This window comes from Anomalospiza imberbis, chromosome W (assembly GCF_031753505.1).
Source record: "Anomalospiza imberbis isolate Cuckoo-Finch-1a 21T00152 chromosome W, ASM3175350v1, whole genome shotgun sequence".
NCBI classification, from domain to species: domain Eukaryota; kingdom Metazoa; phylum Chordata; class Aves; order Passeriformes; family Viduidae; genus Anomalospiza; species Anomalospiza imberbis.
Genome location: NC_089720.1, coordinates 2,705,390 through 2,777,478, shown reverse-complemented (window position 1 = coordinate 2,777,478; position 72,089 = coordinate 2,705,390). Strand labels below are relative to the sequence as shown.

At 44.2% G+C, this 72,089-nt stretch overlaps 1 protein-coding gene across 1 annotated transcript; it reads left to right on the top strand.

The window, feature by feature from the left end:
* Window positions 1–32,359: 32,359 nt before the first annotated feature.
* On the top strand, window positions 32,360–64,787 carry LOC137464269 (transmembrane protein 161B-like). The gene is made up of 6 exons (XM_068175560.1): window positions 32,360–32,364; window positions 39,669–39,805; window positions 50,882–50,999; window positions 52,435–52,609; window positions 62,557–62,653; window positions 64,408–64,787. Exons 1-6 carry the CDS (start codon window positions 32,360–32,362, stop codon window positions 64,683–64,685), a joined length of 810 nt encoding a protein of 269 aa, XP_068031661.1. The 3' UTR covers window positions 64,686–64,787.
* The last annotated feature ends 7,302 nt before the right edge of the window (window positions 64,788–72,089 follow it).

Below are 72,089 nucleotides of genomic sequence, written 5' to 3'. Positions count from 1 at the left end.
ATTGAAGTGCTTTGAGAAATCTTCCATCCCGAACTTGAAGGATCCTTTCAAGTTGCTCTCCCCATATGTTTGTCTGAATTGATGCAGTGTGTTGAGGTGTATTATTTTTGCTGCAGGCCCTCACCATTTCTTCCAATGAGGGTTGACCAGGCAGTGTATTGATGATTTGTCTGCATTTCGTGCTGGCATTTGCAAATGCAAGAGCCCGAATCAAGTGTGTTTTTGCTCTTTCTTCATTCACTTGCCTGTTCACTGCTTGTGTGAGACGCTCAAGGAATGAAGTAAAAGGTTCTGAAGGTCCTTGCCTGATCCCTGTGTAGATGTTTTCCGGTCTTCCTGCTGATGGAGTTTGCAAAATTAATTGCATGCTGCATTCTTGATGTTGTTATAAATGAAAAATGATCCAGCCAAATTAAAAAAATAAAAAGAACACATAGTACAACCTGTCAGCCCTCACGTTACCTTCTGCCACAAATCCTGGCAAATTGGTGTGACTCCTCACATGCAAAACACAAAATGGATGAACCCGGGCCTGAATGGCAAACCACAATGTCTTCAGTAAATTAAACAAGGCAGGATTACTGACCTCCTTCAACACTGAATGACCCAATCGCTGTGCAATGTCAGCCACATAGGCGGAATCCGTGACCAAATTGAAAGGTTCCTGGGAAAATCTCTCAAATGCCATAACAGCAGCCCTTAATTCAACCAATTGGGCTGATCCATCCTGATGACCTTCCAGAACCTGCCATTCAGATCCATCCTGCCAGGTAGCAATGGCCTTTCCAGTCTTCCCCGAGGCATCAGTAAAGACGGTGGGCCCTTGCACGGGTTCCTGACTATTTTTGGGCCGCAAAGAAATTTGCGTGGATTTCGCCACCTGCAGTAGCTTGTGGCTGGGCAGATGATAAGTGATCTGCCCGGAAAAGTTTTCCAGAGCACATTGCAGGGATATGCTATGTGCAAGGCTCCAGTCAAAATCCTCCCGGGATTCCGGGAGCATGATCTTTGCGGGATCTGCGCCCATCAATTGCAAACACCGTTGCCAGCATTCGATTATTAAGCGAGCAAGCAACTCAGCCAATTCAGTTGCCGTCTTCTGCGGCCGATGGGGCAGGAAAACCCATTCCAAGATGTGCAAAGGATCAGACCATTTGTCACTCCACTGGCCAATGATACCTGTGGGATGCAAATCTGGAATGGTAATGAATACAGTGACATCAACGGAGAAATCAATGCGATAAACTTGGCGGGCAGAAACAGCCCGCTGAACCTCCTCCAGCACCTGACGTGCCTCAGGGGTCAATGTGCGAGGCGACTTTAGATCAGAGTCTCCTTTCAACAAATCATACAGAGGAGACAGCCGTGCGTCGGTTAGTCCCAGGTACGGACGTAACCAAGTGATGACACCCATCAACTTCTGGGCATCATTCAGTGTCTTCACCGAATGCACAAATTGCACCTCATGGTGTTGGATTGTCCGTTCCAGAATTTTGACCCCCAAATACTTCCAAGGAGGTTGTCGCTGAACCTTTTCTGGAGCCACCTGCAGTCCATGCTCATGCAAAGCATCGAGCAACCGAGGCTGAATCCTCAGCAGCTCATCCTGGGTAGAAGCAGCCACCAAAATGTCGTCCATATAATGATACAGACGTGCACCAGGAAACTGCTGGCGAACTCCAGACAAGGCACGAGCCACATACCATTGACATATGGCAGGGGAATTACGCATCCCCTGGGGCAAGACTCTCCATTGATATCGCTGTGCGGGCTCAGCATTGTCGATTGCTGGCACCGAAAAGGCAAATTTTGGTCTGTCATCGGGATGCAAAGGAATTGTAAAGAAACAATCCTTCAAATCCACGATGAAGATTGGCCAATCTGCAGGAAGCATGGTAGGCGATGGCATGCCTGCCTGCAAAGTTCCCATACTTTCCATCACGGCATTGACCTTTCGGAGGTCTTGTAACAACCTCCATTTCCCAGACTTCTTCTTGATGCAGGAATGTTCCAGGGACTGGTAAAAGGCTCCAGATGACCCTGGTCCAACTGCTCCTGCACTAGATCTCGAAGGGCGATCAATTTATCTGGAGGGAGGGGCCACTGGTTCTCCCAAACAGGTGTGTCCACCAGCCACCGTATAGGAGGCATGGGACACTCTGCGCCCTTCGTCGCAGTGGCCCTCATCAAAAACCCGTCCCGATGCGCACCCCCCATGCCGACAGAACATCCCTTCCCCAGAGGTTAGCAGGAGTAGAAGTAACATGTGGCCTAACCCAGGCCGTCTGTCCCTCTGGGTTTGTGATCAGCACAGACCGCTGGCTCACGTAACATCGTGCCGTCCCCCCCAGTCCTGCGACGGATGTCTCCACGGGACTCAGAGGCCAGTCCGGAGGCCAGGTGGCAAGGGAGAGAACTGTGACGTCTGCGTCGCTGTCGAGAAGCCCGTGGAGGTGAATCTCCGATGGCGTCACACCGGGGATGGACAGAGTACATGACATCTCGGAACGGTCTTTGGTCAGGACAGCGGTCCAGTGAATTTGAGGCGGCCCAGTATACCCAAAACCGCCGACTCCACGCGACCGGCCAGCTGTCCTGCAAACAGAAGACTTAAAAGGTACAAGTTGAACAAGCCGTGTCCCTTTTGGGATCGTGACTGGGGGGGGGTGGGTGTGGAAACCATTGCACAAATCTGCCCTGTGAAGTCTGCATCAATGAGACCCAGGAGCACAATGATGCCCTGAAGGGTGGCACTAGACCTTCCCATAAGGAAAGCACTCATGCCTTCACCCAAAGGACCAAAAGCATCCAGAGGAACCTTGTGTATTTGACTAGATTCTAACACAACTGTTGCTGCTGTGCAGACATCCACACCTGCTGATCCACGGGTGCTGGCTGCAAGCTGGCTGAGCAAACCTCCATGGGCTCCGGGGTCTGGAGAGGAACTTGTGTCTGGGTGCGCTTCCCCTTCGCGCTCTTCTTCCCGTTTCCCGGGCCCGGCAGCGCCTGGCCATTAACATGAACAGTTGCCTTACAGGCGTATGACATATGGTCGGGCCTTCCACACCGGCCACACAAGAACATGGGAAATTTTCCCTTCTGCACTTTCTTTCCCTGTTTGGTGCTGGCCCGAGCAGTGCCCCGCTGTTGTTGCCAGCCCTGCGGTACCGCCCAGACCGGCTGCGCAACAGTAGTCCAGGCAGCCGTCTTTTGAACCGAGGGGCGGAGGTCTGCACAGGCCTCTACCATCTGCGAGACAGTAGCCGTACCAGGAAGAGCCCCTATGACTCTCCTACAGTCTGTGTTACAGTTGCTCCTGGCCAGGTTCGCAAGCACAATTCTCCTTGCCTCAGGATATGCTAACTGCCTCTCCACAGAGGCAGTCAGTCTCCCTGCAAATTTCATGAAAGGCTCATCTACCCCTTGGACAATGGTTGCAAATGGCTGCAGAGGCGCAGCCATTTCCAGGGTCTGAACCAGTGCTGCCAAGCCTAGCGTCTGGCACTGGTCAAGCACAAGGGGATCATATCCAGCTTGCCCCTGAGGATCAACATAATTGCCTGTGCCCAGCAACATATCAGTGCCAACCGCACTCCTGGGATCCTGTGGCCCCCGCGTAGCATTCTTTTGCACTGCGCTGGCTACCAAACGAGCCCACTTGTCCTCAAAAACGTCAAACTGCACAGGGTCAAAAAGAGCATGTGCCACAGAACGGATGTCGGAAGGTGTCAGCATCTCAGCAACAAGCATGCGAAGCGTCTGCATAACTTCAGCAGAACCAACACCATGCTGGGCAACGGTATCACGGACTTCCTTCAGTGTCTTAAACGGTAAAGGTTGATGTGTGTTGTGAGCAACACCCCTAAGCACAGGGAAAGCCTGGGGACCCCTTGTCAAGGTCGCATCACCTGCCGTGACCCATCCCGTGGGTTCCACAGGGACAACGGCAGCCGCCTGACTGCGGGGCAATGCAACATCACTTGACACCACGCTCCCCGCGGCATCAGCAGAACCAGAGGAGCCTCCCCCGCGATCCTGCAGACGCTGCGAGGAGGCATAGTCGCACATCTCCTCAGCCTTATCTAGGACTTCCCGCCAAAACCGCCCGTGGTCCCAGGGACGCACGGTCACCTGGCAGGGGGGGAGGGTCCACAGGGCCGATGGAGAGGATCCGCGGCCACGGGAACCCACCGGTCTCCCGCCGGCCGCGTCAGCAGTCGCGAGAAAGGTAAACACCTCAGCGCCCCACCGTACCGCAACCTCAGCCCCCGCGGCAGGCGGGGAAGGCGGAGCCGAACCAGCCGACAGCTCGGCAGAGCCGTCCGCAGCAGCGCTGGCAGAGGGCACTGCGGTGGACACAGGCGCCGACGCGGAACGCAGACCCGGCGCGGCACCCCCTCCCCCGGCGCGGGGGAGGGATGGGGGGCAGAGAGAGACGCGGCGCTCGGAGTCACGTTATCACGGGCCGACACAAGGGAGTCCGGCACGGCCCCAAGGAGCGTCGCACCCGTGCCGCGCAGCCGCGCAGCGGGCACCACCCCCGCCGGGCGGAGCGGGGCGGGCTGCTCGCCCGCTGGGCCGGGGCCCGATGGAACAGCGACCAGCGCCCCGCCTCCGGCGGCTCCCACTGCCGCCGCACGCCCAGCAGGCTGCGCAGGCTCAGGCAGGGGAGACGACCTTCCCCCAGAAGACGAGCCCGAGATCGAAACGGGCGAACCCGCTCTCGCTGCCCCCAGGGGATATGTCGTAGAAACACCGCAATTTGGACAAAGTGTTGTCACCGAATCAGACGCAATCAGAGGCGAGGACTGATCCACGGGCCCCTCTTCGCCCCCGAGCGCCGGGAAGGCACAAAGAGAGGGCGATTTCTCCCCCGACTCACTACATCTACGGCGCGGGGCGGGGCGAGGCGGCCCAGCCGGCCCCACCGGCTCACTGCGCCTGCAACGCGGAGCGGGGCGAGGCGGCCGAGCCGGCTCCACCGACCGCTCGCTGAAGGCCAGCGGGCTGGGAGCCCGATCCACCTCAGAGGAGGAACCACCTGCCAGCTCATCGTCTCGGGGAAAAGGGGAAGCACCCGCATCCTGCATAAACTCAGAGTCCCCGTCGTCCACGTCCGAGACAGACGGTTCCCCCAAAGAGCTCCGAGAGCTACCAAATTCAGATCCCGGCCAAGCCGCGTCCACTATTTTCCATTGCACCAGCAGTGGTCCAACGTCCACAGAGCAGTCATCAAACAGTGCGTCCATGAGACTGCCCCCCACTTGAGACCACATTTCCCGGGACATCACCTCCCTAAAGTCAGAAAAGAACCCCTGCTGCCTTGCCCACAAAAACAGCCTTTCAAAATCACTCCAGGAGACGGAAACACGATTCCTCTCCAGGACATTCCTCCAGAGATCCAACATCAGAGATTCCATCCCGAAACCGATAGAGGTTTCCATCACTAACACAGCAGGCAAAACGCCAAAGAGGAGGGGGGGGGTAAGCTCACTCTCACCCGACCTAAGCTGTAGTACACGCCGGCGGCCACCAGATGTCACCAGAGGACACAAGGAAAAACGACGCACCACAGCTTTGGTCACCATGAAGAGACTAATTTATTTTTTCTGACTCCAATCATTTATAGTTCTCAAAAGGTGCCAGTGGATTGGAAGGTGAACGTGCCACCTCTCCAATGACACTGGACAAACTATCAGTCTATCAAATTTCTCCGCCTCTATGAAAGAATGCAAAACAATAGGTTGTTTACAGAAAGTTGCGTGAGAAAGTTCTCTACAAGAATGTAAATTCAGAAGGCTTTAGAAAATCCTAAGAAATCAGGGCGACAGTCCAGCAAGGGTTTTTCCTAAAGAAATTAAGTATAGATTTAAATCTGTTTCTCCCTCTGAATGTATTTCTCTGGGAATGGATGGTGTTTGATACAGTGTCCTAGGTTGACTGTATGATGCTTTTATCCCCGATCGTCTGTTCTGTTTATGCTGAATAATAAGTTTTGCACCTTTAAGACTTGTTCCAGGGGTGAAGGGGGGGAGAAGAAGCACGGAGTTTGTTTCCAGAAACTGCACTCACTCCTCCACATTCCTTCTCCTGGACTGTGTTGTCTGCAGACAGATAGACAGCGAGACAGAGCTCTCCTTTGCTTTTAGTTAGTTTTAGCTAGCTGAGGCAAAGAAGTTCCCTGGACTGTGGCTTTTCCTTTTCTTTGGACCTGCTCAAACCTGCTCTGGACTGAACACCAAGAAGAGCACCGGCAGCTCGCACCTGTGGCCCAGCGGGCCAGGCCTGGGCCGCGGCATTTCCAGCGCCGGAGGGACTGATAAGAGACTGAGTGAGCTGAGCTGCAGCCTGGGGGGGGGGGGGGGGATTTTTTCTGAGTTTGTCCCTCTTTTGAAGCAGCAAGAAGTTTTAATTTTTAATATTCTTTAGGTTTTCTTGTTTAATAAACAGTTTTTTCCACTTTTCTCCAAGGAAGTATTTTTTCCCAAACCGGTTGGGGGTAGAGGCCAATTGAATCTGCCTTCTAGAGGAACCCCTTTGGGGGTTCTCTCCCAAATTTGCCCTGAACCAGGACATGCAGCCATCCATACAGCATGGAGACTTAGTTTGGTGTTTGGGCCTTGGCTGAATTCTGACTCGCAAAAGAACCAGAGGGAGGGTCTGTGGCCATTTTAAGGAAATTCCTTGACACATTCTGCTAATTTGTCATTTCAAAATCTGATTTATCCTTTCCACTTACTCACTTGATTGTGGTCACCAAGGTGTGTGTTAAGTCCCATTTTATGCCTATCATTTTGCTCAGCTGTTGCACCCTATCTGCTATAAAATGTGGGCCTCTATCTGAGGACATCCCAAGTGGTACCCCAAATCTCAGTATGATTTCTTTAAGCATGGTTTTTACCATTTCCTTAGCTTTATTGGTGTGACAGGGAAAGGCTTCTGACCATCCAGAAAAAGTATCTACCAATACCAAAAGATACCTATTCCCCTTTTTGTCTGAGTAATTCAGAGAAATCTATTTGCCAATAATCTCCAGGTGAATGTCCCTGTTTAATTGTTCCAGGAGGTAGCCTCTTCCTATATATGGGTATGTTTTTTAAAGAAATTGGACATTTCACTAGGATCGATTTTGCTATTTCAGTCATCCCTACCCTGAGTACAGAGCTTTTGAGACTAGATATCATGGACTGAATTCCCCAATGGGTTTTGTTGTGTTCTTTTTTCATTATTTTCTTCATTACATAAGTTGGAACTATAACCTGTTGGCTGTCTGTTACCCACCATCCCTCCTGATTCTTAGTGGCTTTTAATGTGTTTGCTAAGCACTGATCCTGACTGTCATAATTAGGCTTCAATTCAGATATGTCAATTTACCTTTGTGGTACTAACGCTAGGATGCCTTTTTCAGCTACTCCTCGAGCTGCTTTATCTGCTAATTGGTTTCCCACTATAACATTAGTTTGCCCAGGTTGATGTGCTTTGCAATGCATCACTGCCACCTCCTTTGTGTTGCAGCCGGAATAGCTGCTAATAAAGTCCAGGGTAAGGAAGCAAAAAGGGCTTTTGCATAATATCCACAGATGTTTAATTCAGCCACGCAGTAAGATGTTCAGGGTCCCAGGGCACATGCATCAGGGGAGTCCAGATTTCTCTGTCCCCAGAGGTCAAGGCTCCACAGTAGTCTCAGGGCAGTTCCAAGATGAGGGCCAATCGGGGAATAGGGAGGGAGTGGCTCAGGGACATAGGAACAAGGGGAGGAGCCAATGGGGTCCCAACAGCTCCTGAGGTAAGCCTCCTGTGCCATTGGTTTTTGAATTTCTTCCAAAAGTTGTAATATTTCTTCTTTGTGTTTAATAGCTGATCCTTGAGCTGATAGCTGTCCCCTTTCCTTCCATATAGCTTCGTGGGCATGAAATACACTAAATGCTTACCTAGAATCAGTCTAAATATTCACCCTTTTCCCCACTGTCAAATTCAATGCTTGTTTTAATGCTATTACTTCTGCCTTTTGTGCTGATGTCTTAACTGGTAAAGATCGAGCTTCCCATACTTCACTAGTGGTTACCACTGCATATCCTGCCATCTGTTTTCCATCCTTCATGAAACTGCTCCCATCTCTGAATAATTCTAACTCAGGATTCTCTATTGGATCACCTCACAAATCACTTCTGCTGGAATATATCCGATCGATAGTTTGGAGACAATCATGTGCCAGGGCTTCCTCATCCACTGCCTTTGTATCAAGGAACACAGCTTGATTCGTGGCTGCTGTCGTCTTCCAAAAGCACAACTTGGTATTTCAGCATCCCGCTGGGGGATAGCTATTGTTCTGTCTTTTGCTCTAATATGGATATCACCATGTGAGGGACAAAACCTGTCCATTCATGAACTTCCTGTCTTCTTGTATCAGTAGAACAGTTGCAGCAATCACTCGCAAGCATCCCAGCCATCCTTTGCTCACATTGTCCAGCTGTTTGGAGAAATAGCCCACAGGTCTCCTCTAGGTTCCCAGCTTCTATGTCAGGATCCCCAGGGCCAAATGTTGCCTCTCATGTACAAACAGTTTGAAGGGCTTGGTTAAGTCAGGAAGCCCTAATGCAGGTGCTGTCATTAATGCCTTTTTCAGTTCTCAGAAGGCAGTTCAGCACTCAGGAGTCCTTACTAATTGTCCTTCCTTTGTTTCTTCTAGGGTTTCATAGATGGGCTTCACTAAAAGTCCATAGTTTGATATCCACAACTGGCACCACCCAACCACTCCCAGAAAGCCTCATAATTCTCAGATTTTCCATGGTTCTGGAGTTTGGCAGATTGCTTCCTCTCTGTCAAAGCCAAGAATTCTCTGCCTTTGAGTGATCTTGAAGCCCAGATAAATCACAGCTGTCTTTCCTATTTGAGCTTTTCTTTTAGTTACTCTGTAACCATTCTGTCCCAGAAAGTTCAACAGACTTATGGTCATTTGTAGGCATTGGTTTTGGGTCTCCACTGCTGGCAAAATGTCATCCACATACTGTAAAACTGCTCATTTGGTGTTATTTTTCTTCCATTGTTCTAATTATTTTCCTAGTTGATTTCCAAATATTGTTGGACCATTTTTAAATTCCTGCAGTAGGATGGTCCAGGTTAACTGAACTTTGTGTCCAGAGGTGTGACTTTCCCATTCAAAATAAAATTATTGCTTGACTATTATCCTTCAAGGGTATGCAGAAAAAGGCATCCTTAAGACCAATCACTGTAAAACATTTATATTCCCCTTTTAGTGCTGTCAAAAGTGTGTAGGGATTAGCTACTATTGGATGATAATCTGGTACTATTTTATTAATGGCCCTTAAATCTTACATTAACCTATATTCCCCATTTTGCTTTTTAATTGGTATTATTGGTGTGTTATATTCTGATTCACACTCCTTTAATAACCCATATTCTAAAAAATTTTCTATGAGCTTTTCCAGCCCCTTCCTTGGCTTCCAGTTAATAGGATATTAGTTTTGCTTTACCAGTTTAGCTTCAGGTTTTAGAATAATCTTTACCCGTTTGGCCACTTTTGATTGCCTGGGCATTTCAGTTGCCCATACCAACAGGATCACAGTGTTCTCTACCTCCTCTGGGATTTCTTCCAATTCATTTGACTCCTTGTCATGGTTTTGTAGCATAAAAATCCTTGTCTTGATGCCTTTTGATTCTGGTATTTGAATTTGTATTTCCCTATCCTGAATAATTATTTGAGCATCCAGTTTTCCCAATAAATCTCACCCTGGGAAGGGGGACTGGGCATTTGGGCAAATAAAGAAACTGGTGAGTAAGCCAATTCTTTCTTAATTTAAATTTCATGGGTTGTAAACAGGACCGATTTTCACTTTTCCCTGTAGCATCAATTACATTTACCCCATACCAATTAAGTTTCTCTTTATATATATTTATTACGGAATAAGTTGCTCCTGCGTCCACCAAAACTTCCATTTTTTCCCCCCAGCCTCAGTGTAACCAGGGGTTCATCTGGGGTAGAATCCCCCAGTCCCCTTCAATATTCATCTTCTAATGTAACAGCTTGTAAGACCAGGTCCAGCTTTCCAGCCTGCGAGCATTCTCGCTTCCAATGCCCCTTTTCCTTGCAGATTACATACTGGTGTTCCCCTAACCATTGTCGGTGAAATGGTGTAACCCTCCTGCCTCCCCTTCCCCTTATTCCTCCCCCCCGACCTCCCCTGTTGGCTGGTCCCTAGACAGGTCTCACTCCCTGATTGGGGTGGCCCGGAAAGGTGGAAAAGTCTCTCCTCCAACCCGTGCCTTCAAAAAAAGACTCAGTAGTCTTCAGTAGTCTGGTCTCAAGGTAGTTTATGGCATGTTATCTAAAAGATTTTCTCCCTGAACTGCTGCGGTCCACTCAGCAGTCAGACAAAGGCACACTCCAACACCCAGGGGGCTGGTGCCTTCTTTTATATCATACATTACGTATTAGATGCTTATAGTTTTTCCCCAATGCCTATTACCTATATTGAATAGTGACTTTCTACTCTAAACCAATCTGTGAGTGCCAACATCACCAAGAACAGGGAAGTTAGGAAGAAGAAGGAAAGAGGACAGGGCACACCCAAATCCCTCCATCTTAGAACTTCTGACCCCCATGTACAAAACTCAGACCCCTCTGTACAAGGCCTAAAACCCCCCTGTACAGCACTCAAAAATTCTACCTTTCACTTTGTGACTACTTCTACTATAATAGCTAAACTTTTGTGATTTCTTGTTCTTCCTGCAAGGTTGGTAAATTGTTCCATGGATCAGATTCAAAGCCACAGGGGTCTGTGGCTGCATTCCAGGGTCTCAAATGCTTTTGACCTGGGCCCAGAACATCCAAGAGTGTCCAAGGGACATTCTGGGTTCCGACATCTCCCCCTCCTGTTTGCACCAAGAAAACCTGCCTTGCCACTTTGTCCATGACCCGCCGAATGCATAGAAAAATGTACGGCAAAACAAGCAGAAGAACTAGAAATCCTATCAGAATATAAAATGCTGTTTTCAAAAGCTCCCTCCACAATGGTGAGAGACTAAAAAAGTTGATTAAATCATCCCACCAGGATCCTGTAACTTTTTGCAATTTGCTGATGCTGTTTTGCATTTGTTTTATATTTTCATGGATAGATTTCGAGTGATTGGACAAGTTCATGCAGCACATTCCCTCAAATTCTTCACACCCGTGCCCATGTGACAGCACCAAATAATCAATTGCCACCCTGTTTTGAAGTGTTGCTTGCCTTGCACTGTCGATGTCTGTTAACATGTCGCTCAGTGCAGAGGAAATGGCATGAGTATGTTTGCTCAACCAACACGCCATGTGATCTAATTGTGTCAAGGCCACCCCCGATGCTGCTTGGGATGAGAAAATTGCTACTGCAATTCTCCAAGCCTTGTTCCAGGTATAAACTTCATCATCACAATTTGGACTGTGTTGTTCAATGGATCTGATTTCTCTATGTGCCTGTTCCCTCCAAATTTTCAAATTGGGTGTTATCAATGAGAGTTCTCCAATGCTGCATGGACCGCCCTTGATTTTTGCAGGGATAGCAGGCCAAATTCTGTCCCCACAAATGAAGAACATCCCTTTTGGTAAAATGGCTGGACTTTGGAGGGATGGTTTGCTCATCATCTTGGTGTAATTGCACCAGGATGATGCATTTCTATAAAAGAGCTGGCTTGGAGTGGCATCTATTGTGTGGTTATCTGTCTCTGTCACTCCCAACGGATTAAATATGATGCAGAACTTCATTCCTGTTGACCCAAAGATGTCCAATTCCTGAGGTTCAAAATGAGCCACAGGAAGGAACTGTGTCCAAACATGCCAACCTTCCATAGGATCTGAAAAGGTCTTCAGAACCTTTGGAGGGATGTTTTTTGGGATCGGCCATTCCTTCACCGGCACACCTACCAAACATGTTGAGAATGGTTTCCCCGGTCTTGAATGGGTCAGACAAATGCTGTCCAGACCCGCTGCTTTTGCCAAAGTCTCCCACACATTTCCCTTTGGTTGTCTCATGGAAAAATCTGTCCTATTGCCCAAGGCAACAGGCAAGAGAATGAAGCACATGAACACTATCTGTTGGAACCCCATGCCCATGTCCTCACTCTCTGTGAGAAACTTTGCAGTGCAGCAACACCCGAATGACACTTGAGTCCCAAGAAAAACCCCAAGTCTCTGAGTCGTCAGTCATTGTCTGATGAGATGCCCGCAGCGTCGTTGTCTGCTTTTGTCTGCGTGCTTGCCTCTTTGCTTCTTGGATCCGCGTTCGCTTGCGTCTGCGTCCGATAAGGTTTCACGTGCCTTGCTGACACCCACTTCAGTCCTTGCCCTGTGGAGACACAAATGAAACCCTCGCCCCAAGTGATTAATGTGAATGGACCTTCGATTTGTCCTGTCTCTGGGTTTCGGATCAAAACTAAAGGGAACTAGGGAGAACCCTTTAGTTTTGGTTGTGTGCTGCTTGTGAAGTGTCTGACTGTAGAGAGCGCGGGACTCGAGGACGGTTTGGATGGATGAGAGATCTCTGAAGTCAGGTCTTAGAAGATGTGGTTTATTAAAAGGGGTGAAAGGCCCTGCTTGGAGTTGCCAGGCGCAACTCCTGGCAGGCCCAGGGAGAGAGGGAGAGAGGGTTCCAGGTGAGGGTCCCAGGGGAAGGTCCAAGAGAGCGTCCGGTCCCTCAGGCACACCTTATCAGAGGGCTTCAAGGTGGGCTGAAACAGGACTTGGACCAATGGGGTCACAGATACCTGATACTTCAGGGGAGGGTTACAGGTGTGGGATGAACCATACATTGGGGGTGAGACAGAGCATTCCATTTGACCTTTGGACATATCTGCAGGTAAAGGGCATTGTTTAATCAGAAGGGGGGATTGCTTTCAACCTGGCTATACTATTGTTTTCTAGTTATTCAGTAGTCAAGGTTTGTTATTTCAAATCTAGTTCTCATCTCAATGTCGGTATTTTCCAAATCTTTTGCCAGGCAATCATATTTATAAGGTTTTCCTATTTCATCTTCCTCAACATCTGACAATTGGTGGAGTTGGCTCTGAGAAAAAGCCATTTAAAAAATCTGATGTGTGCAACAATGTGTTTGTGTTCTCTGCTCTCTAGGATTGTTCTCATGCATGATAGATATGAACATAAAATTTCATTGTCTGTGTGCTTTAAAAGTGATCCCTCCAAACGTTTGCAAGAGCTTCCCTGACACACTTCTCAATTCGCTCTTCCAACTGCTCTTCCATGAGGGATGTGACATGCTGTGGTGTTCCCACCTTGCTGCATGCCTCTATCATGTCTGCCAAGGTGGCCTGGTGCGGCATCATGCTGATGATTCGCCTGCATTCCGGATTGGCTTTGGAAAATGCGAGGCATTTGACCAAATGTGGTTTTGCCCCCTCGTCTGCCACCTGTCGTTCCACTGCTTGGGAAAGACGATCCACGAACGAGTAGAATGGCTCCGAAGGACCCTGCTTGATCTCTGTGTAGATGTTGTCCTGGATTCCCTCTGGAGCAATCTGTAGGATTGCTCTCCATGCCGCCTCTTTGATGTCGCTGAGCACGTTCCGTGGAAGCCTCACCTCTTGTTTAGTCGGGTCGTCTTCAGGAGGATCACCAGTAAGCTGCACCATGGTGAAGTTCGCATTTGGTCCGCCCTGGTATGTGGCTCTCAGCTCCTCCAGGGATCTCCTCCATGCCTTCTGCCACACAAGAGCTTGGGCGGCTGTAAGAACTGATATTGCAAGATATTTAAGATCATAGGGTGTTAAATCATACATACCAAAAATGCTTTTCAACATTTGCTTGAAGTACGGTGATGACAACCCATTGTCTCTGATGGCCTTGGCTAGGTCCTTGATCGCACCACGGTCCAGGCATTCCCACCTCAGGTTTTGGCCCTGAACGTTGTAGCTCACTGGCATCATGATGTTTCCCGAGCCCTGCAATCAACCTTTCTCCTTTTCCAATTCTGCTCGAATGTCCTGCCAGGCTAATTTTGCATTCGGTAAAGCTGGAAGTTTTGTGGGCACTTGCCTGTACAGTGGAGTCATCTGTTGTGACTGCTGCTTTGGTGCAGCAGAACTCACCAACATCCACGGCATCTGTGGCATCTGCAAAGATGAAGGCTGAGTGCTTGCGGATGAGGATGAAGCGTCTGCTGTGGAGGAAAAAACACGACTGCCCTGCATTATTTAGAAAATTTGCGGAAGATGAACCAACAGCTCTGGATGCGACTCCAAGGCTGTGTCCAAGTACCATAAAAGAAACTTGACAAGCCCTTTTGATACTAAAATTGACTCTCCCTGACCCGAAGAATCGGCAGACCTTGACGTTAGAATTGTCCAGACTGGAACACCCTCCAAAGCGGTGATACGTACAGTATCATCCTGTTGTTGCGCCTCGGCAGGAGTGTCCTGAGTCCCATGCCGTTCTGGAATCAGCGGAGATTCCTGCTGTTGTGCAGATGTGGTTCTTTTCACCCTAGACTTCTTTTTATATGAAACTGGAAAAAAGTGCTGCAATGTTACAGTCCGACCACTCGGTGGCGTTGCCGCCTGGCCGGCTGAGGTCAGTGTTATAAACGCCAATCACTTTGTTTTTAAAATTTTAAAAGTTTAATAATAATAAAATGGTTATAAAAATAGTAATACAATCAGAGTAATGAAAATTTAGAGTTAGGACAATTACAAGACAGTAAAAAGCAAAGAATTACGGACGTCCGGATGCTCTCGGGCACTTAAGCCCAATAAGCATGCCTTGTGAACAAAGGAATAACCTTTAAAAGCAGTAGCCTGTTGCATATTCATACATCTCATACATGATGCATAAATTCCTTGCAAATTAAGAACTTTTCTGGTTTTTGTCAAGTTCTTCCCCTTAATCCTGGTGGTTCCATAAAGACGGAGAGAAGGTGGAAGAATGTTTGTCTTTTCCGATAAGGAGGCAGTAATTCTTTATGGGCCCCCATCATTGTCATCTCTGTGTGAAGAGTTTCTTCATTATCTCATCTCTTGCTTGAGCTAGTAAAAAAACCCCCACATACATAGGCTCTATTTTAACTACAAAACTACATATACCATACTATTAAAATGTTAATACAGCACTTCTAATCAATATAACATAATACATATGGTATTCAATTTAATATTTGCGAAAAGCCAATCATAAAATATGCATTTTTCACAATCCCTCCTCTTATTCTTTATAAATCATTTGGCTTGAGCAATATTTCTTATCCAATTGTATTCTTTAGACTATGTTAGTAATCAAATAAAAGATTGGATTAAACAAGGAAGAAACATTAGAACAGTTGTAATCCTAATTTCTTCCACTATCTATTCTTCAATACATTACTCCATCAGTTAGTTTTTAACATTTTTTCCCACTTTTGGACCGGTATCTGGGTTATTTCTTTAATTCTAATGCCTGAGCGGCTTTGTTTGTTATCTTCTCCATGACTGCTTGGAGTCTTATAATACGATTCAGTATATAATTTGGGTTTAATACAGAGGTAGATTGCTGTGCTGGTTTCACTTTTTTGTTTACTAATGGCCTTTTTGCAAAATCTTGGACTGTATTCCTGAAATCAAATGTAAAACAAATCCATCTCTCTCATTTTGGACATTCAATGCCCCACCTATTGCCATTTTTTCCTAAGTTCCTTGTAATTCAATATTTTTCCCCATTTTTCTTGCAGGTACTCAGTTTGGATGGGTTATAACAGTGGCTGTTGACATGGGGGTGTGTAACAAAAAGGAACTTTGGTTTCTTTCCATGTAATGTTTTTTTTGTAGCATTTGTGACACAATCTTGCCAGAATCTCAAAAGGTAAAAGACAACAAATGAGAGACAGAAACAGGAATAACAGAGGTCTGGTATGGCTTATACCCCCACCTCCCCTGCCTATGGAGTTGCTTCCCATAGCAGGTATGTGTGATCTTCTCGGTGGCGAGTACAGTGGTCAGTCCAGGCTTGCCCTCTGTTTCCTTTGTTACTCTTTTTACTAAATATTTTTAGGCAAGTCCTTTTCAACACTCCTTAACTGAGGTTTCTTACCATTCCTCAGGTATCTCTCAGTCAACAGGCATTGATAATTTCCATCTACAAAACAAAGTTATTACCTCAGTTGCTTTGAGTTCTATCTCTATAGGGGATAGATTCAGTACTCAATACTTATTGCAATGAGAACATAGATTTTGTGAGCTCCAATACCAATCATTCTCATAATTTGAACATTTACTTATAACCCAGTTAGCGTATCCAGCACTGGGATGAATCAAATAAAGTATACAGTGTAATACTGATGGCAATTTCCCTTCTTCCTTGTACAAGTCACAGGCTAAGGCCAGAATGTGAGAACTCTGATTAAAATAATCTTGATCTTCCTGTTTGAAGTGGCAATGTTCCTCTCCTAAGGAGGTGTTGGAGGCGTCTGAGGACTTATTTAGGCAGTGCTTAAAACCAGTGATGTAAGCTTTGCCTTATTTCTCAGTTAGGTGTTATTTTTTGTACTTTCCTTGGTTCGTTTGGGTTTTCCCAAACCATTACCACCCAGTCCCAGTCGAAAGTCAATTTGATATCACCCGGTTTAGATGCGATAGTCCATTCTTCAAGGTTCTTCACAAGTTCTTTGATTTTGCTGTCGTGAATTCACCCTCTTTCTGTGGTTCAGATTGCTGCTTTAGTGGTATCTGGAAAGGACTTCTTAATAACACAGTGTTAAAAGAAAGACAATACTGCATTAACTTTTATCATTAGTTTTCTTCAAAACTTTCTGGGTTTAACTAAAAGCTTTTTCTACAGCTGCTTCTTCTTCTTGTATCCAGCTGTTTTAATAGCTGCAGAGGCCAATTCTTCTTGTGAGCTATAAGTAGTTAAATAGAAAGACCAGGCCAATTTTAACAGGACATGTATCACATCTCTTGTTTTTTACTTTTTGGGCAACATTTAACTCATTCTTCAGAACAAAAAGCCTCCTCTTCTTAACAACAAAAACCAGAAAGAGAAAAGAGTTCTTGCTTAAACAAATAAATCACTTTGTGAAAGTCAGCTATCTCTGCCTTGATCTTATCTCTAGTGGTTGTCCCTTTCTTTTATTTATTTTTATTTTTTTTTAACAGTCTTGCGTTTAACTCTGTCCTTCACCTCCCTCTCTCTTTTTCTCTCCCTCTCTTTCTCTCTCTTCACATTTTAACATCCACATTCCAGCATCAGTCCACCTTCTAACATCAGTCCACATTCCAATGTCTCAGAGAGGTAAGTCTGCCAATCACCCCTCCCCCTTTTTCAACTTCTTTACAAATTAAATTACTTTTGTTATGTGCGTTCTGCAAGCATGCAATTCATGGCACTCTCCACCAAGGCTACTAGCCACTCACAGCTGACACAGTACTAAAACTAAAGACTTGTTTTTTCTAACACAATTTTTTTTCCATTCACAAGCTCAAAAAGGTTGTAAGAACTAGGTAAACAACAACTTACTTCCAAAGTGACCCTACCTGCACCAAGAAATTTAAGACAATGCTAGTTAGTGCAATGCAATTTGCAACGAAGCCAAGGTTTGATTTGGGAAGGGCATCTGAGGACACAGAGCATGAGTTTTACAAATCCATATTTTGAAGAGAGAATGGACAAAACATGAATACAGTGGGGGGAGACAGAAAGTAAGGAATTTGTCTCTGCAATACCTTCTCTTTGACTGCTAGGAAACGCTGTTCAAAGAGGCTCCTGTGGTACAAACAATAATTGGATGGAAAGAGGCACTCTTGAATTTAAGCTTTAATGTCACAATAGGAAACAGCACCTGAGCACTGCAGTGGTGACGCACCCTGCCTGCAAACTCACTAGAGGCAAGCTACTGCTGCCACGCTGCAGGGCTACCTGCAGCACAGAAGGAATCACGACCAAGCCCTCCCTGCAGGCCTGGGTAAACCACACAAGGAACCCACAACTTCTTCATAGCTCTCTAACTCATTCCAGAAATAAAACTACAGCAAGCAGAGATTCCCCCCCACCATTTTTTTTTTTTATGTGTGTGTGTCACACACCCACAGTGATGCTGAAAGTAACAAATTAACAGCTTACATTAGAAGATACTGAAACCTTTTCTTCATCCAGCTTTGTGTGTTCCCATTTATATATGTAGCCATCTCCAATTCGAGGTCAAAAAAATGAGCCTTATTTTTCAAAAGTGCTATGCATGCACAACTCTAGCTGCTGTTCTAGGTGCACTGCAAGTAGTCAGCACTTCCAGAAACACAAACAAAACAAAAAACTAAAAAAAGCAAAACACATTTGGGTACATGTAAAAGGACTGTCTGGAAGAAAAAATGTTTCTCATTGACCTGCCAAGTAGCTGGTGTTACCTTTAGTTTAACTTTACACACTGAGAACCATGTGATTGGACAGCTTCACATCGATTCAAAATAAATTAAAAGTAGGTCTGGCTATGTCACAGCTGTAAACTAGTTTCTCAACCTTAGAATATAGCAAGTTACAAATTTCAAGATGAAAAATCACAATGCAAATTGGAAGAAATAATTTAAACTACTTGTACACAGTAATGGGAAAAGGATTAGCTGAATCAACAGCTCAATTAAGACATTTGCTCAGTATGAAGCATCCTTCCCTATTTCCTTCTGTAGCCCAAACTTCCTTGTTAATTTTTTTTTCTTGTTACTTTTACAGTATCTTTGCTCACACTATAATATTTTGGAATATTTAACAGACAGGTTCTTTTTGCCCCTGTGTCTACTACAAATTCTAATTCTTTTTTTCTTGGGGACCCACTTTTAAAGTTATCACAGACTCTAGATGGTATTTTTCCCTTAAAAAAATAGAGCCTCTAATATCCCTATTCTTCTTCTTTGCTCATCTCTCAGAAGATTTTCAGATCTGTTGCTCTCTTAGGACAATCTCTCTTATAATGTCCTTTGCTCTTATAGTAAAAGCAGACATTCCTGGAATGCTCCTGAGACTTGGTTTGTATTGGGGTTTATTTTTTTTTTGTTCCCCTGTCTCTACTACTGTCATATCTAGGAGTAGTGTTTGTGTGTTTTTGATTTTTTTCTTGTAATTGTTTTCTCACATGGTGACTGCCACAATCCTTGCTTTTAGTTTGGCTTTGGCCATAGACTTTCTGAGCCTCTTTTAATAAATCATCTAATGATTTGTCATGCTGATCTTCAATTTCTTCCATTATCTGACCAAGCACAAAGTTAATCTTTAACAAAGCTTTTCTCACATCAGTCTCAGGATCCATTCTGGAATGTTGCCTTATATTTCTCCCAAGTCTGTCCAACCATTCAGTTGGAGCCTCCCCTTTCCCTTGTTGTGCCTCAAAAGTCCCTTCAGCATTTTGCCCTCGAGATGATGCCCCTTTTATTCCCTTGATTATTAAATTACAATACTCATTAATATGTTTCCTCACCTCCTCATTATTTCGACCCTGCTCAGGAGGTGCAGTTGGCATTTTGTCCTCTCCAGGGAGGGGATGTGGTTTTTCTTTACTCCCGGCTTCTTTGCTTGCAATTTTGATCATTTCCCTTTCTTCTGGAGAAAATAGTATCTTTATTATCGACCACATTTCTTCCCAGGTATAAATGCTTGAACCTAAAAATTGGTCTAATTGTTCAGCAGTGCTTATGGGATCCTTCAAAATCCCTTTGATTTCCTCTTTAAAATTCCTGACCTCAGAAGAAGTTAAAGAAGCATTTACAAACTCAGTTCCACCCCCTCCCATCGGGACCTCTCTTAGTGGAAACAGATCCCAGTCTTTTTCTAGAGCCTTTCTCCCGTGTTGTGAGGAAAAGTTTGGAGAATGTTGTTTTCTAACTGAACTTCTCATGTTCCTATAAGGGGCGTCCTCCAGGTGCGAGTTTTTTTGGGCTGCAGCTGCGGTTACCAGGGGAACAGAGCTCAGGGGAGCATGGGCAGGGCTCGCTGCCGGAACCGCCAAACGAGGGGGCATTTCCAGGGTGTACCAGCTGGAAGCGTGGTTAATGGCGGCTGGGTCAGCTGTTCCCAGCAGAGGCGAAGCAGCAGCGGTGGTGCCCAGCGCAGCTGGCACGGTCAGAGTCGCTGGGGATGGGGCAGAGGAAACAGCCGCAGGAGGAGCTGCCAAGGATGGGACAGACGGGACAGACGAGAGCCCGCCAGGCGCGGCCGGCGGAGCGGCCATGGACCAGCCGGGCGGGATGGGGGCAGGGACCGGTTGGGCAGCCGCGAGCAGCGAGACGGGGACTGGTACAGAAGCTGCGGGCGGCAAAACAGGCACCGGGACAGGCGCCGGCACCGGGGCAGGCGGAGCCGAAGTGAGCGGCTCGCTGGGACCTGGGACAAGTGCCGGGACTGGGACAGACGGAGCTGAAACAAGCGGCGAGCCAGGGCCCGGGACAAGCGGCTCGGCTGCAAGTGGTGTGGTTCCCTCTTGTTCTACTCCCTTTTCCCCTTTTTCTTCCTTTTTACTGGTTTTCTGTCCCATTTTTTTTTTCCCCAAAATCTTATCTATTCATTCCATGCTCTTTTTTTTTTTCTCACATTTTCTAACAACCTAAATACTACCTTCTTTCAACTACCCATGCAAAAAATCCTTTCTCTCACAAACCATTCGACATAATACACCTCCCTCTAAAAAATAAAGCTCAAAATAAACAATCTACATTACATATCTTCCACTCATTTCCATTTACTCACCTTTATCTCTCGCTCACTCTCACTCACATTCACACCCTCAAGCCTGTTCATTCATACTTCTGGACTTCACAATACTGTTACATATACTTTCATTCGTGCACACTTACTCACTTTTATTTAGCTCAAAACAATCTGCATTGCATATCTTCCACTAATTTCCATTTACTCACTTTTATTTTCCACTTACTTTCGCACACACATCTACACCCTCAGGCCTGTCCATTCATACTTCTACATTTCCCTTTATTTTATTGCACAGAGGAAGGAAACATTAGCAAACCTCTTAGACTTACACAAAGGGATTTCTGTTGCCAGACAATCGTGAATCGTGTAAGCCCCCACCCTGACCCCTTCCACCTCCCCGAGGTTTGGCTATCCCTCTTCCCTAGAGATAGCCTCAGAGTCAGGGGTTCGGACCTCCGTACCTTGCCCGATCTGGACTCCCCACACCCCCTCCCCCCAGGGGGAATGGGTTAGACGACTACTTTACGCAGCCGCGGTGCTGAAAGGTCCTACGATACTGAGCCATCCTTGCTTTGGGGGCAGCCTCTCTGGGTTTCAGTACCGCGGGGCCTCTGGGAAGTGCCCTGAGTTACTCAATCCTGGGTGCTCTCGAAGGTTAATATCTCAACCCAGCAGACTTTTTCACTCAAGTTTTTGCAGGGTTTTGCCTAAGCTCCCACCGTCAGGGGACTTGTTGGTGCGGGACCCACTGTTGCGTACACAACAAGGAAAGGTACCTTTTGTTTGCCTCTGGTTCCAATTCACCTTTGAGGCTGGCTGCAGTCACAACTTCCCCCTCACGCCCAGAGGAACAAGGCTAGTTTTGTGCAGGGTTTTGCCTAAGCTCCCACCCACAGGGGACTTGTTGGTGCGGGACCCACCCTCGCGTACACAACAAGAAGGTACCTTTTATTTCACCTAATAGGTGTTACTGGCCAGTGTTGGTATTCTTGGATATCCCTCAATCTAGCTGTGTTGTCCAAAGCAGAATTTTTAGGGGCCCCTCCCACACATTTTACCTTTTGAATTTTTTTCCTCCAATTAATTATGCCAAGAAAACCCCCTTTTTACCTTTTATTCTTCTCTAATTAATTATGCCAAGAAAACCCTCTTTTTACCTTTTATTTTACCTTTTTTTTTTTTACCCCCCCCCAAGGGGTCCCACTCTTTCCCTGAGACCCAGTCCCGGTTTTCCCCGGGGGGATTCTCTCACTCTTTTTATCACTCTTCGTGTACACTTTGGTCTTAGGGGCTAATTACCGCGGTTTTAAGGAATCCTTTCCCTTTTCTTTGTTTTATTGTCTCCTTTTGTCCATCGGATCGTAACCTGCATCCCTCGGTAGCACCAGGGGAGCACAGTGAGGCTGCCTAATCAGGGCAGGACGCATCTCCCTCACTCTGACTCTCATAAGGCACCGGCAGAGAGGTGTTAGGAACCATCCTCTGCTACCATTTGTTATAAACGCCAATCACTTGGTTTTTAAAATTTTAAAAGTTTAATAATAATAAAATGGTTATAAAAATAGTAATACAATCAGAGTAATGAAAATTTAGAGTTAGGACAATTACAAGACAGTAAAAAGCAAAGAATTACGGACGTCCGGATGCTCTCGGGCACTTAAGCCCAATAAGCATGCCTTGTGAACAAAGGAATAACCTTTAAAAGCAGTAGCCTGTTGCATATTCATACATCTCATACATGATGCATAAATTCCTTGCAAATTAAGAACTTTTCTGGTTTTTGTCAAGTTCTTCCCCTTAATCCTGGTGGTTCCATAAAGACGGAGAGAAGGTGGAAGAATGTTTGTCTTTTCCGATAAGGAGGCAGTAATTCTTTATGGGCCCCCATCATTGTCATCTCTGTGTGAAGAGTTTCTTCATTATCTCATCTCTTGCTTGAGCTAGTAAAAAAACCCCCACATACATAGGCTCTATTTTAACTACAAAACTACATATACCATACTATTAAAATGTTAATACAGCACTTCTAATCAATATAACATAATACATATGGTATTCAATTTAATATTTGCGAAAAGCCAATCATAAAATATGCATTTTTCACATCGGCATTGCAAAAGGCGGTAATGTCTGCTCTCCTGTTTGTATCACTAATAAATCTCTGAGTATCTCTTGTACTAATTGATTCACAATTGCAAATCCTGCAGTCTGGGTTATCAATTCTTGCTGTATCAACTGTCTTAACTCTGCTATGTCTGAAACTAGCTGGGATTGGTTGTGGGCTGTCTGCATGTGTCTTGGTTGCTGTGGGAACGGAGGGGGGGGGCGGCGCCCTGGCAGACCCTTGCACTCTGGACACGCCCCACCTCTGTCTGCGTCATCACAGGAGTGTGGACGCTTCCGCCCCGACCCCGACCGCTCCTCCTCCTCGTTCGCCCCGGCGCAGCCGCAGTCTCGGAAGTGTTCCCGTTCTCCTCGAAACTGACGTCACCACCTTCCCGATCCCACTCTGGTTCTGATGTCTCCGCCCCGCTCTGCCCCTCATAGGGACACGCCTCTCCTGACTCTGTGCCGACACCCACAACCCGAGCATGTAGCTTCCACCCCGTTTGTGTCCGTGCCGCGTCTGCAACATGCGAGATGCCCTTCCCCGCCCCGGCTTCTGGGTTTCGCTTCACCGTTGCACGCATGCGCGTTGCCAGTGCCATGAGACGAGCACTTGCCACAGGTCTTTGCTCTGTCTCCGTCGGCTGCCTGGCCAGAGCCGCTGCTGCGATCTGGAAGTTTTTACCCTGTGCCTGTCGGGCGGCCGCCTCTGTGGCTGCGTGGGCTCTCGCCATGGCGCACGTCAGGATCCCCTCAGGACGTACAACCGCCGCGCTCGCGCTCCCCATCTTCTCCTTGGTTCCCTGCGCCCTCATGCTCCCCCCCCACCCAGCTCCCGCCGGCGCCACGGGCTGCTGTAGGCTGCCCGCCGCCACTGCTGTGAGAGGCTGCTCCCCCTCATCCCTGGACTCTACGCTCCCGTCTGTACCCTCCCCCGCCGGTACCGCTTCAGCCCCCCCTGACACGCAGAGCCAGACTCTAAAACTCAGAGTGAGTTTTAAAGCAGGTATGTTTATTCGGCCGGACGCATGTGGGACATTTCCCCAAATACATGCGTGCCCCTTGCTTACACACGTGTTCTTTTATCCCCTTGTCGTGGTTTGACATGGAAGTGATTTTTTTTTTTTTCAAGAAGTTGGGTCAAACCAACCAGTGGTCAAGTTTAGATATTGGCACCTGAAGTGACCACTGAAGATAGGGATACGCCTCTGAGAACACAGGGGGTTAAAAGCAAGAACTCCCAAGAGCTCGCTCTCTTTGGTTCCGGTCAAGGTGCTGTGCGGACCTCCCCTGCCTAGCCATGGGGCTGGGTGGGGGAGGGGAAGTCATGCGGCCTGGTCGAGGTGAGCCAAGGGGTAGAAGGACTGGAACCGAGCCAGCTCCTGTGGACGGAAGGGTGGAGAGAAGTGGAGATGTCTTTGTCATTCCCCCCCCCAAGAGGGAAGGGATAGAGTCCGGACGGCACCTGAAACTTTGCCGGCGCGGAGGAGAAGGAAGGGGGGGGGGAAGGCGCCCAGCCTTGGCCTTGGGAATCGGCTGCTGGGCAGAGATATCAGCCGTCCAGGGAGTCTGAGCTTTTAACCCTTTCCTGAGAAATGAAGGCTTTGTAAAATATTCCTCCTCCTTGATTTGAAGTAGAAGAGAGACAGTCTGGGATCCGAGATGATGGAAGAAGAAATTCTCGAGTTGGAAGGAGATGATGGAGTGGCTTGTGGCTGGACTTCTCTTGTTAGCCATAGACTGAACCAAATTCTCCTAACAGAAGCTGCACTTAGGGTGGTGCGTTGGTGTGCCAGGAGACCTGTTTCAGTGATTACCAGCAGAGGAGTAGAGAGAAGGTGTGGAAAAGCCCTCTATCTTCAAGAAAGAAGAAGAGGAGAAGAAGACCTCTGTTCTTGGACCCTCAGCCCCAGGGGAAAATGGGGGGGACTGTAGTCCCAAAATGAGAAACTGAACTGTTGTCTCTTTTGGTCCATGGCAAAGCATCCTTAAAAGAGCCCTGTGAGCAGTCTGTCCATGCACGGTGGTGAGAGCACTGTGACATGGAAAGGAGAGTGTCACCATGGCAGATTTTCTCCGGGCGGTTGTCACGTGTGACATGGAAACACAAGGGTGGCAATTGTGTTTCCTGGGGGGGGAATGTGGCACAGGAGAGACTCCTGTCTTCCTTGAAAGATTGAGTATTTGAATATCTGAAGGGTAGCAACTTGATCGGGATCCTGGGTGGTGTCTCACTGTTAAGTTTGTTTAAAAATTAGGTGGGAGGAGGAGGGGTGTTTTGGAAAGTCTTCATCCAGGATTTAGTGTTCGTAGTTTTTCTAGTAGTAGTAGTTTAATAAAGTTCTTTCCTTTGTTACTAAGATGGGCCTGCTCTGCTCTGTTCCTGATCACATCTCACAGCAATCATTTAGAAAAGTATATTTTCATGGGGGCGCTGGCATCGCGCCAGTGTCAAACCATGACACCCCTGGAGTGTTACATATGCATTAAGTTTCTCCATGGGTCATTTCCTGGCTCCCCTCCCTCTCCGCTCTGTATGCTAATCAGCTTGTCGGTCTTCTGCGCTTGCGCAGCTGTCTCTGGTGGTCGTCCCAGGCTTCGGGGGTCACACAAATGAACCCCTGTTGTTCTCGGGTAACGCAAGATTCTAGATTCACAGTTTGCCATTTTTCACCCACTCTCCGTGCCCATGCCCTGTGCTCTGAAGGGTAGAGCACTGACTGCTCATGATTCAGTCCCAGTGCTATAATAGGATGAATAATATAAATTGTGGCATTGCGTATGGTGGGCACAAAGGCAGTAACTACGTTGTCAGTCGAGTCATAGGTAAAGTTTACCAAAGTCCACCAAGACTGAAATTTCTTCTCAAAATCCATAACACTGTCCCACACGGCCTTTCGAATCTCAATTGGAAAGTCTCTTTCGCTTCCTTCCCTTATAATTGAGGCAGCTGTTGATTGCAACCATAATTGTGCCTGTATACAGCTAAAGGCCAGAGACACATTATCCTGAACCACAGCAAGTGCATCTATGATTGACCCATGGTCTTGGTCCTCTGCCTTTTTCAACCTTGGCAGTATTCTCGAGACCTGCCACTGACTGGTTCCCAATGCTAACAAAGATGACTGTAAAGGTTGTTTTAATTTAGTTAAATCACTTGTTGCAGTGGCTAATTTGTTCATTAATATTTCAGAATCAATTCCGTTTAGGACTCCCAGCCCTGTCCCTAATATTCCAGTCAGATCTCTTCGCATTCTGCTTCCAGTATATGCTTGTTTCTGCAGCCAGGTCATCCAACCCTCAAAGGACGTTTTTAAAAAGGGAGAGTAGGCTGGTTGAATTTCAGAGATGTTAGTTTGCATTAGTAATTCAACAAGCTTAAGAGACCATTCTGGGTTAAACAATAACTGCTGTTGGCCTGTATTTCTTATTACATATGGGCCGATTTTGTAAATTTCAGGTCCAGGCTCAAGAGGTGTGATTTGGGTTTGGGCTGGGGTCATGGGCTCAGTTGTGGCATTTATTTTAAACTTGAAGGAGAGCCCAAAGGTATCCCGGGCCCAGAGACAAACTACCTCAACAGTCTGTATTAATGTAAAGTTACACCAACAGTCTATTTCACTTGAACGACTACAAACCTCCCAGTTTTCGTCCGTGGGAGATGTTAAAACACTAATTTGGGTTGCTCTCCTATGATCGGTTTCATTGATCATCCGACACCCTATCCTAATTTCTTTTCCTATGGTTCCTTGAAGTGACCATATTCTTTGTCTCTGCCACTCTTGTCTTTCGTATGCTTGGTCTCTGTGCATGACTACAGTTGATAGATTCAGACTTTTTATGTCAGAGTATTTTCCCATGGATCCTGTGTAACAAGTAAAGGCTTGGGACCAAGGCCATTCAGCATTACTCTGGCTAGAGGTGGGTTTTAGTTCTAGGATTGTGATTAGGGTTGCTAACAAAACAATTCTCCTGGTTAGACTTTTGCAACCTAAATTGCTAAACACCCCCGACCACAATATACTCATTTTGTTCGAGTGAATTTTAGTTTCAGTTCATTATCACCCGATGTTACTTTCCAAGGGGCCTCAGGAGCTTTCTTTACTCGAGAGTGGTGAATCCAGGTGTTCTGCTCTTGGATCTTAATCGCAGTGAAAGTGGTGAGAAGCACTTGGAACGGTCCTTCCCACTGTGTCTCCAAGGTCTTTTCTGTAGGAGACTTGACATACACATAATCCCCAGGCTGTATGTCATGCACTGGTCCATCTAGCCCTCTGCTCTGAGCTCCAGCCACGTGTTTTTCAATTTCTCTGAGCTGCTTACCTAAGGCCACCATGTAAACAGCCAGCCTTTCTTCCCCAATTTGGGTGGATATTCCTTTCTGTACACCATATGGTCTCCCATAGAGCATTTCAAAAGGGCTCAGCTTTGTTTTGGTTCTGGGCTTAGTTCGGAGTCGCAACAATGCTAGTGGGAGAGACTGGGGCCAAGGCAAATTAACTTCTTGCCCTAGTCTCACAATTTGTTGCTTAATCAAATGATTCATTTTTTCAACTTGGCCACTTGACTGGGGGCGATAGGGTGTGTGAAGTTCCCAATCTATGCCCAGAAGCTGACTGACCTGTTGTACTATTTTAGAAATAAAATGAGGTCCCCTGTCTGAGGATATTGTGGCTGGAACTCCAAAGCGTGGTATTATTTCTTGTAACAGCACCTTTGTTACCTCTCGAGCTTTTGCAGTCCTGGTGGGGAAAGCCTCTGGCCATCCTGAAAAGCTATCTGTCAGTACCAACAAATATCGATACCCCCCTTTTCTTGGCAATTCTGAAAAATCAATTTGCCACTGCTGACCAGGTCCATGGCCCTTTCCAATTTGGCCAAGTTTTGGTTTAGGGGTATTCTTAGGGTTAGTCTGGAGGCAAAGTTCACACTGCCTGGCTACCTGAGTGACAGTGGCATATAAGTTCCTAGCAATGATTTTTCCAGTCAAGTAGTTATGCAGGGCATCAATTCCCCAGTGTGTTTTCTGATGTTCCTCTTTTACTAATGCCCATAATAAATGGGAGGGGATAACTAGTTTCTTTTCTGCTGTAACAGCCCATCCCTCCTGGTTATACGTTCCCTTTTCATCTTCAATTAGCTTTCTGTCCTTCTTATCATACACTGGCTTACCTTCTAGGGAGATTTGGCCATCAGGAATTAAGGGTCCCTCCACTGTTACCTCACCTTTTGCTGCTTCTTTTGCCTCTCTGTCTGCCAGATCGTTTCCCTCCTCCAATTCTGAGTTTCCTTTTTGATGTGCTTTAATGTGCATGATTGCCACCTTTTCAGGTAGTTGGACTGCTTCCAATAGTTGTAGTATCTCTTGCGCATGTTTAATGTTCTTTCCCTGTGAGTTTAATAGTCCTCTTTCTTTCCAGATAGCCCCATGGGCATGCACCACTCCAAATGCATATCTTGAATCTGTATAAATGTTGATTCTTTTTCCCTTTGATAACTCTAATGCCCGAGTCAGGGCAATTATTTCTGCCTTCTGTGCAGAGTACCTGCTGGTAATGGTCCTGATTCGATTAGATCCCTTGATGTGGTAACTGCATACCCAGCATGTCGCTTTCCATTGATGACGTAGCTGCTTCCATCAGTGAACCAGGTTTCCGCGTCATCCAGAGGGGTGTCCTTCAGGTCTGAGCGGCTGGAATAAGTGGCTTCGATGGTCTCCAGGCAATTGTGATGAATTGGTTCTCCTTGGTTCCCACTGAGAAAGGAAGCTGGGTTGACAATGTTAGTTACCACTATCTCAACATCATCTTGTTCTACCATGATAGCTTGGTATTTCAGAAATCGTGGGGAGAGCCAGTGGTCACCCTTGGTTTCTAGGACTGAGGATACTGTATGAGACACTAGCACAGTCATCTTCTGGCCCAGGGTGAACTTACGGGCTTCCTGAATGTTCAGTACAACTGCGGCCACTGCTCTGAGGCAACCTGGCCATCCTTTCGCTGCTGCATCTAGCTGTTTAGAAAGGTAAGCAACTGCCCTTCTGTATGGGCCCAGGTCCTGTGCCAGTATTCCCAGGGCAATTCCCTGTTTCTCATGAGAGAAGAGAAAGAATGGTTTACTCACGTCTGGAAGTCCTAGAGCTGGAGCTGACATGAGGGCCTTTTTCAGCTGACCAAAGGCCTGTGTAGTTTCTTTTGTCCACTGAAGGTCTCTGCTTCCATTTGCAATGAGTGAATACAGAGGTTTCACGAGCAATCCGTAGTTGTATATCCATAGTCTGCACCATCCTGTCATACCCAGGAATGTTCTCAGTTCCTTTATCGTCTGAGGTTTTGGGGTTTGGTATATTGATTCTATGCGTTCTTTCCCCAAAGTCCGTTGTCCAGCACTGATTTCATACCCCAGGTAGATCACCTTCTGTTTTACCACCTGAGCCTTTTTCTTTGACACCCTATATCCCTGGAGCCCCAAAAAGTTTAAAAGGCTTACCATCCAAGCTACGCACCCTTCTTCTGTGGGGGTGGCTATGAGGATGTCATCTACATACTGCAACATTTTGCCTTCTCCTGGTGGGGCTTCCCAGGATTCCAAATCCTTTGCGAGTTGTTCTCCAAACAGGGTGGACGAGTTTTTGAAGCCTTGTGGTAAAACTGTCCATGTGAGCTGAGTTTTGCGTCCACTTTTGGGATTTTGCCATTCAAATGCAAAAATTTTCTGGCTGGTTTCATGGAGAGGGAGGCAAAAGAAAGCATCCTTCAAATCTAAAACAGTGAACCAAGTTAGTTCTGGTGTTAAACATGTCAACAAGGTGTAGGGGTTGGCTACCACAGGGTAGAGATCCTCAGTGATCTTGTTAACAGCCCGTAAATCCTGCACAATCCGGTATGTCCCATCAGGTTTGCGGACAGGCAGGATAGGAGTGTTAAAATCGGACTGGCATTCTTTCAATAACCCCAGCTGTAAGAAATTTTCAATTATCGGGCTAATTCCTTCTCTATCTTCTCTCCTCAAGGGATACTGCTTAATTCTAACTGGTTGTTTTCCTTCCTTGAGCCAGATTTGTATTGGTGGTGCATTTTTTGCCCTCCCTGGTACGTTGGAGGCCCATACTCCCGGGAAGACTTGATTCAGAATCTCTTCACTAATTTCTTCTTTAGCCTTAATGGTTGTCAGTATTAAGCTCAGCACTTCTACATATTTTTGTTCATTCACCTCCAGAATAACTTCCCCATTTTTAAATGAAATAGTTGTCTCCAGTTTCTCCAATAAGTCTCTCCCTAGGGGAGATTCTGGGGAATTGGGCCTGTATAAGAATTTATGGATGCCCCACTGTTTTCCATATTTGTATTTGAGTGGCTTGCAAAAATATGCTATCTCAGGTTGGCCAGTTGCTCCCCTGACCCTGACATAATCATTCCCTACTGGCACCAGAGCTTTGTTTAAAACTGAAAATGTTGCTCCTGTATCCACCATGAATTCCACTTCTTTCCCTTCCTCTCCCAGTTTCATTTTTATAACCAGCGGATCTCCTGGGGTAAGGTCCCCCGGTCCCCTTCAATTACTTTCTGTGTGAGCAACCACCACCTCCCTTCCCCGGTTCCCTTTCCCATTTCCTTTTCGTTCAGGGCACTCGTTTTTCCAGTGTCTAAGTCTTTTGCAATTTGCACACTGATTTTTACCCAACCGGGGTGGTCCTTGCCTAGGTGGTCTTTGTCTCTGCCCTCCTTTATTTTCTTCTTTTACTACAGCCATTAATTTTCTCATTAAAACTAGCTGTCTTTCTGTGTCTGTCAATGCATAACTGAATATCTGACCAGTCTGGGTTATGCTGCTTAATCATATATCTTAACCTTTTAGCTGTTCTTATTGGGTCACTTCTATATTTTTTGGCAACTCTTTCCCAACCTTCTAAATCAATTGTAGAGAAGGGGACTTTTATCAACACCCTTTCCTTCTCAGGTCCTATTGCTTCCCTTAAAGGGGCTTGTATGATTTCCTTTGTTTGTTTTCTAGTCCGAGATGCTATGGGACTGCCTGCACTCTCATCACTATCACTCTCAGGCAATGGTGGATACGATATAGTCTGTAACTCAGAGGTGGGTGGGGGAGCAGACGGTCCAGCCTGTCTCTCCTCCAAGGGGGCTGAACCTGTTCCTCCCCTTAGTCCCCTTTGCTCCTCAGGGGGTGACACAAATAAATCCAACAACTCCTGCTTTTGTGTTTCTGCTTGATAGACCTTATCACGATGTGTGCAACGCTGGTTTATTGAGCAGGTGCTACAACATCGTTTAGGCTGCTTCCTATTAGCTTTGCCTTCCCTTTCTAGGGCTAATACCAGGGGGTCAGAAGGGGCCCTGATCCCACAATCCCTCTGCCATTCAGGGTGATTTCGGAGGGAGAAAAACATATCTGCATATGAAACTTCAGTCCACTTACCCTCACGTCTAAGAAATAGCATTAGTTCCAATAAGGTATCATAATCTAGGCTCCCAGTCGGGGGCCATCTGGCTCCGTTTTCCAGACGATACAAAGGCCACCACTGGCTACAGTATTTTACCAGGGTGTGTTTGGACTCGACACCCCCCGAGCCTGCAATCTTCTTCCAATTAGCTAGAATGCAGCCCAGAGGGCTTGCCTTGGGAATTTCTCTGCTCTCTCCCAATCCCATTATTTTCTTATCTTATGGCTTTTATCCAGATCTTTCTCACACTCTTGCACAGTCTTTTCCTAATCCCTTTCTCCTAGCTCCAGATCTCTGGAATTAAATAGATCCTAAAAAAAAACAAAACACCCTTTAAAATTTCTAGCTCTGGATTCTCCTGACTCTGCAGCTTATACTGAGCACAGTAACTGTGTCTCATACATGATGGGCAATACCACCACTCCCTGCAGGTCCTGCACTCAACTAGCTCCCACTCTAGATATTGCCCTTGTCAAAACAGAGGGTCCTAAGGTTCAAATCCAAAACCACTGGGGGAAAAGGATCCCCTCCAGCTGTCCAGCCACGGCTAGTAAAGTACACTAAACAAACCCTAAAAACAATACTCACAGCAAAAACATCAAACGAATAGCAGTAGCTGAGAACAACATTTATCATAGCTGGCCTCACAACGAAATACTTTACACAAAATACTCACAACAAAACCTTAAACAGCAGTAAGCAAACCTAATACTCACAGCAAAAACATCAAAACAAACAGCATCAATAGTGCTTCAAAAAAAATGCAATATCCAAAAACAATGCAAGGAGTTCAAAGAGTCCACACAAAGTTGCCACAATTATAACTTTTGACACAAGCATCAGAAATATGCCACAGTTCCCCAAACACGAGTTACTTCACACAAAACCTTTAAAACTCACACATACGCCCAAACAGCAACAAAACTCACACACACATCAATGCAAAATTCACACACATAACAGACAAAACTCACACACACACCACACACCCAGACAGCAACCATACACCAAGGATTCAGTGAATCCTCCCCCACTGCCTTTCCGTCGGTCAGCAGCCCTTACCGATAGCTGCCCTTTCAGCTACCGGTTACTTGCAAGTCCAAACCAAACCAAGACCATGCTCTATGCGGTCAGACGTCTCTGATCGGCTTACTAGCGGTCACTACGGGCCCCCCCCCTTTTTTTAAAAGATACATGCCGTTTCTCTGCTGGTTAGGAGGTCGTTCTCTGCCCCCGCAGTAAGCGACACGAGAAGCGGAGTTCCTCCAGAGAAATCCTGGGGCGCGCCTTAGGAAGTCCGCCCCCGAGCCGGTCCCACGGCTGGCAGAGAAGTCCCTTCGTGGTCGCCAATTGACACGCGGAGCCAGACTCTAAAACTCAAAGACAGAGTGAATTTTAAAGTAGGTATGTTTATTCGGCCAGACGCATGTGGGACATTTCCCCAAATACATGCGTGCCCCTTGCTTACACATGTGTTCTTTTATCCCCTGGAGTGTTACATATGCATTAAGTTTCCTCATGGGTCATTTCCTGGCTCCCCTCCCTCTCCGCTCTGTATGCTAATCAGCTTGTCGGTCTTCTGCGCTTGCGCAGCTGTCTCTGGTGGTCGTCCCAGGCTTCGGGGGTCGTAAAAGGGATGAAGTAAGAATGGTCTTCTTCAGGCTGACTTTTCAACCCCACTGCTTTGCACATGCTCATTGACTCCTTGGCCACGGTCCAAGCCAGGGGTCAGGATCCATCTGTTTCCAGAACATAAGGAGCCCCATTTTTCAGTTGTTTTTACTCCCTGTATCCTGTTTTTCATATACATTCTTCCTCCTTATCAGGTCTCTCTTTGCTGCTCTGCACGTAGTCTCTTCCTTTCCCATAGGCCAAGATACGGTATATTCTCACGTAACATAAGGATGTGGCCCTAAGCAATATCCATTATTTTATATGCCTATTACTATTCAATACCTTCTAATTTCTATGATTAATATCTTCTAGTTCTAACCCCATGTTTCACCCCCACTGTAAGAGCGATGCTGGGCTTATCTACGGTCGACTGAGGGACTTCTGCACCGGAGGACCCTAGAGATTCTGGGGGCTCAGGGGAATCTGAGGAACTGTGGGAACCCGGGGACCCAGGGTATGATGGAAAATCTTCCCCTTGCTTTTCCATGGGAGGCAGTCCTGTTTCCCCTGGATCTGTGGTGAAGAGAGCTGCTCCGTACTGCTGGCTGGGCAATTCTCTCCCCTGCGCTCCTCCAGGAGCTTGAGCTGTCTGCTGTAAAATGACAGACCCCTTGCGGCATTGTGAAACTGACTCTAGCATTATTCTTGCTGATGGTAAAAGCTTCGTGGCAATCTTATTTCTTTTGCTGGCCAAATGATCCAAATGTCTGTTGATGTGTTCCCAGAAAGCTGGTTCAAACAAGAGGTTCATCTGTGTGTGCAGATAATTACACCGCACCCAAAACAGCAGTGCTCTCAGCTCTTTTGGAGCCATCTCCACAGGATATGTGGATACCACCCCCTGTAGGGCTGAAAAAATTTGGACCTGCTCTTGGGAGTATGCCCCCCCATGTTCTTAATTCAAACTGTTCTCACCAAAAAGCTGAATCAGCACGAAGCTGGTTCAGAGATGGTCCTGGTCACCGTCCAGCAGATCACAGGCGAGAAATTCCAGGCGCGTGCTTCTGGTTTTTCTCCTCTCCGGGCTGCTCCCGAGATGATTTGTCTTGGTGAAGGTCAGGGTGTTTTATCTTGAGCTCTCCACTCCCTCTCTCTTCGGAGCCTTTTTCCCGGGTGGAGGTTAGAGGTTGTCTAGTAAATTGGCTTCTTGCCACAGCCCACCCAGGGACACCAGTTGATGGGTTTCACTCCCTGATTGGGGTGGCCCGGAAAGGTGGAAAAGTCTCTCCTCCAACCCGTGCCTTCAAAAAAAGACTCAGTAGTCTTCAGTCGTCTGGTCTCAAGGTAGTTTATGGCATGTTATCTAAAAGATTTTCTCCCTGAACTGCTGCGGTCCACTCAGCAGTCAGACAAAGGCACACTCCAACACCCAGGGGGCTGGTGCCTTCTTTTATATCATACATTACGTATTAGATGCTTATAGTTTTTCCCCAATGCCTATTACCTATATTGAATAGTGACTTTCTACTCTAAACCAATCTGTGAGTGCCAACATCACCAAGAACAGGGAAGTTAGGAAGAAGAAGGAAAGAGGACAGGGCACACCCAAATCCCTCCATCTTAGAACTTCTGACCCCCATGTACAAAACTCAGACCCCTCTGTACAAGGCCTAAAACCCCCCTGTACAGCACTCAAAAATTCTACCTTTCACTTTGTGACTACTTCTACTATAATAGCTAAACTTTTGTGATTTCTTGTTCTTCCTGCAAGGTTGGTAAATTGTTCCATGGATCAGATTCAAAGCCACAGGGGTCTGTGGCTGCATTCCAGGGTCTCAAATGCTTCTGACCTGGGCCCGGAGCATCCAAGAATGTCCAAGGGATATTCTGGGTTCTGACAGGGCCCCAGTAAATTAGGATTCCACCTTGGATCTTTTGAAGGAAAATTCTAATCTACGATTCCTTCTAAGACTCCATTAGCATGTGCCCCTTCCACCTGCTTTCTGGCCATGGTCAACACTATCCTTTTTTCTGTGCTATCCAACAACATTCATTCCAGTCAGGGTCCTGAGTCCTAATTATGGTTTCAAATACTTTAGCCACTCTGTCTGGATCCTCTCCATAAACTCCTGCTGCCTTTCTCCATGACATTAAAACCACAACTGAAAATGGGGTCTTTACTGTTACTGGACCATGATTCCAGACAGCCTGCCAGAGGGGAGCCATCAGAATATCCCCCGCATCCCTGTTATTAATAGAGACGAGAGCTTAGACAAGTCCTGCCTTTGACTCAGATTTCTGGCAGTATCTCTGTTTGGAGTGGCCTGCACCCCAGATTGCTCTTGTTTGCAAGTTCTTAAAAATGGCTGATTAGGTCTATTACAAAATGAATTATTTATTGAAAAGACACAAATTAACAGACATAAGACTTTAAACAGACTACTTACTACATGAGATAAAGCAAAAATAACTACTAGTAGATAAAAAATACAGTGCATTACATAAAGGCACCTATATTACAGCTAGCAAAGAAACAGTATAGATTAGGATTCGGTGTGACTTACCACCAAATTGATGATGGAATAAACATACAATTCCTTCACTCAGTTCCTGGGAAAGTATCCACAGAATTTGCATCCAAACTTCAGGGAGAAGTCCTACATGTTTTCAGAGTGTGTGTAGGAGACTTCTGCCTCCATGAAAGTTTGTGTAGCCTTTATAGTTTGTAAAGTTTGTATAGTTTGTCTCTCAGTCAGGAATTCCAGCTTATCTCTCCACATCTTGTTCTCAAGGCAAGTTGTTTATTGCAAATTCCACCCCTGGTGCCAGAGAGAGAAATAACTCACTAGCCAGCAATGACTCACTAGTCAGACAAGGTGGCCTGGGTTATCTCATCAATTAATGTGAGGGGGAGAATGTCCAGAGCAATCTCACCAGCTCATGGACAGAGCAGATAAGCTCTTCTGTGGTAGGGGGGATGTCCTGCCACAATTTCCCCCAACACCTCCTTGCTACCTTCTAGTGTGTCCTGGAATCAGGCTAAAATCCTCCAATTCCCTAAAGCGTTCTCTCCATTTCAGTCCACTCTCCCATGACCTACTAGCTGCATTCAACATTCACCATTCACCCCGGCTGCTCTTTGCCACAGAGCAACCATCAGCTCTAAATCATCTTCATCCTGTCTTCCACACTTTAGGCACCTCTGTCCTATGCTGCATGCAGAAAACCACCTTTTCAACCCTTTGCCTTTCTTTTCCTTTTCAAGTGCTAAAATTAATGGATCTTGCAGGGTCCTCCTGCATTCCTTTTGCCAGTCCGGATGATTTCTTAGGGTGAAAAACAAGTCAGCATAAGGAATTTCATCCACTTATTTTCCCTTCCACCACAACATTAATTGCAATATGGGGTTATACTGTAAGATTCCATCCTTAGGCCACTTCTCTTGATCTCACAGTGTGTAAAGTGGCCACCATTGATTACAAAATTTTATACGTTTTTCACATGTGAGGGGATCACCCCCAATTTTTTTCCAATGTTTCAATATACATCCCAGCGGTGACACCTGTGATACCCCTTTTGAGGTTTTGTTTTCCATTATAACAAATTACCATTTAGGAGCTCCTTAGAAGGGACTCTAACCCTTCCCTTTTCCCACCTCAGATACCTTTAAACCAAACTCTGTGTAGCTTTTGCTGCGCCTTACATGTAGGTAAACAGTTACTCTTTAGAGTAAAGTAAAGAATGCCTTTATCTTACCAGGGGTCTTGTTCCAATTTCCTTTGGACCAGGGATTGAAGGTTCTCCCCGAAAATCCCTTGGTGCCATCTGGAGGTCCTGCGATCCCTTGGATCCATTGAAATTCAGGAGTTTGTCCCATCTGGGTTGCCAAAACTGTTACCAAAAATTCAGTAAAATAAAAAAAACTCCTTAACACCAATGTAGCATTAAGAAGCAGGCATTCTTTATTTGGCCAGATACATTTGGGGGGGGGGGGGGGGAATAGCTGGTCCCAAAGCTGTGCATACTGGGTACAGGAAAGTTTGTTTATATACTGTAGAGTGCACTCTATCAATTTGTCTATGTCATTAATGAAGATATTAAACAGCACTGATCCCAATACAGACTCTCAAGGGACACCACTTGTCACTGATGTCCATTGGGACTCTGAGCCATTGACCACTACCTTCTGGATGGGACTGTCCAATCAATTCCTTGTCCACTGAACAGTCCACTCATTGCATCCATCTCTCTGATTTAGAGAGAAGGATGTTGTGGCAGACCATACCAAAGGCTTTACAGAAGTCCAGACGACAACTGTAGCTCTTTCTTTGTCCACTCATGTAGTCACTCCATCATAGAAAGCCACTAGATTGCTCAGGCAGGACTTGCCCTTGGCAAAGCTGTACTGGTTGTCCCAAATTGCCTCCCTGTCCTCCATGTGCCTTAGCATAGCTTCTTGGAGAATCTGTTCTGGGATCTTCCCAGGCACAGAGGTGAGGCTGACAGCTCAGTAGTTCCTAGGGTCCTCCTTTCTACCCTCTTTAAAAATGGGTACAATGTTTCCCTTTTTCCAGTCACCTGGGACTTCCCCTGACTGGCATGACTTTTCAAATATCATGGAGACAGGCTTGGCAGCTACATCAGACAATTCCCTCAAGACTCTGGGATGCATCTCATCAGGTCCCATAGGGTTTGCAATAGCTCTAGTGATTACATTACATGAAAAGTTAAACAGCTTAGATGGTCTTGAGAATATCTGTATTCAAATAAACTCTATATGTAATACACTTGTAGGAAATATTGCTTTGTAATACCAGTTCTGAAGGATAACCTGTATATTTTCCTTGTTTTGTTTTAAATGATGTCATCTTTACCTGGGTTGTTTGCTTTGCTAATTATATTTACATTCCAGTTTTATCTTTAATCCATTTTGCCTTTGTCATGGGTTGACACTGGTGGGATGCCAGGCACCCACCAAAGCCATTCACTCACTCCCCTCTGCTGCTGGACAGAGGAAAGAAAATTTAACAAAGGTTGAGATAAGGAGCAGGAGAGATTGCTCGTCAAATCCCATCACAGGCAAAACAGGCTCAACTTAGAGATATGAAGTAAATGTATTGCTAACAAAATCAGACCAGGATAATGACAAGTAAAATAAAACCCTTATAAACACCTTCCGCCCACCCCTCCCTCCTTCCAGCTCTACCTCCTACCCCAGTGGCGCAAAGAGACAGAGAATGGGAGTTATGGTCAGTTCATCACCTGTGGCTTCTCCCGCTGCTCAGGGAGAGGAGTCGTTCCCCTGCTGCACTGTGGGGTCCCTCCCATAGGAGACAGTTCTTGATGAACTTCTCCAACGCGAGTCCATCTCATGAGCAATAATTCTCTGCAAAGTGCTGCAACGTGAGTCCATCCCACAAGCAACAGTACCCCTCAAACTGCTACAGCATGGGACATTCTTCCATGGGGTGCAGTCCTTCAAGAACAGGCTGTTCCAGCATGGGAGCAGGGCCCCTCTCCACAGATCTCCCATGGGCTCACAGCCACCTCCAGGCATCCACCTGCTCCAGCGTGGGGCTCCTCCACAAGCTGCAGATGGATCTCTGCATCCCCATGGTTCTCCATGGGCTGCAGGGGGACAGCCTGCTTCACCATGATCTTCACCATGGCCTGCAGAGGAATCTCAGCTCTGGTGCCTGGACCACCTCCTCCCCCTCCTTCTTCAATGACCTTGGTGTCTGCATAGTTGTTCTTCTCACATGTTCTCACTCTGCTCTTCTTTGGCCAAAATTAAAACTGCGCAACAACCTTTTTTGTTTGTTTGTTTATATTTCTTCTTAAATATGTTATCACAGAGGCATTACCACCATTTCTAATTGGCCCAGCCTTGGCCAGCAGTGCATCCATCTTTGGAGCCACAAGGGATTGGCTCTGCTGGACATGGTGGAAGCTAGCACATCTGCCTGCTACAGTGCATCCAAGTTTTGTATAGACTGACACAGCTTATGATGTTGCTTATATAATCACTGTCATAGACAGCCTCTATGCTTTGTAAATGGAATTCTGTTACAATCCTTGCCTTAAACACATGACCTAAAATGCTTGTATATGGTATGTCATTGCTGTAGGAATACAAATTCAAATTTCTTCTTTGGAAATTTTCAAGTATTGTATAAGAATTGTAGTATTTTTTTTTTATTTGTGAGAAACAGAAGTTTAAAATATATACTTAGATTAATATGTCATTTATAGATATGGATATTTAATGAGAAAGAAACCTTCATCTGAATCTTATGTGTTTCTTAACCTTTCTTTTCTCTGCTTTTCATAAGCTATTCTGATTTTACTAATTTCTGTATTAATTTTTCTGTTTGTGTCCATTTCCTTTTAGACATTCACAGTGCTTTGGCTGTTTACAGCAGTTGTTGAGATGATGATAGTGTCTCTTGACAGTTTGAATGGCATAACTTAAAAATAAAAATTCGCCTTTGACCAGTTAAACTTGAAATGTATCTGTTCTTCTATTAAAAGTATAATAATTGAGTTCATTCCACTATTTATTTTTATTGCATAAATTGTAAATCACAATATAAAATTAGTATTTTTGGTGGTTTTTTTTCTCTGATAACAAATTTAACATCTTGTAAGAAAGAGCTTAGGCTTTGGTTTTCTTATACTGAAGATATTTTTATTCTTTTTAGTAAATAAATAGGTGGCTTGCTTGGTTTTTATTTCAATTTGATTAACTGTTAGATACTGTTGATTTGAATGAATTTGCTGATATCCAGCGCCCCCGTCTTCTTATTTCTTTTCTTTTAGGGGTCCTGTGTCTAAACTAACCTTCAAATTGTTCTTGGCTGTTCTTTGTTCACTAACTGGTGCTTTTTGGACATTTCCTGGCTTGCGACTGGCTCAAATGCATCTTGATGCTCTGAATTTAGCAACAGAAAAAAAAAAAACCACAGTAAGAGAATATATATATATATACATCGGTATATGTTACTCAATCTTAAATCTCAGTTTAATGTCGGAAAATGAAAAATCCAAACTATTAAGAAGGTAGTGGCTGACTAAGAATTCAGTTGCTGCCTGCTTTTCATATCTCCAGAAGATATGTGACATGCCTCTGTGCTCAACCTGCCCTCTGCCAATCTATTACATTCTTTGTCTCAAAAGTGGAATATGAGTTAAAGCAGCATTCCTTTTCTTTCCTTGTGTGAGAGATCCACTATGAATGTTATACTTCCTGTTTCCTTTCCCCCTATCTTTTTGGAAATTTAAATAACTGTCTGGAAGAAGAGGTGCAGCCACAGATTTTTTTTTTCTTCTAGATGGACCTTTGTTAATAAAATTAGGTTAAAATGCAAAGAAAAAAAACAGAAAGTGAAGAAATAGTTTCAGAAAGGCAGTCAAATTGAAACACATTAAAAGGGAATCTCAGTAATCTAAAACTTAGTAAAAACTTCTGTTGATAAATATTGAATTTAGACTAAGATATAAAAAAGCATTCAATTATTAAAGTGTTAAAATAAAAAGTAAATTAAAATTGTCCTTTAAAGCATTTCAGTATTTCTTGCATTATGATGACCCAGAATATATAATAAGTTGCAAAGGTTAGTACAAGTTAAAGGAACATTTTCATTTTCATCTGTTGTTGAATTTTGAAGTAAAATGTTCTCTTATATTTAACTATTTCTCTTCAGCATTCTTTGGTTGAGGAAACAAATCTAAATGTCTTTCAGAGATCATAACCTCTGAATATTTAATGCAGAATAATGACAAATTCTGCAGTATAGGCCATTGTGATAATTTAGGTTGGTCACTTTCATAAAAGAACCATTAGATTTTCTCATATGTAAATTATTTCTCCTCAAACTGAAGTGTATTTTTTTCCAAAAAATGCATTGTTTAAAAAATTTAACTATGTTTAAATTGGATCCTTTACTCTTGGTTAATTGTTACCTAATTACTTTGTATTAGATTTGGACTCTCATTCTAGATTAATACATCCAATTACAACTACAAGCTATTGGCTGTTGTATCTGCTGTTAAGCTTTAGTCTGTGTAGATTATCGAGTCACCTCTTAAACTCCTATTTTTTCATTTTTATGTTTTTCAATATTTTAGAATTTCTTGTGCCTTTTCTGTAACTATCCTCTAATTTTCCAACATCTGTCTTGATCTGGGCACATGAGATCTCAGGCAGAAATATCAAATAAAAAGAGTTTTTAAAAATATCTTAATAATTAAAAGCAATGCCAAATAACATTGGCCCATTACAGGATGAGGATGGTCACCTCACAAACAGGGACATGGACAAGGCTGAGATCTTTAATGCTTTCTTCGCTTTGGTCTTCAACATGGATGATGGGCTCTGGGACCCCCAGAGCACTGAGCTGGAGGACCATGACTGTGAGAATGATCAACTCCCAGTTGACTCTGAACTTGTATGGGATCTTCTGCTCTTATTTTCTTAAGAAAAAGAAGAAAATAACAAAGAGAGAGAAAAATAAAACCCAAGAAAATAATCCTCAAAGACCTGGCTGATGTTATCACAAAGCCTCTCTCGATCATTTTTGAGAGGTCTTGGAAATCCAGAGAGGTCTCAGCTGACTGGAAGATGGCGAACATTGTCCCTTTTTTCAAGAAGGAGCCCCCCAGAAACTGCAGGCCTATCAGTATCACTTCAGTGACTAGTAAAATCATGGAAAAGATTATTCTGGGAAGTATTGAAATCACATGGAGGACAACGCAGTCATCGGTCATAGCCAGCACAACTTCATGATGGGAAAGTTCTGCTTGTCGAACCTGATTTCTTTTTATGACAGGGTAACCCACCTATTTGATCTAGGAAAGCCAGTAGATGTAATCTTTTTGGACTTGAGGAAAACTTTTGATGCTGTCTCTCACAGGATCCTTCTGGACAAAATGTTCAGCACACAGCTGAATAACTGTATTACACAATGGGTCAGCAACTGGCTCACGGGTCAGCAAAAAGAGTTATAGCAAGTGGGGTTACATCAGGCCGGTACCAGTCACTAGTGGGGTTCTGCAGGGCTCCATCTTAAGCCCAGTTCTTTTCAACATTTTCATCAATGACTTGGACACAGGTCTTGAAAGAATACTTGTGGGAACCCAGGACATCCCTCTGGCTGCCCTAGCTGTCTCGAGATCCTGGCAGGGGGCTTGGAGACCTTGGCACGAAGTCAAATACACCTGTGGCTTCAATTTTAGCCCGTAGAAAAAACTGCCAACTTTGTATGAGGAATTACAAGCCACAAGGGTTTGAGTAGTGTGGTAGTTGAATTAACACAGGGTGAAAAAGTAGAATTTTGGGGCTTTTTAGAATAGGGTTTGAGGGGACAAGATGGAGGGATTTGGGCATGTCCTGACCTTCTTCTCCTTCTTCTTGCCCTCCATGTCTTGCTGTGATGGTGACACTTTTCTATTGATTTAAGGTAGAGACACACTGTCCAACATAAATGATAGATATTGGCACATTATTTCAAGCATAGTACACATAGTTTTTAGTATAAAATGTAAACACCTCCCTAGAGGGCAGACAGAATGTGATGGCTGACTTGCTAGACAGAGCTTAGCAGGTCAGAGAAAGAATGTTATAGACAAGACAAAATAAACAACCTTGAGAAGCCGACCCTATGAATTCAGACTCCTTCTTTGGCTGCACGAGCTGGGAAACAAAGACTTTTACAATCTTGGGGTCACCTCGATCCGGAGACCCCGAGAAATACTAAGTAAGTTTACTTATGACACTAAACTGGGAGGAGTTGTCAACTCCCTTGAGTGCACAGAAGCCTTGCAGAGAGACCTCGACAAATTAGAGGGCTGGGCAATCACCAACTATATGAATTTCAACAAAAGAAAGTGCCAGAAACTGCACCTGAGATGGGGCAACCCTGGCTTTGTGTATAGATTGCGGAACAAGACACTGGAGAGCAGCTACAGAAAGGGACCTGAGGGTCCTGGTTGATGGCAAGTTGAATATAAGTCAGTTGTGTCCTGGCAGCCAGGAGGGCTAGCCATGTCCTGTCCGGGGGTGCATCAAGCACAACATCACCGTCTGGTCAAAGGAGGTGATTGTCCTGCTCTGCTCTGCACTGGTGTGGTCTCACCTCAAGTCCTGTGTGTAGTTTTGGTCATCACAATATAAGAAAGACATGAAGATATTAAGGAGCATCCAAAGGAGGGCCATGAGGGTGGTGAAGGATCTGGAGGGGAAGTCATATGAGGAGTGACCGAGCTTTACTTGGTTTGTTCACCCTGGAGAGACTGAGGGGAGACCTCATTGTGGTCTTCAACAACCTCATGAGGGGAAGTGGAGGGGCAGGTGCCAATCTCTTCACTCTCGTGACCAGTGACAGGATTCGAGGGAATGGCATGAAGCTGAGTCAGGGGAGGTTTAGGTTGGCTATTAGAAAAAAATTCTTCACCTAGAGGGTGGTTGAGCACTGGAACAAGGTTCCCAGGGAAGTGGTCACAGCACCAAGCCAGCCAGAGTTCAAGAAGCATTTGGACAGTGCTCTCAGGCACATGGTTGGATTCTTGGGGGGTGTCTTGTGAAGGGCCAGAAGTTGGACTTGAAGATCCTGATGGGTCCCTTCTAACTCTGCATATTCCATGATTCTATAATTACAGAATGGGAGAATTATAGGGACCAGTGTCTTAAAAAAAATTGAGATTTAGGCAAATTATGAATTACCACCTCAGTAACATGGTCAAAATTACTAACATGAATCTTGCATATATAAATAGGGAATCAAATTTTAAGTAGAATAGAATTAAGATATTCTGATGTCAATTTTAATTTTGACTGCCTGTTTGGTTTTCCTTTAGCAGCATCCTTTTACATATATATTTTGGAATCCTCTTAATTAATTCGTACAATTTTCCTACACATTCACGCAGTTTCCAGAGCCTGCTTCAAGAATCTCTCAGCCTTTCTACCTTTACTCAAATAAACACAAAGGGGTTCTTGCCACTGTTTGGCACATTCCTGTCCACTAATGCAATAGGCTGTCTTAAATAAGTAGAAGTCTATTTCACAAGTTACTGAAATGCTTTGGACTGCTCCTTAAGCTTCCTAAGTAAAAATCTTCATTAAACTGGACGATCTGACCTGTGAAAAGTGTTTTTTCTAGTTGGTTTAGATAATTGAAAATAATCTGAGTACATTTTTAATAAAGCAAAAAAAAGTCGCATCATAGCAACATATTTTCCATAATTATCCATCTAATATACTTACTCAAGACTAAAATAGTAATGGCCACTGCAGTTTGGTATTATGGAATTGTATGGAAATTTTCAACAACTATCTTTTACTATAGTGTGGTAAAATGCATGTAGTTATTTTGGTTACTTTGCTCAAATATCTAAAAATTTGATTTTTTTTTTGAAAACCATAACCAGTATGATTTCACAGCATGTAATATTACTGTTTTGTTGAGACTTAAGCCACACCTTTAAAAAAGGAAGTAATTCTCTTAAATTAACTTTTCTCCCCTATTGTAAAACTTGCATTACTGTTCTGTACCACTAGTTTCAACAGTATGGTGTCTCAGATTGAAAAGCAAGATGTATTCTATTTGCCATCTGTATGGCAGTTCTCTTGTGTTAAGTGGGCAGTTTTTCCTTATCTCTTCCACAATCAATCCTCCCTCCAGGGAGACATCTGCTGATAATGGGCCATTGAGTGTCACTGTATGACTGATAAGAACTATAACATCTCATTGTGAGATGCTCCACCCAGAGGGAGGAGCCAAGCATTCCTACCTGCATATAGTCGTGAAATTCTGGCCCACCAGCACAGCTTTTTCTGCGCTGGATTTTGTTGTACAAAGACATTGTACAACAGGGATGTGAGGCTTATACAACCTGTCTACTTCGGGTCTGGGACCTTATGGGTACAGACGTCCAGCTGGATGGTGGTGAGGCAAGGAATCTGGGACCCTTGACCCAAGACTCAGGTATGAATCAGATTTTTTTAAGACAGCCAGGGTCCCTTTCCCTCTGGGAGTGGCTTTTAATAAGTGTCAGAGAGAGGTTTGTCCACAGGGAGAGAATGCAGGAGCACCACCATAGAATTCTCTGGAAAACTCTTGAAGAAGGGATCCAACCGTTGAGGGAAGTGGCACTATTGGAAGTACTCTTTGGGAGGGATGGACAGCATGATAATGACCCTGACAAGGTCAGGTGCACAGGGCAAATGTGGAGTCTGGCAAATCTAGGGCCATCTCAATACACCACCTTCATTGCAATGATTAATACCAATACCAGCCGAGAGACAGTGGGTTCTGTTGCCAACAAAGTTAGAAATTATGAAAGTATGATCAATGGCCCAGTGCAGGCTCATGTCTCTGCTGTGGTCAAGGAATTTAAAGAGGAGATGAGGGAGATGAGGGAGGAGGTGAGGAGGAACAGTTCCCACATTGCACCAGTGCGAGTCACAGGACCCAGAGTCAGAGCCCAACATTCCCCAGCTAGAGAGAGAGGGTACACCCCACGGGCTGACCTATGGTTCTTTCTGCGTGACCATGGGGAAGACATGGGAAGGTGAGATGGGAAACATACTTCTATCTTAGCAGCGTGGGTGCGTCAACTCAAGGAGGGAAACACTAACCGAGGGAATTCCAGTAAAGTGAAGGTGGTCTCAGCATCCCATGACCGAGCTGCCGAGTATGATCTGTCAGATCCCCTTGAAGGTACCTCTACCATGTATGCCCAGGAAAGAAATAATAACCAGGATTTGAGGGGCCCTGTCTCTAGCCAGGGAGAGGCACGGGAAAACCAGATCTTCTGGACGGTGTGGATCCGGTGGCCTGGCACATCAGAACCACAAAAATACAATGCCTTAGTTGATACTGGTGCGCAGTGTACCCTGATACCATCGGGACATGTGGGGGTGGAACCTGTTTCCATTGCTGGGATGACAGGGGGATCACAGCAATTAACCCTGTTGAAAGCCGAGGTAAGCCTGACTGGGAAAGAGTGGAAGAAACACTCTGTTGTGACTGGCCCAGAGGCTCAGTATATTTTGGGCATAGACTTCCTCCGGAATGGCTATTGCAAAGTGTTGTGGTTTGACATGGAAGTGAATTCTTTCAGGAAGTTGGGTCAAACCAATCAGTGGTCAAGTTTGGATATTGGCACCTAAAGTGACCACTGAGGGTGTGGATACGCCTCTGAGAACACAGGGGGTTAAAAGCAAGAACTCCCAAGAGCTCGCTCTCTTTAGTTCCGGTCAGGGTGCAGTGCAGATCTCCCCTGCCTAGCCATGGGGCTGGGTGGGGGAGGGGAAGCCATGTGGCCTGGTCGAGGTGAGCCGAGGGGTAAAGCAGAGATGCGTTTGTCGTTTCCCCCCCCCCCCCCCAGAGGGAAGAGACAGAGAGTCCGGACGGCACCTGTAACTTTGCCGGCGGAGGAGAAGGACGGGGGGGGAAGGCGCCCAGCCTTGGCCTTGGGAATCCGCTGCTGGGCAGAGATTTCAGCCGTCCAGGGAGTCTGAACTTTTAACCCTTTCCTGGGAAATGAAGGCTTTGTAAAATATTACTCCTCCTTGATTTGAAGTAGAAGAGAGACAGTCTGGGATCCAAGATGATGGAAGAGGAAATTTTTGAGTTGGAAGGAGATGATGGAGTGGCTTGTGGCTGGATTTTTCTTGTTAGCCATAGACTGAACCAAATTCTCCTGACAGAGGCTGCACTTAGGGGGGTGCGTTGGTGAGCCAAGAGACCTGTTTCAGTGATTACCAACAGAGGAGTGGAAAGAACAGAGGAGAGTTGAAGAAGGTGTGGGGAGGCCCTCTGTCTTCGAGGAAGAAGAAGAGGAGAAGAAGATCTCTGTTCTTGGACCCTCGGCCCCAGGGGAAAATGGGGGGGGGACTGTAGTCCCGAGATGAGAAACTGAACTGTTGTCTCTTTTGGTCCATGGCAAAGCATCCTTAAAGGAACCCTATGAGCAGTCTGTCCATGCACGGTGGTGAGAGCACTGTGACATGGAAAGGAGAGTGTCACACTGGCAGATTTTCTCCGGGCGGTTGCCATGTGTGACATGGAAACACAAGGGTGGCAATTGTGTTTCCTGGGGGGTCTGTGGCACAGGAGAGACTCCTGTCTCCCTTGAAGGACTGAGTATTGATTATCTGAAGGGTGGCAACTTGATCAAGATCCTGGGTGGTGACTCACTGTGGGTTTGTTTGGAAATTAGGTGGGAGGAGGAGGGGTGTTTTGGAAAGTCTTCATCCAGGATTTTGTGTTTGTAGTTTTATAGTAGTAGTAGATTAATAAAGTTCTTTTCTTTGTTATTAAGCTTGGGCCTGCTCTGCTCTGATCTTGATCACATCTCACAGTAATTATTAAGGAAGGTGTATTTTTCATGGGGGCACTGGCATTGCACCAGTGTCAAACCATGACACAAAGACCCAAAGGGACTCAGATGGGCTTTTGGCATAGCTGCTATAGAGGCAGAGAGCATTAAGCAATTGAACACTTTGCCTGGACTATCAGAAAACCCATCTGCAGTAAGACTCCTAAAGGTGGAAGAGCAACGAGTGCCAATCGCCACCTCGAAAGTGCACCGCCGGCGGTATTGAATGAATTGGGATGCCGTAACTCCCATCCACAAAATGATCCGTGAACTGGAAAGACAAAGAGTGGTCAGCAAAAACCCACTCACCCTTCAACAGTCCCATATGGCCTGTGCGCAAGTCTGACAGAGAATAGAGATTGACTGTGGACTATCGTGGCTTGAATAAAGTGACTCCACTACTAAGCGCTGCTGTACCAGACATGTTGGAACTCCAGTACGAGCTGGAGTCCAAGGCAGCAAAGTAGTGTGCCACTGCTGACATTGCTAACGTGTTTTTCTCCATTCCTCTGGCAACAGAATGCAAGCCTCAGTTTGCTTTCACCTAGAGAGGTGTGCAGTACACTTGGAACTGACTAACCCAGGGGTGGAAGCACAGCCCCACCATCTGCCATAGACTGATCCAGGCTGCACTAGTAAAGGGTGAGGCTCCAGAACATCTGCAGTACATCGATGGCATCATTGTGTGGGGGAACACAGCAACAGAAGTATTTGAGAAAGGAGAGACGATCATCCAGATTCTGCTAGAAGTCAGCTTCGCCATCAAGAAGAGCAAAGTCAAGGGACCTGCCCGAGAGATCCAGTTCCTGAGAGTAAAGTGGCAAGACGGACGGCGTCAGATTCCAACTGAAGTCATCAACAAGATCACTGTGATGTCTCCACCAACCAGCAAGAAAGAAACACAAGCTTTCCTAGGCACCATTAGTTTTTGGAGAATGCACATTCCTGAGTACAGTCAGATCGTGAGCCTTCTTTACCTGGTCACCTGCAAAAAGAATGAGCTCCATTGGGGCCCTGAGCAGCAGCAAAATTTTCCCAGATTAAGCAGGAAATCGCTCATGCAGTAGCCCTTAGCCCAGTCAAAATGGAACCAGAGGTGAAAAATGTACTCTACTCTGCAGCTGAGAACAATGGCTTGTCCTGGAGCCTTTGGCAGAAGGTGCCTAGGGAGACTTGAGGTCGACCACTAAGATTTTGGACTCAAAGCTACAGAAGGTTCTAAAGCCAGCTACACTCCCACAGAAAAGGAAATCTTAGCCACCTATGAAAGAGTTCAAGCCACCTCGGAGGTGATTGGCACAGAAGCACAGCTCCTCCTGGCACCCCGACTACCGGTGCTGGGGTGAATGTTTAAAAGAAAAGTTCCCACTACCCACCACGCCACTGATGCTACATGGAGCAAGTAGATTGCTCTCATCACACAGCGCACCCATATTGGAAGCCTGAACCACCCTAAGATTTTGGAGATAATTACAAACTGGCCAGAAGGTGAAATCTTTAGTCTCACTGATGAACAAGAGCAAGTTACACGTGCTGAAGAAGCTCCACCATACAACCATCTACCAGCAGAAGAAACACGTTACACTCTTTTCACTGACAGTTCCTGTCACATCGTAGGGATGAACCAGAAGTGGAAAGCAGCCGTATAGAGCCCCACATGACAAATTACACAAGCTACCGAAAGAGAAGGTAGATCAAATCAACTTGCTGAAATCAAAGCTTTTCAACTGGCCCTGGACATTGCTGAGAGAGAGAAGTGGCCAAAGCTATACCTTTATGCTGATCCTTGGATGGTAGCCAATGGTCCTTGGGGCTGACTGGAAAGGCAGAAAAAGGCCAACTGGCAGCATTGACAAAAGCCAATCTGGGCTACTAACAAATGGAAAGACATTGCCACTCAGGTAGAGAAGCTACTTGTGAAAGTCCGTCATGTAGATGCCCATGTCCCCAAGAGTTGGGCTAATGAAGAACACCGAAACAACAAGCAGGTAGATCAAGCAGCAAAAATAAAGGTGTCGGAGATAGACTTAGATTAGCAACATAAGGAGGAGTTGTTCAAAGCTTGATGGGCTCATGATGCCTCAAGTCATCACAGCAGAGATGCCACCTACAAATAGGCATGAGACCGAGGGGTGGATTTAACCATGGACAGTATTTATCAGGTTATCCATGACTGTAAAACATATGCTGTCATCAAGCAGGCCAAGTGAGTGAAGCTCCTATAGTATAGTAGGCAGTAGTCCAAGTATAAGTATGGGGAGGCCTGGCAGATTCAATACATCACACTGCCCCAGACATGCCAAGGCAAGCACTACGTGCTAACCATGGTAGAAGCCACCACTAGATAGTTAGAGACCTACCCTGTGCCTCATGCTTCTGCTCGGAATGCCATCCTGGGCCTGGAAAAGCAAGTCCTTTAGAGACATGGCACCCCTGAGAGAATTAAGTCAGACAATAGGACCCATTTCAAGAACAGCCTTATCAACACCTGGGCCAGGAAACATGTATTGAATGGATATATCATATCCCCTGTCATGCACCAACTGCCAGGAAAGTTAAACAGTGCAACAGACTACTTAAGATTACCCTGAAGGCACTTGGCGGAGGAACTTTTAGAAATTGAGAAATGAACTTAGCAAAAGCCACCTAGATAGTCAACACCCAAGAGTCCATCAATCGAGCTGGCCCTGCCCAGTCTGAACCCTTGCACACAGTAGATGGAGATAAAGTCTCTGTAGTACATATGAAAAGTATTTGAGGAAAGACTGTTTAGATTAATCCGAGCTCAAGCAAAAACAAACCCATCCGTGGGGTTGTTTTTGCTCAAAGACCTGGTTACATTTAGTGAGTAATGCAGAAAGATGGAGAAAGCTGTTGTGTACCACAGGGAAACCTAGTCTTCAGTGAGAACAGTGTTTAAGGTTTCAGTGTGATGCAGATAGAAAATAGAATAAGAAATAGATAATGTCCCAGATTGAAAAGCAAGATGTATTCTATTTGCCATCTGTATGGCAGTTATCTTGTGTTAAGTGGGCAGTTTTTCCTTATCTCTTCCACAATCAATCCTCCCTCCAGGGAGACATCTGCTGATAATGGGCCATTGAGTGTCACTGTATGACTGATAAGAACTATAACATCCCATTGTGAGATGCATTCCTACCTGCATATAGTAGAGAGATTCTGGCCCACCAACACAGCTTTTTCTGTGCTGGATTTTCCCAGAAGAACAGCTACCTCTTCCACTGCCTCTTCAGAGAAAGACTACACCCTTTTTCTACAAGATCACTACTCCAACAGAACCACACCTGACACTCCAGGAGGACTGCATCCACAATTCTAATTAGACTGCTACCTACACCCTGTCCAACAGGGTGTCAGGTTGTATTCTGACTCTATCAGTGTTGTTTTAGTTCACTGCACTGTTTGTTTTATCTTTTTATTTTCTTCCCTAATAAAGAATTGTTATTCCTGGTCCCATATTTTTGCCTGAGAGCCTCCCTTAATTTCAAATTTATAACAATTCGGAGGGAAGGGGTCTACATTTTTCCATTTCAGGGGAGGTTCCTGCCTTCCTTAGCAAACACCTGTCTTTCCAAACCTAAACATACAGTAACTGTATTTAATAACTCACTTCCTTTTTTTTTCCTCTTCCAGAACATTGCTGCATATAAACTTCTTGTCTCCTTTACTTATGGTTCTACTGTGGGTAAAACCAATCCATAAGGACTACATAATGAACCTGCCTTTGGACAAAGACAGCGTACCTTTGTAAGATTCTCTTTAAAAAGTCTTTCTGGGGTATTGAGGATAAAACCTTAAGTCAAAGTAGTGCCCTGTAAAAGTCATAGCAACATGGAAAACTTAAAACTGTGGCTGTGACTAGCATCTATCATGAAAGGCATTGTAGAAGTTCCAACTGAGCTGTAAAGGGCTTCTGTTGTTTAGGAAGAATGAGAATTAGTTGCAGAGTATTGAATCCAATGAAGAATGGTAAGGCAGTGGTTTCCAAAGAGCTGCTATCTTCTGGCATGTCTGCATCAGAGTTCTGCATTGTTCTTCCTAAGGACAGAACACCATGTCATTGCTAGCCCCTAATACCTTGTGTCTTACTTATTGGTCTAAGACAGAAGTAATTTCACTGAAGATAATTGAGATACATTGGTATGAGAACTGACCTAAGGACATCAGTAGTATGAAACTCATCTTAAAATCTGTGTGAAGATGAAGTGCATATGACATTAACTAGCTAAAATATTTGAAAGAATAAAAATGGAAAGAATTTTCGGGAATAATTGTATCTGAAATTAGTATTGTGTAAGTAGCATAGGTAATTGTCACTGTCACTTTATTAACATAATTCAAAGTAGTACTCAAATTGAGCTGAAACGGATATGATTTACCATCACTTTTATTGCTTTCTAGATCTAAAAGATGCTTCTAAGATACCTGTGATCACTGAAGTATTGCATAAAACATTGCAAATATATGATGTCTGTTTCCATTTTACTCTTCAGTTAATGGAAGTTGTGCTTTAGCAATGTATCTAAGGCAATTGGAGATGTTATCTAGAATTATATATCACAAAACTTGTAATTATCTGTAAGATCCTGCTTTTTAGTGCCCTCTTTTTGTTACTCAAAATTCAAGCATTTAAGAGTTGTTGTTTGCAAAGAAATGGGTTCTAATTTGGATCTAATGCTGTAATAAGGCTGACCAAGCTGCTCTATCACTCCCTCTCCTCAACTAGACAGGGGCAGAAAAATATGATGAAAGACTCATGGGTTGAGATAAGGACAGGGAGATCACTCAGCAATTATCATCATGGGCAAAACAGATTAGACTCAAGGAAATTAATTTAATTTATTGCCAATTAAACAAAGAGTAGGATAAGGACAAATATGAACAAATCTAAAACCACCTTCCCTCTGCTCCTCCCTTCTTCCCGGGCTCAACTTCACTCCCAAAGTCTCTACCTCCTTTCCCAGGAAAGACAGAGGGACATGGAATGAGGGTTGCAGTCAGTTCATAACATTTCCTCTCTGCCACTTCGTCCTTCTCACACTCTTCCCCATTTTCAATGTGGGATACGACACACAGAGACGATCCTTCGTAATCTTCTAATTTTCCTTACAGATAATGCAAACAAATAACTCTGTAGAGGTAGGTGACCTTTAGAAAAAAACATTACCTTTTTTATCCACAGAATGTCAGAAGATACATTTGACACCACGCGGTTGTGGATTATAATCCTGTTGTGTGCTTTATGGTTGGTTATGATGTGCAGTCACTTACAGGCCTATCTGAATTTAGCTCAGAAATGCATGGATCAGATGAAAAGGGAAGCCAGTAGAATAAGTACAATTGATTTACAAAAAATGGCAAGTGTAACTGCACTAAGGTTATATATGTTTGAGTGCTCTGTGCAAATGCTTTTCATAGAAAAACATAAATGTTTGGTTTGTTGTCTTCCTTGGTACCAGAACTAAAATTTGAATGAAGCTTCCCAAACTATATCCTTTAAAAAAATAGTACCATTACAACAAAATTCTACAATGCAAAATATGCAAAGATACATCATCCATATTATTCAGATGTTTTAAGTTGTTCCTCCTTTATTCTAAAAGATCCCACCATGAGGAATTCTTTACAAATATCTCGGCAAGTCTTATGTTTGTCTTGATGAGTGTTTCTGTCCAGCATGAATTGAGTTTGAATTTGTCAGAAGGATGATCCAGGAAACTACAAACCTGTCAGCCTAAGCTTGATTCTGGGCAAGGTTATGGAAGAGATCATCCTGAGTTCCATTCAGGGGATTAAATCCAGCCAACATGGATTTATGAAAGGAAGGTCCTGCATGACCAACCTGATCTCCTTCTAGGAAAAAGTGACAGGCTTAGTAGGTGAGGGAAAGGCTGTGGATGTTGTCTATCTAGACTTTAGTAAAGCATTTGACACCATCTCCTGTCGCAGTGCATTGTCGTATCGTGCTAGGCAGCGACAGCAGGGGCGTGACCTTCCCCCTGTGAGCTCTGCTATTCCCAGTTATTGCTTGGTCCGACGCAGGAACAGATAACAAAGACACGGGACTTGGGGTAAAACTGGGTGGATTTATTAGGTCCACTACCTGGGACCCCAAGACAAAGCCCAGGGGGTCTGCAGAGGTTTTTATAGGGGGAGTGGTATAGGGCAACCAACCAATGAGGGCATGGGGCAGGGGAGGAATCTAGGGCAGGACTAACATTCTATAAACCTATCAGGGAGAGCAGGGGAGGGGGATAATACAAAGAAACAAATGGGGTATCAAATACTACAAGATAGACAAGGGACACTCTGGAAAAAGGGGTAGGGATAGGGAGGATTGATAACTTGGGAGGGAGGGAGGAAGTTAGGGAAGAGAATAATGGGCAAACAGAAACTTAAAGCAAAAACCACACCACAGTAATCTCCCACAGCATCCTCCTAGAAAAACTGCCTGCTCGCAGCTTGAATGGGTGGACTTTTTGATGGGTAAAAAACTGACTGTATGGCTAGGCCCAGAGAGTTGTGGTGAATGGAGCTAAATTCAGTTAGGGCCAATAGCTAGCAATGTTCCTCAGGGCTCAGTTTTGGGGCTGTCGTAACCCAGAATGTCCCTTGGACATTCTTGGATAAACTACTGGTGAGTTCCGAGATGGGGCCAGTCCTATTTAACATCTTTATTGATCATCTGGATGTGGGGACTGAGTGCAGTAAATTTGCAGATGACATCAAGTTAGGTGGGAGTGTTGGTCTGCTTGAGGGTATGACAGACTCAATCAATGGGCTAAGGACAATTGCATGAGGTTTAATAAGGCAAAGTGCCAGGTCCTGTACTTGGGTCACAGCAAACCCATGCAGTGCTACAGGCAGCGGGAGAAGTGGTTTGAGGGCTGTTGGGTTTAAAGGGTTTGGGGGTTGTCATGGTTTGACACTGGCGCAATGCCAGCGCCCCTATGAAAATGCACTTTCCCAAATAATTGTTGTGAGATGTGATCAGGAACACAGAGCAAAGCAGGCCCAAGCTTAATAACAAAAGAAAAAACTTTATTAAACTACTATTACTATAAAAAAACACAGACACTAAATCTAGGATGAAGACCCTTCTATAACACCCCTCCTCCTCCTACCTAATTTCTAACAAAACTACAGTGAGACACTACTCAGGATTCCTGATTAAGTTGCCACCTTTTAGATAATCAATACTCAGTCCTTCAAGGGAGACAGGAGTCTCTCCTGTGCCACAGACCCCCCCAGGAAACACAATTGCCACCCTCGTGTTTCCATGTCACACATGGCAACCACACGGAGAAAATCTGCTAGTGTGACACTCTCTTTTTTATGTTACAGTGCTCTCACTACTGTGCATGGACAGACTGCCCATAGGGCTCCTTTAAGGCTGTTTTGCTACGGACTAAAAGAGACAACAGTTTAGCATGTCATTTTGGGACTACAGTCCCTCCCCATTTTCTCCCTGGGGCCGAGGGTCCAAGAAGAGAGATCATCTTCTTCTTGAAGACAAAGGGCATTACTATTCCCTCTTCAGCTTTTCTCTGTTCTCTCTATTTCTGTGCTGGTGGTTGCTGAAGCAGGTCTCTTTGGTTTACCACTGTATTCCTCTAAAATGCAGTCTCTCTTGTAAGAGAATTTGGTTCAGTCTATAGCTAACAAGAAAAGTCTAGCTACAAGCCACTCTATCATCTCTTTCTACCTAAAAATTTCCTCTTCTAACATCCCAGATCTCAGACTGTCTCTCTTCTACTTCAAATTGAGGAGGAGTAATATTTTACAAAGCTTTAATTTCTCAGGAAAGGGTTAAAAGTTCAGACTCCCCGGATGGCTGAAATCTCTGCTGAGAATTCCAACTCCCCTACTGGGCATCTTCCCCCCCCTTCTCTTTCTTCTCCACTGGCAAATTTGCAGGTGCTGTTGGACTTTCTGTCTCCTTCCCGCTGGAGGGGGGACAAAGGCATCTCCGCTTCTCTCCACCCTTCTGTCTGCAGGAGCTGGCTCGGTTCCAGTCCTTCAGCCCCCTCGGCTCACCTCGACTAGGCCACATGGCTTCCCCTCCCCCACCCAGCCTGTGGCTGGGCAGGGGAGGTCTGCACTGCACTCTGACGGGAACCAAAGAGAGAGCTCCTCTGGGAGTCTTTGATTTTAACTCTCTGTGTTCTCAGAGGCGTGCCTATACTTTCAGTGGTCACTCTAGGTGCCAATATCTAAACTTGACTGCTGATTGGTTTGACTTAACTTCCTGAAAAAACTCACTTCCATGTTAAACTACGACAGGGGTGCTGGTTGACAGCCAGCTTACTATGAGCCAGTGTGTGCCCAGGTGTCCAAGAAAGTCAATGGCATCTTGGCCTCTATAAAGAATAGTGTAGCCAGCAGGACCAGGGAAGTGACTGTCCCCTTGTACTTGGCACTGGTGAGGCCACAACTTGAGTACTGCCCTCAGTTTTGGGCCCCTCACTTCATAAAGGACATTGAGGGGCTGGAGTGTATCCAGAGAAGGGCAAAAAGGCTTGTGAAAGGTCTAGAAAACATCTTATGAGGAACAGTGGCTGAGGGAGCTGGGTTTGTTTAGAAGAGGCTCAGGCAGGACCTCATTGCTCTCTACAACTACCTGAAAGGAGGTTGTAGTGAGGTAGGGGCTGGCGTCTTCTACTGTGCCTGCAGTGAGAGAACAAGGGAAAATGGCCTTAAGCTGAGACAGGGGAGAGTCAGATTTTGTCAGAATCTGTGATATTTAAATGATCCCAAGATATTAGAAAGTCTCTGTCTTTCAGCCCCGCTGCCAAAGAAGAAGTTGTAATTCGTCTGTGCTGGTTTTCAAGGTTGTTTATTATTTCTTATCTATAACATGTTCTCTCTGACCTGTAGCAGGTCTGTCTTGCAGGACAGTGTGTGGGGCTCTGCCCCTCAGTGGGATGTTACAAACATTATATACAAGAAACTATGTGTGCTATATTTACAATAACGTGCCAATATCTATCACCCATGTTGAACCGTGTGTCCCCAGCCTAAACCAATAGAAAAATGCCAACACCACAGTGAAACATGGAGGGCATGAAGAAGAAGAAAAAGGACAAGGCACGCCCAATTTCTTCCATCTTGCCCCCTTTGAACCCCTTATCTAGAATCCTAAAATTCTACTTTTGCACCCATGCCACACTAATTGCTACTTATATCAAACACTCAGAACTTGGAATTCATCCTGTAAGATTGAAAACTCTTTTCCATGGACAGGGATCAGAGACAGTGTCTCTCGGGGCTCTGTACAGGGAGGCTCCTGACCCCCTGGCAGGGTCCCAGACCTTCCAGGGCAGCCAGAGGGATGCCCTGGATTCCCACAAGATTTTACATTAGAAAAAAAAAAATCACTGTTAGCATGGGCAGGCATTGGTTGCCCAGGGAGGTGGTGGAGTCACCATCCCTGGAGGTGTTCAAGAGCCATCTGGATCTGGCACTGGGTGATGTGGTTTAGTAGTTTAAGGGTTATAGTGGCAGTGCTGGATGGACAGTTGGACTTGATCTTGAAGGTCTCTTCCAACCTTGATAATGCTATGATTCTATGAAACTTAGGAGTGTATAGGATAAATGGTGTTTTCTTAGCTACAGCATGGAAAAGGAAGTAAAATTTAGATAGAAGGGCAAAGTGCTGTTACCCAATCCCAACTGTAACTGTTAAATTTGGGCAAAATTTAAGATAGAATAGTTATATGTTGGGATAAAATAAGACCTGTTTAGTTCTGTGAGACCACTCTCAAATGCATTAGCTTAGATATGAAACCATCTGCTCACCTTGTTACTGAAGCAAGTGATAAAAGGGAAAGATTTACATGAGGGGCTTTTTTTAAAGCAAAGTAATAGTCAGCAAACAGAGGAAATTGATAGAAAATAGTAAGCTTGATATGGAGTCAAGATGTGTTTCCTGCAAAATAAACTTATTTCTAGTGTTGCATGATAGCAGTACCTGATAATCTTTCTGAGTCAGGATGTATTCCCGAAGGAATATTGCAGTATGCCATAGGACAAAGCTTCCTCTTGATTTTTAGATCATCACTACTATAATCTTATCTTTGTTGTTTCATATATGTAGTGAAACAGAGTAAAAATTTAACAGGGTAGAAATCCATTTGGATTTAGGTGAAATGTGCTGCATAGTAGTTGCTAACAGTAAGACTGAGTTAGGGGTAAAATCAGTAGCCCAGCTGAGGTGCATGTATACCAATGCACGCAGCATGGGCAACAAACGAGAAGAGCTGGAGGTCATGGTGCAGCAGCAAAACTATGATGTAGTTGCCATCACGGAAATGTGGTGGGATGACTCACATAGTTGGAGCACTGCATTGGATGGTTACAAGCTCTTCAGAAGAGACAGGAAAGGGAAAAGAGGAGGAGGGGTGGCCCTTTATATTAGGGAGGCTTTTGACACCATAGGTATTGAAACTAATGAAGATGAAGTTGAATGCCTATGGGTAAGAATTAAGGGGAAGGCCAACAAGGCTGACATCCTTCTGGGAGTCTGTTACTGTCCACCCAAGCAGGAAGAAGAGGTGGAGAACTTATTTTATAAGCAACTAGATAATATTTCAGGATCATCAGCCCTTGTTCTTGTAGGTGACTTCAACCTGCCAGACATCTGCTGGGAACTTAATACAGCAGATAAGAAGCAGTCCAGGAAATTTTTAGAATGTATAGACGACAACTTTTTGTTACAACTGGTGGGTGAGCCTACCAGGGGAGGGACTATGTTAGACTTGTTGTTTGCTAATAGAGAAGGGCTGGTGAGAGATGTGGTGTTTGGAGGCCGCTTGGGGCAGAGTGATCATGAAATAATAGAGTTCTCAATAATTGGTGATATCAGCAGGAGCATTAATAATACTCTTGCACTGGACTTTCGGAGGGCAGACTTTGGCCTGTTTAGGAGACTTATTCAGAGAGTCCCATGGGAAGCAGCCCTTAAAAACAAGGGAGTTCAGGAAGGGTGGGCATACTTCAAAACAGAGATCTTGAGGGCACAGGAACAGACTATTCCTGTGTGCTGAAAGATGAGTCGACGAGGTAAACGTCCAGCCTGGATGAGCAAGGAGGTATTGGAGGAACTTAGGAATAAAAAAAGGATGTATCATCTCTGGAAGGACAGTCAGGTTTCTCAGGAAGTGTTTAAGAGGGCTGCTAGAGCATGTAGGAAAATAATTAGGGAGGCTAAAGCTCAGCTTGAATTTAAGATGGCGGCTTCCATAAAGGATAATAAGAAATGTTTTTACAATTATATAAATGGTAAAAGGAAGGGTAAGACCAACCTTTGTTCTTTATTGGATGAGGGAGGGAACTTAGTATCTGCAGATAAGGAGAAGGCAGAAGTACTTAATGCCTTCTTTGCCTCAGTCTTTAGCGGAAAGATGGCTTGTCCTCAGGACAACTGTCCTCTTGGGTTGGTTAATAGCATCAGCAAACAGAATGGTCCCCCTGTTATCCAGGACCAGGCAGTCAGAGATCTGCTGGGATGCTTGGATATTCATAAATCTATGGGACCAGATGGGATTCATCCCAGGGTGATGAGGGAGCTGGCAGATGAGCTTGTGAAGCCACTCTCCATCATTTACCAACAGTCCTGGCTCACTGGTGAAGTTCCAGATGACTGGAAGCTGGCCAATGTGACGCCCATTCACAAAAAGGGTAGGAAGGAGGACCCTGGTAACTACAGGCCAGTTAGCCTGACCTCAGTACCTGGTAAGGTAATGGAACAGCTTGTACTGAGTGTCGTCACACAGAATTTACAGGATGGCCAGGGTATCAGACCCAGCCAGCATGGGTTTAGGAGGGGTAGGTCGTGTTTGACCAACCTGATCTCCTTTTATGACCAGGTCACCCACCTGGTGGATACAGGAAGGGCTGTGGATGTTGTCTATTTGGACTTCAGCAAGGCCTTTGACACTGTCTCCCACAGCATACTCCTGGAAAAGCTGGCAGCACGTGGCTTGGACAGGAGCACTCTCTGCTGGGTTAGGAACTGGCTGGATGGCCGGGCCCAGAGAGTGGTGGTGAATGGTGCTGCATCCAGCTGGCGGCCAGTCACCAGTGATGTCCCTCAGGGGTCTGTGCTGGGACCAATTCTGTTCAATTTTTATTGATGACATGGATGAGGGAATTGAGTCTTTCATTAGTAAATTTGCAGATGACACTAAGCTGGGAGCTTGTGTTGATTGACCGGAAGCAAGAAGGGCTCTGCAGAGAGACCTGGATTGGTTGGATGGATGGGCAGAGTCCAGTAGGATGAAGTTTAATAGGTCCAAGTGCCGGGTACTGCATTTTGGCCACAATAATCCCCTGCAACGTTATAGGCTGGGGACGGTGTGGCTGGACAGTGCCCAGGCCGAAAGGGACCTGGGGGTACTGGTAGATAGTCGGCTGAATATGAGCCAGCAGTGTGCCCTGGTGGCCAAGAAGGCCAACGGCATCCTGGCCTGTATCAAGAATAGTATGGCCAGGAGGAGCAGGGAGGTCATTCTTCTGCTGTACTCTGCTCTGGTGAGGCCGCACCTTGAGTACTGTGTCCAGTTCTGGGCCCCTCAGTTTAAGAAGGATGTTGAGGTGCTTGAGCACGTTCAGAGGAGGGCAACGAGGCTGGTGAAGGGCTTGGAACACAAGCCCTATGAGGAATGACTGAGGGAGCTGTGGTTGTTTAGCCTGGAGAAAAGGAGACTCAGAGGTGATCTTATTGCTCTCTACAACTTCCTGAAGGGTAGTTGTAGTCAGGTGGGGGTTGACCTCTTTCACCAGGCAGCAATTGACAGAACAAGAGGACACAGTCTCAAGCTGCATCAAGGGAAATATAGGTTGGATATTAGGAAAAAGTTTTTTACAGAAAGGGTGATAAAGTACTGGAATGGACTGCCTGGGGAGGTGGTGGAATCACCGTCCCTGGATGTGTTTAAAAAAAGACTGGATATGGCACTCAATGCCATGATCTAGTTGAGGTGCTAGGTCATGGGTTGGACTCGATGATCTTGAAGGTCTCTTCCAACCCAGAGATTCTGTGAATTCTGTGAACATGTGTTATAGATGTCGGCGAACCCAATGGGAAGAATGATGATGTCTGACTTATTTCAGAAGGCCGAATGATTTCTTTATTATAATTATGCTATGATACATTAATATACTATATAAAAGAGGATACTAAAAACTACATGCTATTCTCTCTAACTATCCTAACTAACTCACCTCACAACTCATGACCCTGTTCTCCAGAATCCAGACACAGGTGGATCTCATTGGCCATCAGGCCCAAACAATCCACTGTGGTCCAACTAGGCATTCGCTCTAGGTAAACAATTCTCCAAACACATTCCACAAGAGAAAAACAAGGAGCAGAAATAGAAATTGTTTTCTCTTTCACTTCTCTCTGTGCACCTTTATAAAATCCTGAGAGAGAGAGAAATGTGCTTGCCACAAACATGGGTAAAATATGCTGTTTAGTCTGTTAACTATACTGTGCTTGTAAAACTATCCCAGCCAAGGAGAAAGAATGCAATCTCCAAGATGAAGAAATAAGAGGGGCCCCTTGAACTCTGTAACAAAGAAGAAAAAAACCAAAGCTAAGTCTGCAAGAAATGGACAAAGGGATTAGAGTTTTCTGTACAAAGGGCCAACTGCAAATTGTGACGAGAAATCAGCAGAATGAATATGCATAAACCTATTGTGCGATTCTATGTATATGTAAATTAGTACGGGGTAATAAAAAAAAGGATTGGAAATCCTCAGGGGCACGCATGTCCTTTGAAGGGAAATAATCCCTATGTGCGCCCAACGCTGTAATAAAACATAATGTTCCCTACAAAATTTTATTGGAATTGTGGGGTCTTGATTTTTCACCGCAATTTAGTAGTAACCTACCAAGTGACTGGCATTGGACTTCAAAAAAAGTTAGGAAGTACAACTCTCAGTAATTGTTTATGAGAGAACTGTTCTAGTTGTTGTGAATGCATAGTTTTAGTTTTGGGAGTTTTCATCTCATTGATTAAATGTATGTGGTGTTTCCTAAATCCATTTATCCAGTACTTCAAAAAACTTTAAGAAGCTATGGGCCACTAAATATAATCTTATCTGGTTTTACTAGCCATGCCTGCTTTCTTTACTCCTGGTACTTTTGCCAGTAAAGTCTTTCCTACCTGTTTTCCTACAATGATCATTACTTTTTTTCTTAATTTGCTCTTTTCATCATACACCACCAATTATCTTTAAATATTTTGTCTCATACTTTTTCTTCTGTCAATGTTTTGCTGCTTTTTTTCACATTTTAGTTTTCTGATGCTTGATCACCTCAAAGCCCTTTGAGGTTTCAAAGGTATTTTTAAAAAAATGTCAGGTGTGCCTGCATCTTTTTTTGCCATCCTGTATTGTGTTATTTTCTAAAACCCAGTGAACTTTTACTGCTTGTTTTCTATTTGCTATTTATTGAGGATATGAATTGTTTAGAGGTGAGCACAGTGGTATTGGGTTAACAGTTGGATTCAATGACCTTAAGAGGTCTTTTCCAACCTTAATGAGTCTATGATTCTATTGATTTAATTATTTTTATACCTTCTTGATTTGATCTAGCCTTTTAGGTCAACAGCTTATGTAAAACATGTAATGTAGCAATCTTGAGAAAGCTGGAACAGATTGGGATCTGGGTGGTTCTCAATGAACCTGAAATGAAGAACATTTAAATGCTTTTTTATTGATGAACTGCTAATGAATATTCCTCTTGTCATTGTTTTTAAAGTACTGGTTTTATCCATTTGGAGATCTTGCAAATATCTCACTTTGAAAAGGGACTGCAATATTGGCCAAAGTTTCATTAACCATTGATCAGGCTTTGGACTGTTTCTACAGTCACAGTACTTCATTTTTGAAATGGGATTTAGTTTGTAAATAACTTAGCATAATCATATATTTAGCTTTGAGATGGCTCACAAAATTCTAGTGTATTCAAATATTAATATTTGAATTATAACATTCAGTTTGGATAAGCAAAATTGCTCTTGTTTGTGTTAATAGAACCACTACTTTTAATTATTTTCTTTCAGCATTTCCTTTTGGGATTGTGTCCTGAAACTAGAATTCATTATAGGGACCTTCATTAGGTCTTTTGAAGACAATATATCACATACTAAAACATGCTATAAAACTTGTAAAATAGGGGGGAGGTTTGCATAAGAACTGGGGGTTTTTTATTAATCGCTTGTTTTTCCTGAATAGACGCATAAAGGTTTGTTTTGATCACCCAGAACTCATGGATTGCTCTTTTCCATTTTCCCAGGTGGCTCGGGTATTCTGTTATCTTTCTGTAATTGCACTGCAGTATATTGCACTATTGGTAATGGTACTTCATTCAACTCTACTTTTGAAAACACTAGGTAGGCAACATTTGATGAACAAAACTGAGTTCTATTCAATATAGGACATTTATATTTTCAGTCTCCTGAAGAAAATTAGAATCTGGTCTAACCCTTCTGCTCAAGCAAAGTCAGCTACAGCAGGTTGCCCAGGACTGTGTACAGTTGGGTTTTGAGTATCTCCAAGGAGGGAGAATCTACAACCTCTCTGGGCAACCTGTTCCAGTGTTTGACCATCCTCACAGTAAAAAAAGTGTTTTCTTGTGCTCTCATGGAATATCCTGTGCTTTAATTTGGGCCCATTGCCTCTTGTCCCATTGTTCTGATTTGAAAAGCAAAACCAGTGAGAGACTTCAAGTCAGAAATACAATTTATTAGGAAAAAAAAATCTAAATACATGCAATAATACAAAAGGAAAGAAAACAACTACTGACAGAGTCAGAATACAACCTAACACTCGGGTGGTGGTGGGAGTCCAGACTGGAATGGCCTCAGTCTTCCTAAAGTGGCAGATGTGTTTCTGTCAGATCTTGTAGAAGGGTGTAATCTTCCTCTGATGGTGCAGTGGAGAAAACCCCAGCTGTTCCCAGTGGGAAGCTGCCTTGGGTCTCAGGGACCCAGATTAAATTCAGTCAGGAAATGCTTGTCTCCTTCCTCTGGGCGGAGCATCCCACAATGGGATGATGTAATTTCAACAGTCATGCAGTGACATTGAATGGGCCATTGACAACAGATATCTTCCCGGGGGAAAGATAAGAAGATAAGAGATAAGGAGGAGGTAGAAAAGATAAGAAGAAACTGCTCACAGATGGGAAATGAATAACATCTTGCATTTCAACCTGGGACACCCATCAATGGGCAGTAGAAGAGCCTGGGTCCCCATCTTCATTCCCTTCCATCAGGTATTCATTTGGTGTAAGGTGTAAGATCCCCCCCACCCGAGCCTTCTCTCTTCCAGGCTCAACAGTCCCAGCTCTCTCAACCTCTTCTCATATGAAAGATGCTCCAGTCCCTTCATTATCTTTTTGGCCCTGATATGGACTGTCTGCAGTATGTCCATGTATTGGGAAACCCAGAACTGGACACAGGATTCCAGGTATGGCCTCACCAGTGCTGAATACACAGGAAGGCTCACCTTGACCTGTTGGCAAACAGCTGATAAACAGTTTTTAAACTGTGCTCTTCTCTTGCTACTTTTGATATCTTTCAACAATGAGCTGTATAAAACATTGTTGATTTAACTTTATGGATATCTGACAATTTTTTTTTCAATACTTCAAACTTTAGTGAACTTTTTGGACAGAAATTTTAAGGTGTGGGGTTTATTTTATTATTGGGAGATCTATGTCACTGATTTTTTCTTTCTTTTGAGGGATGTCTTTTACAGTTTACCATGCAATACCAGCATTCATTTTGCCAAATGTGAACAGAAAGAAATAGGCATTATTAGTCTGTGATTCATACCATCATAAAATAGACATCTACATCTGGTGAGATGAGTCACACCCAGCACTAATAGGGTCCTAAGGTAACTGATTCATATGTAAAAATTAGGATGTTAAAAGGTAAGGTGAATCCTACCCCGATAGCTTACTAGCACTATCAGAAAGCTATGAGGATGGACACAATTAGCATTTACTAATTTATAAGTAAAATTGTGGCTTTTTTTTTTTTGTTTGACAAATATATATAAACCAATTATTGAGTTGCTAGAAATAACAGAACTTAACATCTAATTCAACAAGTTTCTTATATGTTACTCTGTTTTTTAACAGGTAATTATTCTTGGGGCATCTACCCAGAATCTAATTCTGACACTGCAGTAGAAAACAATCTGCTTCCCAGTTCAGTTTTTTCTGAGTCTTCATCTATTGACGGAAAGACAAAAATAACTGTAGTGCAAGTAACAATGGCTTTGGGAGGCCTAAAGAATATTTTCACTCCTCTCCTATTCCAAGGACTCTTGTCTTTCCACACCTGGTGGATTGCTGCTTGTCTCTTTTCCACAAGCCTCTTTGGTCTTTTCTATTATCAGTACCTGACTGTCGCATAAACCGATCAACTGACAGAGCAAGTATGAGATCAAATTCTAGACAGAAACCCAAGTATCCAAGAGGAGATGAAGAAAAAACTGTATATTAAGAAAAAACATATCAGCATTTATTCTTAAACACTTATTCTGTGTTTTCAGGGTGAATATTATTTATGTTTAAAATCACAACTGGATTTGTTACTTTTTGTTACTGAAATGGTAGGTAACTAATTGAATTATGGTACTGGGATTGACTGACATTATTGTGTGGTGGGTATTAGTGGACTATGGCAGCAGCTCTCTGGCCACAGAGAGCAGGCACAGACTTTCCCAGGCATTTTCCTGGGGAAGGCTGTGAGAGAAGCAGAGAAAAGAATAATCAAAGCAATTCTTATCTCACTTGCTGCGTCTTGGTGTTTGTGCCCATGTGGAATGTGTTCTGGACATTGTTTACCCAAGGTGATTGCTTGATTGGATTCTGGTGATGTTTGTTTGGATTCATTGACTAATTGGATCCACAGCTGTGTCGGGACTCTCAGGGGAGAGTCATGGGTTTTCTAGTGAGTTAGTGATAGTTCTTGTTAGTGTAATATAGTGTAATATAGTATAAGATGATAGAATAAGGCAATTGATCAGCCTTCTGAACCATGGTGTCAATGCTAATTATTACCTGGCTGGGGGCCTGCAGCAACAGTGGGCATGTTGAAAAGATAGCACTACAGAGTATATTTTCCATAAACAGCAAGCCACCCTCAAAATTTTGCATTTTAAGAATCAAGAGTCAGTGACTGAACTATGTCAGAAGGGTACCATATATGATAATGGCGGCTGCCTAGTAAGCAAAATCTTGAAACAGCCATACAGTGAAACACTGGGGTTTTTTTTTTTTAAATGTTGGATAGCTCTTGATCACCTTTCTCCATAAAAAATGGAATAATCCAACAGGACAAGGGAGATGCTGTATATTAGAGTAACAAAAGTTGTATAAAATTTAAATTTAACACAGGAATAAATGTGTGAACCTGGCAGGTATTGCTGCCTAAATGTATGCATTAATGCTTGTGCAGTAAGAAGGGTGTTATAAATATTATTTCAGTCCTAGCAGTCATTTTGAAGTAATGGCAATGTGGGGCATCTGGATCTTTTAAATTTCTTCTTTTAAGATAATGGATAAATTCCATTGAAATAACAAAATAATTGAAGTAGATTAGTGACACCAGTCAATTATTTCAAAATAAAATGGCTTAATCCTGTTGATTGATGTATCTGCATAATGTACATTTAAATATATATTGCATATATATTATATATTAAATCTATTAAATATTGAATATTTATTTTAAATTGCTGAATGTATATTACAAGGCAGTGGGCCAGGGATATATGTGTATCTAGTAATTTCAAGATCCCTTTTAAATTTTTTTGACAATTCACTTCAAAAGGCTATTTCATTTTGGTGCCTCTATAATGGTACTAACCTGTATTAAAAAACCTGTTAATCTTGATGTTTCTGCTCTTTCACATCATCGTCTTTTGTCAGTCTAATCTGTGTTAACTTGGCTTTATAGTAATAATTAATAACTGTCCTAGATTGGGGCAAATTTGGGAGAAGACCTCCGGAAGGAGCCCCCAAAAAACAAACCCCCCACGGCCCCTCCCCCACCTGGTTCGGGAAGAACTCCCTCGGAGAGAAGTGGAAAATAAAAACCTGTTTATTTAACAAGCAAAACACTCCCCAATGTGGGAGGACGTCTCGGAAGAGATCTACCGGGATTACCATGGGAAACTACTGTGGTGTAGGGGCATGGTAATAAGATTCCCGCCATTCCCTATGTCCATCATTTGGTGTACCCTCCCCAGTTAATGTCAGTTAAGCAATAGTACCATCCCAGGTTCTGGAAAGTTCTTTGTTCTAAGTTCTGTTATTGGTTCCCTCCTTGTAATCACTCCTTCCCTTATCTCCCATTGGTTCGTACTATCCCTATCCCTCCCACAAGATCTTACCTTATTGGATGTATGTACCCCGACCCCACCTCCTCTCTCTCGGATATAACCCCTATCCCCTCCTTCGGGGGGGGGCTCTGAGGGCTCTGGTCACCCAGACCTCGGAGTTCAGGCACTCAGGGTAGCTCCCCTCTCAAGAGGTTGTCTCCCTTTGCTCCTTTTACCTTTTCCTGCCTTTTCCTGCCTTGAATAAACCTCTGAGAACTGCAGCGCTCCGTGTGCCGACCCGTCTATTTGGTGGATTCGAGCTTTAGTCATCTGGGGCTCCTGCAGACCAGTGACCGGCGGGTTTCCCCGTGGGACCTAGGTCCGGGATGCCTCACCCCAATACAAAAACAACACCAGATGACAAAACTCTTTCACCGTTCTGAAGAGATAACAAATTCAGAAAGTCTCTCCTGGGAGTGGTCGCCCAGTTCTCGGTCTCCGGTGCTGGGGATGGCTGCTGTAGGTCACAAAATGCAGACTCTTGGTGTTTCTTGGTGTTTCCTAGGTCCCGGTCCGGAGCAGGTTCAGATGATATTCAGGAAAGGGAAAGGGAAGGAGGAAAAAAAACAGTCCAGGGTAAAAATTGGACTTCCTAGCTAAACTAACTAATAAGCAAAAGCAAAAGCAGAGCGAAAAGCAAGCAAGCAAGCAAGCAAGCCAGCCTCTCCTAGACACAGACCATGGGGGGAGGTGAGCCGGCTGATAACAAGACAAAACAATCCTTCACTTTCAGAGTCAGTCCTGAAGGCGCAGAACATAATATCAGGCATAAACAGAACACACGATTGGGGATACAAGCACCATAACATCACCCTAGGACAGAAATAGATTTTCTGTATAATAAAGCAAATTTAGCAAGGAGGAGTAAAGCATTAACTTTACAAATTTTGTTTAGTTGAAAGGATCAATCTTAAACAAGAATGACTTTTTTCACAATTCATATAATCAGAAAAGAGGAATAGCAATTTATATGCAGTAGCTTTATAAAAAAGGTATCACACTCTTTAATATTAGTTGGGGGTTTGCTACTGTTTTTTTACTCATTAATTTCTGTAAAGCTTTGACATATAATACGCATTTATAAATGGAAAAGCTTAACAAATATTTTATCCGTTGCAAACTACTATATGGGAAAGCAAACTGTCAGTGAATGCAGAAAATGAAAGATTTGAGGTGGTGATAAACAGTGTTGTTATATTTAATGTTTTTAAGCTATTTATTAATTTATTAAATTGCATTTACTGATACAAAGAAAATATGTATATACACCATCTTTTACCTTCTGCATGCATTTGGGATATCTGAGAACACCTTGCATGATTCTTGCAGTTTCATTGCAGTATGGTATTTTTGTGCTACTGGTACTGTAAGCTTTGGTTTTCACACTATCTTTTTGTAACTAATGGCGACAAATGCTCAGCCGTGTGAATTGGCCTAAAGAATATTTGACTTTATAGATTCAGATCTGTTGTAGATGTCAGCGAACCCAATGGGAAGAATGATGATGTCTGACTTATTTCAGAAGGCTGAATGATTTCTTTATTATAATTATGCTATGATACATTAATATACTATATAAAAGAGGATACTAAAAACTACATGCTACTTTCTCTAACTATCATATCTAACTCACTCACAACTCGTAAGCCTGTTCTCGAGAGTCCAGACACAGGTGGATCTGATTTGCCATCAGGCCCAAACAATCCACTGTGGTCCAACTAGGCATTCGCTCTAGGTAAACAATTCTCCAAACACATTCCACAAGAGAAAAACAAAGAGCAGAAATAGAAATTGTTTTCTCTTTCACTTCTCTCTGTGCACCTTTATAAAATCCTGAGAGAGAGAGAAATGTCCTTGCCGCACAGATCTTGAAAGATTCCTAGGAAATGTCATTCAGGCCAATAGAAGTCAAAATATGATGGGTCCAGAAATACTGGTCCCACTTTTTGTTATTTTGAAATATATGATTATTAATGGAATTAATAAAGCCAGCCTTTAAGTTACAGACAGTTAAATTATAGTTAGATATCCATGGTTAATGTTTCATACAGGAAAATTATAAAACAGTGCAGTTTCTTGTGAACTTGGCCCAAGAAGCTCATTAGGTAGATTAGGTGTAACCTATTATTGCAATCTGAAGGACAGAAAGTAATGTTAGCTACTGGAGAAAGCTTTAAAATAATGCTAAGTGACAGAGTTTCTGTTGCTATAGATATTTATTTTGAAAGTTCCTAAGTGAAAGTGAGCTATAGTTATATAAAATATAATTCAGCAAAGGTAATTGATTGTGTGTGGTTGAACTTCAAAGAGTTTTTGATAAGTATGTACACTGTTTTATTCTTCAGACATCACACATCAAGGCATTAAGATCAATGCTTCTGGCTATTGCTGCTTCATTGTTTCACAGAACTGAATAGTTGACCTTCTGGTCGGCAGTTTGAGTGGGAAATTATCTTGCTTTGGATTCATTTAATCCTTGCATGAGTCCAGGAGGCTTATTTAAAAACTAAAATGTGGCAGTAAATGTCTTTGAAATGTGTGGTGACACAGAAACTAGAGGAAGCAAATTGCTATATTTGGTGAACAATGCTTTTTCCAACTACTTGATATGTTCCAAAGTGACTCATAAAGAGTTTCATAGTCCTGACTTCCACATATATTATGGAAACTTCAAATAAGTATTTGCTCACTTGTTCCTTTAAAGCAGCAGATGGCAAATGCTTCTTTGAGAGCTTTATCAGCACTAGGAAAAAAAAGTAGCTCACAGAAATAGAAAAAGCTAAAACCTGACTGAGAGGTTGCTAGTTTTTATTCAGAATACTTTAATGTTTGTCTTGCTTTTTCCTCACTACCTAATTTCTGAGATTTTTTTGAAGAAAAGATGCCTTTGACAAAGAATCTACATTTCTGTCTTCCTCCAGTTCACCCTCCTTTTTTCACTCTAGTAATGGGACTTGTTATCCTGATGTTTTTTTCCTATCCACAGCTTTTTGCCTAAGTTATGAACAAATATGTTTAGAGTTGATCCAGGTAAATTAGTTCAGGCTTGGAGATGGTGGGGGGGGGGAATGTAGGTGGAGGGTGTTCATTGTTTTGGTTTAAATTCATTTGTCTGTGAATGATTAGTTCCTTTAAATAACTTTGAATTCCAGCTGAAATTTGAACAAACTTGGTATTGGTTGTTTAAGAATTGCACTTTTATTATAGAGGTCTCTTCAGACAAAATATTAGGATGGTGATAAATCTGAGTATTACAGCACAATTCAAGGAAGTCCAAATATATTCCAACTAACCTCAGAGGAAAAATTTAAAGTTTTGCACTTTGTCACAGTAACTGCAGCTAACTGGCAATAGCGGTCTTGGATTTAATGCATACAAAATATAAAAGTATCAAATCCTGAAACCTATTTAAGTTTCATAGAAATGGTGGAAGGCTCAACAAGATAGGCCTTATAACTATCCATTCTCCAAGCCCCATTTTCCATTTGAACATTAGCTTGTTTTTTCTGATAAGTTTTTGAACCATTTAGAAATGCTATACTTCATGTTTTGGCATATGATGCAATTTGTGCATTTACTTGTTACCCAGAAAAACTGAAATTTAACCTCCAGTTTATTTTGTCCCTATGAAGTTACTACAATGTTTTGCCTAAGTGTCGCCCTGTTCTTTTGAAAGATTTAAAGTTTTTTAAAAGTTTTCTATGCCTTCTGATGTTTACATATTTCTACTGGAGTTTCTCACGCACTGTCATGTAAATAATGATTGTTTTGCATTCTTCTTTGTGGGAGGAGAGAATTGATGGTTTGACCAGTGTGGTTGGAGAGGTGGCAATTTCATCCTCCAATCCACTGCCACTTTTGGAATTCTATATATTGCGAGGTCAGAAATCAAGTTCCTTTCCTTTTGGTCTTTTGATCTTAGAGTGAGTGCGTGAGTTATTTTGTGTCGTAGTGCGACATCTGGTGGCCGCTGTGTGTAGGACAGCTGTGGGTGAGGTCCCGCTAATTCTCTGCCTCTCTCTGCCTTCCTGTCTGCCTGCAGTGCTTGCGGTCAGGGCAACCCCTGTGATTTCTATGGAGGACTTCCTGGTCTTGGATGTCTGGAAAGCTCTTCTGGAGCGAAAGAGGGCTTCTGTTCTTTGGGATGGCTTTAAACAACTGTTTTACTGGGGCAAAGATCATGGGTTCTTTTCAGCCCCTGAGGAGGCGTTCTCCAGGGAGGCGTGGTCTCTCCTGGGAGAACACCTCATGGGCTCTCTCTCTGCTGGTTACAGTGCAGGCGTGATGGCAATGCTGTTGAAATGGAGACGGATTGATAAGCTTTGGCAGGACTTCAGACCCCAGCCTCTGAACTGGGTGACGCTGAAGTCTTTTCGGAGGCTGAGGTGGATGTTTGAGTCTTTGCGCGGATTGGAGCCTTCCCCTTCCCCCCAGGACGCTGCGCTGGGTGACGGCTCCGGCTCGGATCGCAACTCTGGTTCCTCTGAGGTGGATTGTGTTCCCGACAAGCGGATGAGCGGAGCCCCGCGGGCCTCTGGGGGTCCCGCAGAGTCGGCGGTGCTGACCCCGTCCCGCTGGAGGCGGGACGTTGATCAACTTTCTGTCGGACCCCGCCCTAGTGGGCGGGCGTCCTGGCCCGCTCCATCCCCAAGAGGCGGTGTCTACTATGGTGTTATAAACGCCAATCACTTTGTTTTTAAAATTTTAAAAGTTTAATAATGAAATAGTTATAAAAATAGTAATACAATTAGAGTAGTGAAAATTTAGAGTTAGGACAATTACAAGACAATAAAAAGCAAAGAATTACGGACGTCCGGATGCTCTCGGGCACTTAAACCCAATAAGCATGCCTTGTGAACAAAGGAATAACCTTTAAAAGCAATAGCCTGTTGCATATTCATACATCTCATACATGATGCATAAATTCCTTGCAAATTAAGAACTTTTCTGGTTTTTGTCAAGTTCTTCCCCTTAATCCTGGTGGTTCCATAAAGACGGAGAGAAGGTGGAAGAATGTTTGTCTTTTCTGATAAGGAGGCAGTAATTCTTTATGGGCCTCCATCACTGCCATCTCTGTGTGAAGAGTTTCTTCATTATCTCATCTCTTGCTTGAGCTAGTAAAAAAACCCCCCACATACATAGGTTCTATTTTAACTACAAAACTACATTTACCATACGATTAAAATGTTAATACAGCACTTCTAATTGTGAAAAATGCATATTTTATGTTGGCTTTTTGCAAATATTAAATTGAATATTATATGTATTATGTTATATTGATTAGAAGTGCTGTAGTAACATTTTAATACTATAGTAAATGTAGTAAACGGAGGTCCGAACCCCTGATTCTGAGGCTATCTCTAAGGAAGAGGGATAGCCAAACCTCGGGGAGGTGGAAGGGGTCAGGGTGGGGGCTTACACGATTCACGATTC

What these genes read in the sequence shown, in the direction of transcription:
- LOC137464269 (XM_068175560.1), top strand. An exon ending in GACAAAGACAGCGTACCTTT is followed by an intron (nt 51,000 to 52,434) that starts GTAAGATTCTCT and finishes TTTTATCCACAG; the next exon opens with AATGTCAGAAGATACATTTG. An exon ending in CAATTGATTTACAAAAAATG is followed by an intron (nt 52,610 to 62,556) that starts GCAAGTGTAACT and finishes CCATTTTCCCAG; the next exon opens with GTGGCTCGGGTATTCTGTTA.